The sequence below is a fragment of the Aulonocara sp. 'chitande type north' Nkhata Bay genome, linkage group LG3 (genome assembly GCF_057382095.1).
Source record: "Aulonocara sp. 'chitande type north' Nkhata Bay isolate Kocher_YH1m ecotype deep benthic linkage group LG3, A_spYH_male_GT1.1, whole genome shotgun sequence".
NCBI lineage: Eukaryota > Metazoa > Chordata > Actinopteri > Cichliformes > Cichlidae > Aulonocara > Aulonocara sp. 'chitande type north' Nkhata Bay.
Genome location: NC_141346.1, coordinates 390614 through 462702, shown reverse-complemented (window position 1 = coordinate 462702; position 72089 = coordinate 390614). Strand labels below are relative to the sequence as shown.

Genomic DNA, 72089 nt, shown 5'->3' with positions numbered 1-72089 from the left:
TAGCCCTTATTGATGGGGGCAGCAGCATGACCGCGGGGCCTTCATCACCGTGTCAGGACAAAAGTCCAAAAAGTCATTATGAAGAATTTGTAAGCAGACACATCCTTCAAGAGGAATTTGACAGAAATTCCCTAGATGCTTGGAAAAGGTAAATTAAAAGTAAATAATTCAAAAATGGTTAGTTTTATTGTGTGCAATAGGAAACAACCTTTAAAGTAAAAGCTTACAGGCTTCAGAGGGTTACGTGCTGCTACACCACATGGTGCTGCTTTATCAGCATCTTCATGTGATGTCATTAAACTCAGCATTTTATGTGTGGAATTATTTTACAAATAAGAGAACAGATAATAATATTATTATTATATTATTATCTCTATGTACTGAAATATTGATCTATTAATGCAGGTATTTGAAAAAAGAACACCTCTGGTGCAGAACTAAAGTGCAATCGTTCCTCAATAAAAGTGATCTGGAGACCGTGAACAGAATCTGCAGCAAAGACGGGCGACGCTTAAGCAAGACGGATAACTATGCAGGGAACTTGTGCATCAGCAACTCAGAAATGCTGATATATGACATCGCATCCAGGAAAAGGAACAAGGATTGTAAAATTAAAATTGGTGCAAAGAAAAGGGTTGTGATTGTGGCATGCGACAAGGTTGGAAACCAATGTCTCCCTGTTCATTTTCAGAAATATGAACACCAGAGAGCAAGCAATATATCCTGCAGTCCTGCAAGGAATTTCAGTATTCTGGTAGAATAGCTTTCAACTGATTAATTTCTAAATTCAGCAACTTTGCATTGTGTTAGTGCTTTAACCCTTTTTTTACCAAGTACTTATTTGGTAATTTTGTCTGTAAAGGGGTCTTAAATCATACTATATGTGAATGCTTTTGCCATTTTTTTCAGAATAACCTCAACTTTCAATATCTGGCAGTCATTCTACATCACTGTATTGTTATGGCAATGCAACAACAGTTTACGTGGGGAAAAAATAAATTAAAAAAGGATCAGATTTCAAGTTAAGTGAAAACTGATATTCAACACGAACAAAATGTAACACAACATCAAGTTTAAATATGAACTGTACTAAATATAATGTATAAAAAAGTGTTTACACCTAGATCACTTCTCTCAAGCTCAAAGAGTTGATGAGTTACAGTAGTACAAAGCTCACGTGGTAAATTCTAGGCAGAGTTGAGTTTTCTTTCTGTGTTCAGATAGCATTAGCTTTAGCATCAGCTTTTCTTTTTTTGAAACCATTCACATTTTTTCCATAGCATAAACGATGACACAGTTACAGTCATTTAAATAGGGCTTGGAAAATGGGCCCGTCAGCTGGCTAATGGTGAATAAAGGGTTATTGAATTTTTCTTTAGTTTTCTTTTGATCCATTATTGAAAAAAGAATCATAGAGAGTTTGATAACAAATGCAGCATCCAAATTTCTAGTATTTAATCTGTGTAAGAAACATCTGTTTAATGAGTACTTCTAACTAGCTGTATAATATTTGGATTTTAGAACTACTAAGTTTGTAGTTGTGTTTTTGATAGTAAGACCACTCCCACTTGTATCATTCAAAATAAAAACTGATGTTTTTTTTTTTATTTGTATCCACAAAAACAGAATGGTGTAACTTTGTTCCTGTTTATTAGATAAAGTAGTGTAGCACAGCAACACAGTCTTGATTTTGGTTTGCTTAATTAAACTTAATTTACATCCATATTTGTTTATAATCACAAAACTCTGCTTTAGTGGCAATAAGTACTTGAAAAAAAAAAAAACATAGTTACAATCTTCTCTTGTATGTTTAAGTCATAAAAGTTATAAAGTGTTTTATGTTATTGGGCATTTATGTGGACTACTTCATGGTAAGCAAAGACTAGCTGATGTCTGCTGTGCTTCCTATTTTTCTGCATTATGCTTCAGCCACAGTGACCCAGATTTTAAATGTCACATACATATAGTACACATATAGTACAAGAGTGTACTTCTTCAAATACACAAATAACACTTGGGATGTTAGCCACAGTCAACTTGTGTTAGGAAATGGTCATATGTTTCCCTTCACACTAATTTACTGGTAATGAATGAATAAGAAAGTTATTTTGTTTTGTTTTTTGTTGCCCTCTCGAGGCTGTTACTGTTACTGTACTGAAAACTCCCTGAAAAGCCTTCAATCTCCTCCTGAGTTGCCTGGTGGTTTGCCAGAATCTCTTTGAGGCAGAATCTCTTTGAGGCTGGGTACTCTGAACCGCCACTAAGCGCATAAGCGCAGACGACAGTCAGGACCCGTTCCCCGATCCAGAGAAATCCTAACATACAGGCAGCAAGCCAAGGGGATACCAGAATACCCGCCTCAACTCCAGACTGAGACAGAGTCCAGCCCCTCTCCAGGAGACTGTTTCAAGAGCCCAAGGGATGCGTTGAGGTGAGCCTGACTATATCTAGCCGGTACCTCTCAACCTCACGCATTAACTCAGGCTCCTTCCCCACCAGAGAGGTTACATTCCATGTCACAATTGCCAGTCTTGGTAGCTGGGGATCGGTCTGCCAGGACCTCTGCACCTGGCCGCCGCCCAGCTCGCAATGCACTGGACCCCTAAGGTGCCTCCTCCGGGTGGTGGGCTTGCAGGAAGATGGCCCCATGTCCCTATTTCAGGCTGTGCCCAGCTGGGCCCCATGGACTAAGGCCCGTCCACCAGACGCTCGCTCTCGGGCACCCTCCCTGGGCCTGGCTCCAGGGCGGAGCCCTGGTAACCCTATCCCAGGCAAAAGCCCCCAGACAACATTGCTTCTAGAATCCCTGGGACATACAGTGGACAGCAAAAGTATTCGGCCCCCTTGAACTTTTCCACATTTTGTCACATTACAGCCACAAACATGAATCAATTTTATTGGAATTCCACTTGAAAGACCAATACAAAGTGGTGTACACGTGAGAAGTGGAACGAAAATCATACATGATTCCAAACATTTTTTACAAATAAATAATTGCAAAGTGGGGTGTGCGTAATTATTCAGCCCCCTGAGTCAATACTTTGTAGAACCACCTTTTGCTGCAATTACAGCTGCCAATCTTTTAGGGTATGTCTCTACCAGCTTTGCACATCTAGAGACTGAAATTCTTGCCCATTCTTCTTTGCAGAACAGCTCCAGCTCAGTCAGATTAGATGGACAGCGTTTGTGAACAGCAGTTTTCAGATCTTGCCACAGATTCTCGATTGGATTTAGATCTGGACTTTGACTGGGCCATTCTAACACATGGATATGTTTTGTTTTAAACCATTCCATTGTTGCCCTGGCTTTATGTTTAGGGTCGTTGTCCTGCTGGAAGGTGAACCTCCGCCCCAGTCTCAAGTCTTTTGCAGACTCCAAGAGGTTTTCTTCCAGGATTGCCCTGTATTTGGCTCCATCCACCTTCCCATCAACTCTGTCTCTGCTGAAGAGAAGCACCCCCAGAGCATGATGCTGCCACCACCATATTTGACAGAGGGGATGGTGTGTTCAGAGTGATGTGCAGTGTTAGTTTTCCGGCCTCTTGGCTGCATTTCTGATCAGCGCTCTCCTTGTTCGGCCTGTGAGTTTAGGTGGATGGCCTTGTCTTGGTAGGTTTACAGTTGTGCCATACATAGTTAGTTTTGGTTTTTTTGGTTTTTTTTTTTGTTAATTTATGTTGTAATTTATGTTAGGTCAGTCTGTCTTGTCTCTGCTAGCCAGCTAACTAGGCCTCTTAGTTAGCTAGTTTAGTGTTTTCTGTTAATTTATGTTGTAAATTTATGTTGCATGTAGCACCTTGGTTCCTGGAGGAACGTTGTTTCGCCTCACTGTGTATTGTTAAACTGTATATGGTTGAAGTGACAATAAAGCCAACTTGACTTGACTTGACTTGACTACTCCTTCCATTTCTGAATGATCGCTTGAACAGTGCTCCATGGGATGTTCAAGGCTTGGGAAATCTTTTTGTAGCCTAAGCCTGCTTTAAATTTCTCAATAACTTTATCCCTCACCTGTCTGGTGTGTTCTTTGGACTTCATGGTGTTGTTGCTCCCAATATTCTCTTAGACAACCTCTGAGGCCGTCACAGAGCAGCTGTATTTGTACTGACATTAGATTACACACAGGTGCACTCTATTTAGTCATTAGCACTCATCAGGCAATATCTATGGGCAACTGACTGCACTCAGACCAAAAGGGCCTGAATACTTACGCACACCCCACTTTGCAGTTATTTATTTGTAAAAAATGTTTGGAATCATGTATGATTTTCGTTCCACTTCTCACGTGTACACCACTTTGTGTTGGTCTTTAACGAGGAATTCCAATAAAATTGATTCATGCTTGTGGCTGTAATGTGACAAAATGTGGAAAAGTTCAAGGGGGCCGAATACTTTTGCAAACCATTGTACAAACCCCTCCACCAAGATAACATATTGATTTGTGAAGAGGTTTTGTTATGTTTGAAAAATTGTTCCAAAATGACAGTTGTCCCAAGCATGAGATGTGACCTCGATGTCAGCTTGATATTTCTCTTGAAGTCACCTTGACGTCTTTGTTAGACTTGTTACACCCCAGCCCAGGGAAAACTGGCGTGCAACATAAGGAAAATAAAAATAAGGAAAAATGCCCCCCCACTCCCTGCTCTTAAGGAGGACGAACCAACAAAAAACAGCTACCACGGATTTCACAAAAGGTAGCAGGCATCAGGGTGAGCATGGCCAAAACAACAAACAAAAACTCTAGAAATGAAATGCAGCTGGCTTACCTTCACAGTAGTGATGTGACGTTCTGTATCGAGGCTTCGAAGCTTGTGTCGAGTAATGGAGGGGGCGTTTCCGCGATGCGCGTATCGAGGCTTGCTTCATTTATGGGAGGAGCTGAAAATGATGACGTCCGAAGCCTCGCTGCCCGGCTGTACCACGTGACTGGTTCATGAAGTGGTTCGAACTTTGCCGCGAGATATGACAGCGATATAAACCCCTCAGACTTCATTCAAAAATGTGGGTGTTTGATGGAGAGCTGCGGTTAGTGAGAGTTTGGAGACAGCTGGGAGGCAGTTTGGAGGTTTATGAGAGTGAGGAGAGAAAGTCAGGAGAGAATGGAGCCAGCTAAGAAGAGGAGGATGTCCTCCCCTGTGTGGGAACATTTTGATCTTATTCCTCCCAACAAGGTATGTAAATTTCTACAGAAGATGTATTTTCATAATACTGATGGTGCAATACAATTTATGTTAAGCTGTCTTGACTTTTGTACAAGGTGAAGTGTTTGCTATGTGCCAGGGAGCTGGGATATAACAACAACACCTCATCCATGCTTAGGCACTACAGAGCTTTGCATGAGAATAAGGGGAACACCGATTGTGGAGCAAGACCAGGTGAGCCATCAAATGCCATGATAATATAGCATGCAGTAATGTTACTAAATGATATAACAATATTATACAACTGTAATAAGTTACGTGTGTGGTTATTTATATCTGTGCTTTGTCTTTATTGTCTTTCCTCAGGAGAACAATCTCAAATAGATGAAAACCTGGTTAGCATGGTGATTGAGGACTCCCAGCCATTTAGCATTGTGGAGGACAAAGGATTTAAAAGATTTGTTAAATCATTAAATCCTAGCTATGTTCTCCCCACTAAAAAGGTCATAACAGCAGTGAAAATTTAGTTTTTACAGAATAAAATGTGAACAGGCAGGACTGAGGCTCAAAGCCTCAGTGTGTAGCTGTCCATACCTTAACGTTACAAAAGCACAACCACTGTCCACACCCCAACCACACCTCACCTCACAGTAAATGATCATTTCCATTTTAAGCATTTCCAAATGATCATTTTCCATACTGGCAGTATAAATATACACAGTATACTGCCATCACTACAATATACATGTTTTACACACTCCTTTTGTTGTTGACATTTACAGGCTGTGTGCAAAAGGCCACACTCTTCAAATTCATGCCAACTAATATTTTTACGTCCAGTAGATGTCCTACTAGAGCAAATGAAGCTTCAAGAAGCTTTGCGCTGGGGTGAACCAATTGGATGAAAAGCTTCAGTGCTTCATGAAGCTTCATCTGCCCATCACTACTTCACAGAAAACCCCAAACGAAAATTATAGGTGTCTTACCTGCCTCCCTAACCAAAAACAGGAGAAAAGGTTCCCAAAGAAAAATGGCTTCTCACCCCTACAGCTACCGAGTAAAAACAGTATCAACAACTATTTACATCTATATACAACAAACTATTTACAACACCAGGGGAGATCACGACCCTGACAAACTGAAACACAGGGCTTAAATACATAGAGGGAGCAATCAGGGAATGGACAACAGGAGGGAAACACAGCTGGGGCAAATCAGAACTGACGAGACAAGGAAGCGTAAACTGAACACACTGAGATAAGACGGACCTTCAAAGTAAAACAGGAAACACATAACAGTCACGCGTAAAACAAAACACTGACAACATCGAATCGTAACATTTCCCCCCACCCAAAAATCAAACATTTACCCCCAAGTGAAATGTTTGATTCACACAGACGAAGACCGGACGGGCCCCATGGACCCTCCAGCAAAGACGGAAGGCTGAAGCGGTCCCTCGGACCCTCCAGCGAAGACGGACGAAGGCTGAAGCGGTCCCTCGGACCCTCCGGCGAAGACAGACGAAGGCTGAAGCGGTCCCTCGGACCCTCCGGCGAAGACAGACGAAGGCTGAAGCGGTCCCTCGGACCCTCCAGCGAGGACAGAAGGCTGAAGCGGTCCCTTGGACCCTCCAGCGAAGACAGATGAAGGCCGGACGGGCCCCTTGGACCCTCCAGTGGAGACGGAAGGCTGAAGCGGTCCCTCGGACCCTCCAGCGAAGACAGACAAAGGCTGAAGCGGTCACTTGGACTCTCCAGCAAAGACGGACGAAGGCCGGACGGGCCCCTCGGACCCTCCAGCGAAGACGGAAGGCTGAAGCGGTCCCACGGACCCTCCAGCGGAGACGAAAGGTTGAAGTGGTCCCTCGGACCCTCCAGCGAAGACAGACGAAGGCCGGACGGGGCCTTGGACACCCCAGCTGAATGGAAGGCTGAAGCGGTCCCTCGGACCCTCCAGCAAAGACAGACGAAGGCCGGATGGGCCCCTCGGACCCTCCAGCGAAGACGGAAGGCTGAAGCGGTCCCTCGGACCCTCCAGCGAAGACGGACGAAGGCCGGACGGGCCCCTTGGACCCTCGAGCGGAGACTGAAGGCTGAAGCGGTCCCTCGGACCCTCCAGCGAAGACAGACGAAGGCTGAAGCGGTCCCCCGGACCCTCCAGCGAAGACAGACGAAGGCTGAAGCGGTCCCTCGGACCCTCCAGCCTAATCCCGGGATCCCGGACGAGCCCCCATTTATGTTACACCCCAGCCCAGGGAACCGGCGTGCGACATAAGGAAAATAAAAATAAGGAAAAATGCCCCCACACTCCCTGCTCTCAAGGAGGACGAACCAACAAAAAACAGCTACCACGGATTTCACAACAGCCAGTCAGTTTATTGAGTCCCAAAAGGTAGCAGGCATCAGGGTGAGCATGGCCAAAACAACAAACAAAAACTCTAGAAATGAAATGCAGCTGGCTTACCTTCACAGAAAACCCCAAACGAAAATTATAGGTGTCTTACCTGCCTCCCTAACCAAAAACAGGAGAAAAGGTTCCCAAAGAAAAATGGCTTCTCACCCCTACAGCTACCGAGTAAAAACAGTATCGACAACTATTTACATAGTTTTTAGCAAAACAAGCCTTATGTTAAGAAATGACTTATATTATCTTTATATCAATCACTACAATATGAAATACAAAATTTTCAATCGAACGAATACCAAGAAAAAAAGTCAAAATCATCACCTTCTCCTCTGAATCCCACTTTTCATTCTACCAACTACACACCCAAGCCCTTGCCTCACAGTGTTGGTAATGCTGTGCTCTGTGACCAGACTTCCATACCTCAGGAATGTGCATCGTGTTAACATGATCATTGTTGACCCAGAAAATCTTGCCTTGATTTTGGACTAGCTTTATTGTGTTTTTTCATCTGGGAGAAGATTATTAGTCTTAATTAAAATACTAACTGAGGAAGACAGAAAATCTTAGTGCAGAAATTCTAACAGACTAGAGCACCTGTACCTGTTCATCGGTCTCTGTCTCTCTAACTCCCTGTTCATTTTCAAAAATATGAGAACCAAACCCCAAGCAATATACCCTACAGTCCTGCAAATATTTTCAGTATTGTGGTAGAATAGCTTTCCACAGCCAGACTAATGATATGTTTCAGAGTTTTGATAAACCAGCAGAACCAGCATGAAGAGACATCGCATCCCAGTACTGGTGAACTACATATGTACACCCACATTGGTATGCCTATAATACAGTTAGTTAGTCTCCTCAAGGTCTGGTACAGTAGTAATGTGAGAAAATTAAACAGGTTCAGTTTCATATACTCATAACCTGAAATCACTCCATTTGCACTGCAGTACTTTTTGATGATGCGCTGTTTTTGCTTCCTTTTCTTTGCCTTTCGACTATTTTGATTCCTGATGACTAAAAGATAAAAAGAGGAAGTGGGTAAAGACGTCTGCAGTAATTCTAACACAGTAGAGCAACAGGATTATCAGTTCTCCACAGCACAACAACAAAGAAAGGTAAGATGACTAATGTCTCCTGGCTCATACTTTCTTGATACTTTTTTCTTGATTTGGTTGTGATTTGGTTGGTTGTGAAGCTGTCTAATGTTAAGGAAGTCATGATTTGAACGCGAAGTTTGTTCCACAGTTTAGGAGCAGTCACAGAAAAGGCTTCTTCACTCCTTTCTTCACTAATCTGGACCTCGGGAAAGCTAGGAGCATTTGGTCCACAGACCTCATTGATCTTGCAGGACTGTACCAGTTCAAAAGGTATGAGTGTGCTAATATAATAATAATAATAATAATAATAATAATAATAATAATAATAATAATAATAATAATAATATCATAAAATCATAAAGTTAATGCAAAAACTGACTGGCAGTCAGTGTAAGGATGTTAGTATGGAACATATGTAATCTCACTTGCATGTGTTCAGTTAGTAACCATGCTGCAGTGTTTTGGACCAGCTGCAGTCAGCTAACCGATGACAGACTGACACCTAAATAAAGACTATTACAAAAGTAAAGGGGTGTGCATTTCAGAGGGTTGTTGACCCACTTTTAATCATGTGCATCACTAAATGAGCCACTGTGAGACCTTGTCTCACCCTATCATGGAACAAACATGTAACTAAAGAAGCCTCTTCAGTGAGGTGAAACATCTTCCAAGTCCCGTTGCCTTCTTTTCAGCCTCATAAGACTGTTGCCTTCTCTCTTTTTACTGCAGATAAAATGAGATTCATTGTCTTGATCACCATCCTCGTCACTGTAGCCCTTATTGGTGGAGGCAGCAGTATGATTGCAGAGCCTTCATCACCGTGTCAGGACAAAAGCCCCAAAAGTCATTATAAAGAATTTCTCAGCAGACACATCCTTCAAGAGGAATTTGACAGAAATTCCCTAGATGCTTGGAAAAGGTAAATTAAAAGTACATCATTCAAAAAAGTTTAGTTTTATTGTGTGCAGTAGGAAACAAACTTTAAAGTAACAGCTTACAAGCTCCAGAGGGTTACGTGCTGCTACACCACACGGTGCTGCTTTATGAGCATCTTCATGTGATGTCATTAAACTCAGCATTTTATGTGTGTAGAAACTAGAAGGTTTAAAGTAATGTTGTGGAGGAATTGTGTTACAAATAAGCGAACAGATTTCTGTATCCTGCTCCACATCGAGGCTTAATGTTTATGAGTGCATATTGTTACCTATTAGAGGAATTGTAACACTGGGAACATTAGAAAATATTGAAAACTAAGCAGAAGTTGTTTAGCAAGCTGAAAACTGGCGTACTATCCATGATGTGATAATATGTACTGAATTATTGATCTATTAACGCAGGTATTTGAAAAAAGAACACCTCTGGTGCAGAACTACAGTGCAATCGTTCCTCAATAAAAATGATCTGGAGAACGTGATCAGAATCTGCAGCAGAGACGGTCGACGCTTAAGCAAGACGGATAACTATGCAGGGAACTTGTGCATCAGCAACTCAGAAATGCTGATATATGAAGTCATATCCACAAAAAGCAACAAGGATTGTAAAATTACAGTTGGTGCAAAGAAAAGGGTTGTGATTGTGGCATGCAACAAGGTTGGAAACCAATGTCTCCCTGTTCATTTTCAGAAATATGAACAGCAGAGAGCAAGCAATATACCCTGCAGTCCTGCAAGGAATTTCAGTATTGTGGTAGAATAGCTTTCCACAGTCAGACCAATGATTCTGTGACAAACTTTGCTTGTTGCTATACTGATTATTAAAATTTCATGATGAGTTAAGATACATTTCTAAATTCAGTGACTTTGGATGGTGTTAGTGCTAATTATGAATTTAGTTTTCTTTTTGGTCCATTATTGAAATAATAATCACACAGATTTCAATAACAAATGCTGATTCCACATTTCTAATATTTAATCTATGAAAGAAACATCTGATTGATGAGCACTTCTAACTAGCTGTCTAATATTTGGATTTTGGAGCTACTTGGTTTGTACTTGTGTTTTTGACTGTATGACCACTCCCACTTCTAAGAAAAACTGAGGGATTTTTTTTTTTGTATCCTCGAAACAGAATTGTGTAACTTTGAGTTCCCTTTCTTCCTGTTTATTAAAGAAAGAAGTGTAACAGGAAACGGTATATTTGCTGTTAGACGTACGCATGCAAATGTTTGTGGTCACTATGTCCTCAGCCAATTTATTTTTAATTTGTACACTGTTGATTTTGGTTTGTGAAAATTGAAACATATACATGAGGTGTATTTAAGTTTCAGCGTTTGTCAGTTAAATAAGTTAGCACAACCAGACGAGACCAGGCCTTGGCTCATATGTTTTGAGGCTGGGGATTTGACATTACTGTGAATCAGTTTCTGTTTTAAAGGCTGTTTCTTGCTATAGCTACTCTGACCGTCCTCTGAACTTCCTTTTTTTTTTTTAATTAAACTTTAGGCACGTATTCTTCTCTTGGTAAAATGTTCATCAGCTCTTCTGACTCTCCAGCTTTTATTTCAATTAAATATAAAACCCTCATTACCATTACATTACCAGGAACTTCTGATATCCTTACAGTTCCACAAATAAACATATCAGAAACTTGTGTAATCTGGTGTGGTGCAGTGTTGTTTTTTCTGTCCACTAATGCTCATTAAAAGCTATGGTTATCTTTGAATGCAAAAAGGAAGGAAAATGCAGTTAAAATGTTTGTCGTATTTTTGCACAAGACACAGTAGCAGTGAGATGAGATCAGTATCATATTCTTAACTGGCTGACTAAACATAAAATACAGAAGTATATTAAACACATAGAGGAAGTGTTACTTTTAAGTTAACCCTACCATCTTACATTTTTACAAGGGAAATGGTTGATGAAACATACACACACAAAAGCTTTAAAACCTTAAAACCACATTAAAAAACCTTCCAGTCAAGCAAACAAGCAACCGGTCAAGCTGTAACTTACAGCCATATTTGCCCATAATCACAAAACCCTGCTTTAGTGTCAATAAGTACTTGACAAAAAGCTTTGAGTCAAAAAAGTCACAAGTGTTTTATGTTATTGAACATTTGTGTGAACTATCAAAGTCAGAATCACAATCAGAATACTTTAATCATGTGGGTTACAGTTGCTCCAAGGAATAACAGCATAGCTGGACTGGCCATCGGGCATACCGGGCATTTGCCCGGTGGGCCGCTGGCGATTTTTTGTTTTTATGGGCCGATGGATTTTTTTTTTTTTTTTTTTTTTTTTTTTAGGAAGGGTGTATATAATGACAGGTGTTGGATTGGCCAATTGGTCATGATCGACTCTGGGCTGGACCAATTACAGCCGAGGAGGCTGGATGCACCCTCCCCCTTGTTTAGCAATCACGTGATTTTCGCATTGCATGCCGGGAACTCGTGGCAAAACAATCCAAGTACCGCATCAAATGCAAGCATTTGCACCACCGCAAAACGTTCATTCTCCGGTTCCAATACCACCTTGTTTTTTCTTTGCCGCACAAAAAAGGAATGTACAAAACAAAAGGAGAACAATGCCGGTCCGTACAAAGACAGACTCGACGAAAAGACAAAGAAAAATACGAGGAAAAAATCAAACCAGTGAAAGGGTCAGACCCATACGAGCACACAGAGTGGACAAAAGACGTCAGTGTGCTGCCCAACTTTCACCACGCTCATATTTATAATTATACGGTTCTTGGAGTGAGTGCATACACTCATGAAGTTTAGTAACTTCAGGTCACTGCAATAAGCCCAGGTACAGTTTACCGACGGATGGGTGCAGGACCTTGAAATGCACCGTGTAGAACGGAAGACCATCGTACGAACAAAGGTAAGTTTACCAGTCTCACAAATCGTCGTCATAGATACACATTCGTTAACCGTTTATTAATATAACCTTTGAGCTCAACGGTAATTAATTAGTAGTGGAAATAATTTCTGGTAGCATTACAGAAATGTAGCAATGACAATAATATTGTATGCTGCAATCGCAATGGACAATTAGTGATACAAAACAACTGTTTTACCCTGTGAATAAAAGTATATGTTTTTGTCAATGTACCATAATAACAGAAGCGAAACGCAATATTGTGTCAGGACAATTCACTATTTATGCACAATAAACACAATAAATTAAGGAGCATAGCGCGACAATTTCTGTTCAGCGCCAGACTTGCTTGTAACCTATATCACCAATTATGTTAAGAAAAATGACGTATTAACTACTACAAAACTCTGACGTTTGTGGGAATGCTTGGAGCAGACTAACCTGTGAGCTGGAGTGTTCTGAGACGTTATATTTGGTATATCCAGACCATCTGTCGGCTCTTACTTCGGAAACATGGCTTAAAAAATTTCTCTTCAACAACGTAATCCGATAAAAAAACAAAAAACGATCTCTTTACCCGTCGGCTTCCCGTGGCTGTCATGCGACCAGCTATTGCAGTTAATAATACAACAGCTTCTTGGCATTTTTTGGGTTTCTTTTTATCGCTAGTACCTCTTGCCACAAGTTCCCAGAATCCTTTGCGGTTTTACCCCTGAATGACGTCACATTTTCAATCTTTATCCTGGTGGGCCGGTCTCTAGTCAAAATGCCCGGGCCGATTTTTTGTCCCAGTCCAGCCCTGAATAACAGTAACACACTAAACTTAAGCTTAAGATTGCAAACTTGTAAAGTGCATGATTAAAGATATTCTTCTGTTTCTATACTCCTCCCCTACATATCAGATGGTGGGGGAGGTTATAGCTATAGTGTTTACTGCAGGCACATTCCATGTGAAGACTCTGGTTTCCTTATTTGATAAGGAATGTTTACTTCCAGCCATTTAGGGGCATGCCTATGCTTTTATACGGTGTACCATTAAAGTGAAGCCATATACGGGTGAGCTGTAGAGTTAAAGAAGGGGCATACCATAACAGCAGATTTATGATTAAGGCCACCTTCCTGTGAGGAGGATGTGAGGAAGTGTTATGTCTCTTAGCTTGTTAAGCTTGTAACCCTCCATGCCTTTTATGAACAAATATCATCATGACAAATATCAACACGTGTAGTATCCACAGAAATCTCAGCTAAATACTAAGAGATAAGATAAGATAAGATAAAACTTTATTAATCCCTCGGGTGGGTTCCTCTGGGAAATTTGGTATAAATTCGGTGGTTGTAGATAAACCATATCTACAACCACCAAACACAACAAAAACAAGTGATGATTAAATGTGCAAAATTACAAAAATGCAGACTACACTCTTAAGTACTGTTACGTTCTAAGTCTAGGCAAGGATTGAACGAAACAAGAAAATGGCCCTCACTCATGCACCACCCAAGAAAGAGCAAAACAGGGGAGTTTTGACAGCAGGAGTAACTGAAACAAGCTGCCTGCTTGTTGACACATGCGCACAAGCAACTACCTCATGATAAGCAAAGGCTAGCTGCTTCCTATTTTTCTGTGTTATGCTTCACCCACAGTGACCCAGATAGCAAATTTCACACGTACACTACAAGATTGCACTTCTTCATATACACAAATAGCACTGATCATTTTCCGACACCCAATTTGTATCAGGAAATGGCCCCATGTTTCCCTGCACGCTAATTTACTGGTAATGAAAAATAAGAAAGATCTGAAATAATTAGTCTGGGGTTTTTTTTCTTTTGTTTTTTTGGTTTTCTTGTCACCTTATCGGGACTGTTGTGTCTGTTTGCTTTTCCAAGCCAGTGATATTACAGTTTACATCGAGTTGTAATATGTTGTTTGTCCAGAAACAACATATTACAAGAAAACTGTATCGGCATTATGGCTTTTTAGTCATTTGTATAAAATAAAGCTATAATAACTATATGTGTGGATAACATGCATGATAACAACTAATTTCACGCTTACAATGTGTTCTCACTAGACTGAACTCTTTTTTTTACACAAATAGCATTCCTGCTATTGGGTGCTGTCAGTTTTGGTCAAGACGTAGTCACGTGTTGGCCTACTTCACACTAATTTACTGATAATGATCATCACCACATGCTATATACTGAGTGGTAAGATTGCAGAACTGTGAGTGGCTGCTTGCTCTTGTGATGACTGGTTGTGTGCTAGCATAGATAAGACGAGAGCAGGTTTAAAAAGCAGAAGCATTTCTGAACTTTTGTCAGAAAGTAAAACTTCATATCTCCTCGTACTACAACAGTTACGCTGACAATAAATAGCATCTATCTGATTGAACAGGTAAGAAAACAATTTTAATTATTACGCAAATGTTTGCAATTTTACCAGTTTACGGCCTTTTGTCATCTTTCTGTTAGTTTATTTATAAAGCAGAAGTGTTTCATATAAAATACATGAAAAACACAAATGCAAAAGCTGATAGGTGGATCTGCATAAATGGTTTGCTAGGTTTACTATTAAGAAACACAATGCCAGCATAAAGAATAAGACTGGAGATGAGGCCTGGATAAGTGAGAGAAAATGGATTGATGGATGGATAAACTTGCAAAATCATGTAGCTTACTAAATCGGCCTCGGCAGACAGTATGGGTGAAGTTAGCATAGACAGTGGTTCTAAACATAAGCCTCCAGCATACAGTAAACCCACATCTAATTGTTTTTTCTCCATTATTGGCTTCTCCTCAATGGCTCCCTGTTAAATCCAGGATCAAATTTAAAATCCTTTTTTAGGTTGCTTGAAGACGTTTCACCTCTCATCTGAGAAGCTTCTTCAGTTATACAGCCACTGGTGGAGAGTCCCAGACTTTAAGCCCTATGGGAGTGTTCCCAAGAGGGACATGGGCCCCCTATTGATCTCCTACCAAATCACCGGCGCCAAGGTGTGAAAATAGGTGTAGAACACAATCAGCCAAGGTTTTGGGTGAACCCACTGTGAAACCTAGTTCTACCATATCATGCAATTTACTGAGGTCAAATCGCGCAGGATGGCAGTTGGCATCAAGGCATCTGGGAAGGGACCTTCAAACTGGATCGTAGATGGCAGACATTTGGTGTATTAAGCCACCGCCTCTGTTCAAAGTTGGTTGTTCAGAGTGGACATAGATGGCTTCTTCCACTCCTCTTTCAAACCATCTGTCTTTTTTAGCAAATGAAAGCTTATGTTTGACAATGACTTATATTATCCTTATAATCAACAAAATGAAATAAAAGACTTTTATCCATCCTCTTCCACTTATCCTTGTCATTGTCACGAGTGGGGGGGGAGGTAACGTGTCTAGCTTTTAAAGGCTAACTTCTCGTCTGTAACACAAGACAGCAAACATTTTGATACTGAATGGCTGTCGGTTAAAATGTTTACTGAACGTCTATTCATGTTTGAAAAACTGTTCCAAAGTGAAAGTGAAAATCTGGGTCAGATAAACCAAGTTTAGTTTATTTTCGTTGTGCTGACTTTTTACAGTTAGTCACAATAACTCATACTGTGTACTAGCTAGCATGACGGAGTTTCTATACAGCTGGGTGGGTGCTATGATGTTACTGATAGTGAAATTTATTAATAAGGTTAGTTAGTAGAGTTGCCAACCGTCCCGTAAAAAACAGAATCGTCCGGCATTCAGAGAAAATATTACGCGTTTTGTATTGAGCTGAAATGGAACAGTTTGTCGCGGACCTCAGCTAGGATGAAAAAGACACAAAGCTGCGGTTATTCTGTTTCTTTACGCTGTCAACTGCCTCTTATTCTCTCATTCTCTCCCCCCTCTCTCTCCTGTTGCTACTTCAATCATGAAACTGATCAGTGATCAGCTGATCGGCTTTTCTCTCTTGTTTATTTATCGCCCACTTTGCGCCAGATAGAGGAAACCAGCGGATGTCGCACTAAACAACAGCAGAGCATTTAAGTTTGATCAACTGTTGTTAGAATTTATTTAATATTAATTTCTAGTATCAGCTGATGTTTGCTGGAGCCACAGCTGTAAACCTGCTGGTCATGATGTCGGTTTGTATATGTGGTGAGAGGGAAAAAATGAAGATGAAACCAGGAGATGTCCTTAATGAATCATCAGAGCTGTGATGGAGAAACAGGTTTACCTTTTAGGTGACATGAATGAGTTGAAGGGAAGTTATGAACTGTTTCTGAGAGACAAATAACACCAGGATCCTTTTTTATGTAGCTGACAGCTGGTAACTGTGCAGGGGCGGGTCTAGCAAAGTTTTGCCAGGGGCCAGGTAGGGCATTAACAGGGAAAGGGGGGCACAAAGAAATACTTTTCTTTCTTATTAAAATGTCTAGCTTTTATTAAATAATTATCTGAATCTTACAACCAAAGTTTTTTATCTGATGTAAAATGTATAGAAATCATACATACATCACACAATGAAAACAAATGCTGTCACAACAGCGTTTGTTTTCATTCAAAGGCTTTATGGCTTTTCCTATAGTACCTGGTGGGCCGGTCTCTAGGCAAAATGCCCGGGCCGATATTTTGTCCCAGTCCAGCCCTGCCAACTACACATCCAAGTCCTTGCCTCACAGTATTGATAATGCTGTGCTCTGTGACTAGGCCTCCATATGCATTGGTTCAGCAGTGTGCATTGTGATAACATGATCATTGTTGACCCTGGAAATTTTGCTTTGACTTAATGTGGCACATTACAATGCTAATATTACAATGTGATCTTAAAATGCTACAAAGATTTTTAAAAATACCACTCTTATGTAACTATCTGTGTTTTGGGTGCTTTCTTTCTTTCAGTACAAGTAAAATGAGCATAAACATTTTGACTGCCATCATCTTCACTGCATCCTTTTTCCCCTGGGCCATCAACATGACTGAATATCCAACATCCCCCTGTTACAACAAAAGCTCAGAATACAAATACAACAAATTTGTCAAAAATCACATCCTCCATGACAGCTTTGACAGAAATTCTCTAGATGCTTGGAAAAGGTAAGTTAAACACAAAAAAGCCTGAAACTGTGTGAAGTTCATTTGATTCTTCTATTTCTCTACACTTTGTTTGCTTACTCTGACTTACTCTCTACTATGTAATAATAATAATAATAATAACTATAATAGTAATGATGATGATGATGATGATGATTATTATAATTATTATTATTATTGTGCAATGGAATCTTGATTTATTCCACAGGTATTTGAAAAAGGAAGGCCTCTGGTGCCGAACTCCAGTGCAGTCCTTCATCAGTGACAGTGAGTGGAATGTCGACAGGATCTGCAGCAGTGATGGTCGTCGCTTGGCTGACTCAGTTACCTACGCAGGCAACTTGTGTATCAGCAACTCAGAAATGCTGATTTATGAGGTCACAATTAAGAAAACCAACAAGGGTCGTAAAATTAATGTTACTCGAGCCCAGAGGCCTGTTATTGTTGCGTGCGATAAGGTTGGAAACAAGTGCCTCCCAGTTCATTTTCAGAAATATGAGCACCAAACCCCAAGCAATATACCCTGCAATCCTGCAAGAATTGTCAGTATTGCAGTAGAATAGGTTTTCATTATCAAACGAATTAATCTGTTGCAAAAGTTTCAACTCATCATCTTTGAAGGGTGTTATGCTATAATCACTATGTCCCTTGTTTGTTACATTCTAAAAATAACCCACGATAGGTGAAATCTGTGAAGTAGTCACCTTTATTTTATTTTTACAAATATTATAGATGTTTTAAGGCTGTAAAACCCCTCACTATACTTTATACACTTTTCTCAGACAGGCATGAACATTTCTCTCCTTTTTAAACCTACATGTATAGTGAGTTCATTAGAACAAATTGAAGACTCTCTAGCACAATTCATAATTTATTCAAAGTCAAAAGTCAAAGTCAAAGTCATTCATTGCTGAAATAAAGATTAACACATCTTCCACGTTACCTTCAGAGTAAAAAAATGCATTGCTTAAATATCTTATGTCTTGCCTTCTATCAGTGTCTGTAAAATAAATATTTTATTATTTATTAAGAATGATTATTCATTAATAGCTCTCGACATTGAGGATACTTCAATTTATAGTTGTGAGTAAAGGAACCAGGCTTAATTTTTGCCTGCGATTGAGTTCTTATTCTATTAATTTTTCATTGTTTTCACACTCATTCACACATGTTCCAATTAAGAATGAACTATGAAAATGTTTCTGTGCTCAGCAAGCAGCTTCACACTGTATTTATTATGTTAAACAGATTTATCATTTCGGTAGTACTTTATATTATAGCTCGATGATAAAGTGTTAATCAAAGATTAACAAGGCAGAAGAACGTTTTGTATTATATTGTAAGTTTGTAATGTATTACCACTCAATTACCAAAGTAATAGCCAGGGGGCGTTATACTGCAGTTTTTTGTTTGCTCTCAATTTTGACACGCCCTATTAAAGACTAATGTCAGTTTGTACATGCTTTTTTCAAATTCTTCAACCCTTTAAGACCTACCATAGAACCAAGTCCGCCAGAGCTTATCTTTATATTTTTACATGCTGTAGTGCCATTTTTGGGAGCATTTCAAGTTGCTATACATCAATACAACCATTATAGCCCAAACTTTAATTATATGTATGCATTAAGTGTATAATAAATTGCAAAAATAAATAAATAAATAAACAACAAAAAAATTGAAAATCGTTTTTGGTTTTTTACATATATTTCTGGTTTAATTTAATTTCAGAGGTTTATTCCTCAAAACTGTAAATAGAAAAAAGTTGCACAAAATAGTTTCCAACGACAGGAAATTTATTTTGAGTGTTTTCATAGCTTTATTTTTGAGATACACCAATTTTTATATATTGCAGGAAAAACGATGAAAAAAGTATTATAATGCAAATTTGCAAAGAAACAGCATGTGCATCAAAATAAACAATTTCCAGCAGTGCAATTTGAGTTCTAAGCATCCCAGAAACTATAAATAAAAGCATAAAATCAAACATGACTTTTAAAAACACCACAGATTTCTGCAAAAATGGCGACACTTCCGGTTTCGGGCAGGTAATGGCGGACATGCGATTCGCGCTGACGTCTGTTTCAGCTGTGCTGGCGTTTTTGCACTGATCATCACCTGCATTCATGTATATATCAATCTGCTTTTTAAATTTTATGTTTAGTTTTTTTTTAAGTGTTTGTCTTAAAGTGTGTTTTACAGTTTAAAGTTTAAGTACAGCAGCGATTTCCTAATATTGTAAATCTGCTCAACCTTTAAAAATAGAAACTTTTCTGATTCTGATTCTGATAAGACATTAGTAAGGGTTTTCTCTTAGGCAGCAGTCCTCCTTCTCTCCTGGATCACCATCATTCTTTGGGTGCCTTGCAGTTTTGAAAATATCCAGCTGGAATAATCACACTTACTCAGGGCCGTATTGATGTGATGTTCTTCTGCTTCTCTGGCTGGGTCTGTGGGGATGGTGTTCGCTCTGTGTTGTAGCATCCTGATGATATCTCGTTTGTAGCATGGTTATTTTGTTGGCTTCAATCTAGTGGAAAATTTTCCAACTGGACATTTTCCAACTTGAAAATGTTCTACACAGTGTTGAGAATGTGTTTATAAAATACCAGTTAGGGAAAAACATGATAATAGCGGGAGTTTAAGACAAGCAAGGGAAGAACACTACTGTCAATAGGATTTCACAAGGAGGAGGTTGAACAAAATGTGCTCATTTGCAAAACATGCCGTAAAATTGTTGCCCCCAAACTATTGACGCAAAAGGTAGCAGTACAACAATTTTTTTCCACTGCAAAATGAGGCTGTTTTTAAACTCCACATGCGAACATCTTCCCACACACACCAAATTAAACATTAAATAAACCAGCTGTGATTCCTGTGAATGTTCTTTGTCAGTCGTTTTTATAGTCACTATCTAGAATTTTGTTTTCATTTTTTTGTAATTTAAGGTCATCAAATTTTTATTTTACTATTTTTATATGTTATATGCACAAAAGAGCACAGTTTTAATGTCAGGTTGTTATTTTGTCTTACTAATTATTGCTTGATGTTCTTTGTTATTACAGTGATCTTTTGTTTGTTTAAGGTCTGGATCTAGTTCTAGAATTTCAATTCAGTTTGATTTTTTGTATTCTGGGCTCAAATTGAGAGGGAAGGATTCATGGCAGCTAACTAAAACTATTTGTTTATTTGCAATCTCTTGTTGAAGACCATGAAAATAATATATTACTTTTAGTCAATTTGTTTTTTTTTCTGTAATTGTACTTATATTTAATATTGTGGCATACTGGTTCTCATGGGTTGACAGAGCTGGTTCATTGCTATTTAATTTGATACATTTTGATATTTTTTTATAAAACAATTTCCTTCAAAAAACTGACAGTAGGGTGAAAACACAATAAAGTGTCTTTGTTCAGCAGGTCAATCAGTTAAATATAAACTGATATTTGGGGGCACTTAATTAAACGGAGTTATGACTTTCATTCAACCTTTATTACATTTGATATTTTTAGAATGTTTTTTACAGTTTTTTGTCACATTTACCATGAAGAAAAATTTGTCATTGAAGATGTTTGCCACATTTAATCAGATTTGATTGATTAATTGACAAATCAACAACATTAATATCCACTTCATGCATTCACCTGAAACGAAGCTCCATCAGTGTTTAGCCCATCTTCTCAGTTCAAAAAGCTAAAAAATGCAAAAAGGTCTGATAAGTTACCTCAGTGCAGGGCTCTAGCCTAACTTTTTGCCACAGTTGCACTGGTGCGCCTAACTTTTTTTCTTAGCTGCACCAGCACAAAAGTTAGCTGCACCCAAATTTTTCAACCCCATCGCTTAACACCGCAGCTGTACATGTTTACTTTAAAAAATGCTGTCCATACAGACAATATTGATTTATAAATGATTAACTAACAATCTTGTCAACACAAAGTTCTTTATTTGGAGCACATTTATACAAGAAAGATACCTTACCATATTATTTGGACCATAAGGAGCACGCGATTATAAGGCGAATTAAGCAAAACCAAACAGTTGGGTTAAAATCAGGTGTTAGCCATTCAAGAACATTCCACTTCTTTGCTTTAATAATGTCCTTGGTTGCTTTGGTTGTATGTTTTGGGTCATTGTCAAGAAAGTGTTAAGAGAAAATGAGCAGTGTAATTAAATCTTTAAAGACGATGAAGAAAAGGATCATTCATAACACAGCCAGCCTTTTTTCATCCTGCCTTATGAGCAGCGTCACAAGTTGAACAAGTCTGTAAGTCATTTCTAGTAATCAAAACAACGTGTGGGTTTATTTATATAGGAGTGTTTCCGGAAACCTTCTGTACAGCATAAACTTAGGCATTATAATTCTTAAAACATCCTCATTCAGTTCACAGGAAAAGAAAAACACTTTGTAAAAGCTCTGTGACTTTGAGTGGATCTGGATGAAAATTTCTACTGCAAGACACCAACAAAAGAAAAACTAAACAAAAAGAAAGAAATACTTTATCTTAAAATGGTCACCTGCAATGGATACTGGAAGAATTTATTTAAAACACACACATTGAAAAATCCTTTCCTATTCCTCTGATCTTCAGCTGGACCCTATCATCTGAGCAAACTTAAGCACATTGTATTCCAATCATTGTTTTCTTGTACTCACACGTACCATTGATTCAAATCCACGCTCATGTGTCCAGATTGATTTCTGTACTAGAAATGGATAAGTGACATTTTCATTGGGAAACTACCAGGCTTTGTGACCTTCACTTCACCGGGCACTGACAGCGATTCAAACATCACCTGCAGAGGTGAAAATTTCACTCATTTTACCGTGTGTTTTTGGAAATTGAGTAATGTAAGTGCTGACAAAAATAGCACACACACACAGAGATCTTTGTAGTTGAATATATTTATTTGTATTTAAACATTGTTCTTTTTTATGCATGAAACAGCATTTCAGACATCATAACAAATTTCAAACACTGACACAGGAGAAATATTTTGTAAAATACAATTTATACATCCAGGAGACTATAGACTATATTGAAACGATGAAAACAGCTCTAAAAATCATCCATTCAATTTTAATTTTGGTGTCATTATTTTTTAATTATTTAATTGGATCAAAAGTAAAACCTGCCTAAGTTGACTATTGTGGAGCGACGGGACTTCTGGTAATTGTTTTTGGACGGATCCAAAATGGAAAACTGCTGTTAGAACCCCCTTTGTTAGATTAGATCAGAATTTAGACTGTTTTCTCATACAAAGATTTGTTGTTTCATAACTCAACTCTCCCGCTCTCTGTGAGAAAGGTGCCCAAACATGTGTGTTTTAATTGATTGATTCTGGCTGGGTTGCAGAGGATCAAATACTTATTTTACTCAATTAAATGCAAACTGATTTGTAACTTTTGCATAATGAGTCTTTTTTTTCTTTATCTATTAAAATGAAACCGCCATACTTATTAAATACAGTTCATTTCTTTGTAAGTAGAAACACACACACCCTTGTAAATTAGTATGCGGTGCTGTGAAGAACTGTTTTCTGTCTTCCTGGTTTCTTTTTTTATTCTTTTTTATTCTTTTTTTTTTGCATATCTGTCACACTTACATGTTCCAGATCATCAAATAAATTACAATACTAAACAAATAATATTAATCTGACTGAAAACAAATTGGATTTTTCTAGCAATTATATGTCATGAACTAACCTCCAGATTTTTCTCTTGGTCTTCAGTTGCTGATGCAACAATACCCCTGAAGATGGACACACATTTTTACATGTAGTTCCATAAATGCTGAGACAGAGAGAACTTATTTTCAAATTTTGGCTTTGTAAACAGTTATTTTTTAAATGAAACGATTCAGATTCAGTTGAAGGACAGATTCTCAGCTTTGATTCAGTGGATTTAAAATCAAGAATAAAAATGTGAGGAACTAAAGCACTTTTTAACACGATTCATTCACTCCAGGGGTTCAAAAGTAATTTGACAAATTCAATAATTTAAAATAAAATGTTCATTTTCAATGAAAGCCTGAAGCCTTAAAATCATGGACATCACCAGAGGCTGGGTTTCCTTCTTTGTAATACTCTGCCACGTCTTTACAGCAATGGCTTTCAGCTGCTGTTTGTTTTCTTTTCTTTTCTATGTTCATCGTGAAGGAAATGTCAAGAGAAAATGAGTCATGTCATGTCATCTTTAACAATGAGGAAATGATCATTCATAACTCGACAGACTTTTTTCTTCCTGCCTTATGAGCAGTGTCACAGGTTGAACAAGCCTAGTAATTCATTTCTAGTAATCGAAACAATGTGTGGGTTTATTTTTATGGGAGTATTTCCAGAAACCTTGTGTACAGTATAAACTTAGGCATTATAATTCTTAAAACATCCTCATTCAGTTCACAGAAAAAGAAAAACACTTTGTTAAAGTTCTGAGACTTGTAGATGAAAATTTCTGCTGCAAGACAACAACAAAAGAAAAACTAAACTAAACAAAAAGAAAGAAATACTTGATCTAATAAATAATATGTTTTTAATTTATTAAATTAAGAGCTTAAAAGATTAATCAGTGTAATTAAAACCTTACACTGATCAAATATGCATGCCAAATATCCTTGAGCAAGAGCATGTGATGGAAGCAGTTACATAGAAAATGTATAGCATGCTGGTAGGGTAACTATGGCATAGTGGCAAGTTGCTTTGAGTGCTATGAGGAGAAAAGTGCCATATAAAAACAAACCCATTTACCCATCACTGTAATTTGAGAAACTCGAAACGGCAAAATATTTTCCATTTTCAAATTTAGATCATTTAGTTTCAAAATGTTGAATCATTGTCTCATAAATATATTGGAGAGAAAGATGCAATTCCCCTCAAATATAAAAAATGACGTAAAAGGAAAGTACTAAATTACTATTGAAGTAAACGTATTTAAAGTGTGTATTCAGGTACAAGACTTAAGTAAATGTGTTTAGTTATATTCAACCAGTCCAACGAATACATGGAGCAACACAAGAAGAACACAGAGAGAGGTGAAGTGAGTGAAGTGGACCAGGTTTTCACCACTATCAATTTTACTGTTACCTGTGGTGGAGGTAGTGGTGGGGACAGCAGTGGGGACAGTGGTGGGGACAGCTGTAGGGAAAATGGTGGGTGTAGTAGGAAGGGCAGTGGTGGGCACAGTCGGATGGACAGTGGTGGGGAAAGCAGTAGAAGAAGCAGCAGTGGGTACAGCGGTGGGGACAGTAGGAATAGCAGTGGTGGGGTTACTAGAAGGGACAGTGGTAGGGACAATTGTTGAAACCGTGGAAGGGACAATGGGGGAAACAGCAGTAAGGGCAGTAGTGGGAACAGTAGGAAGTGCAGTGGTGGAAACAGTGGTGGGGACAGTTGAAGGGACAATAGGGGAAACAGCAGTAGGGTCAGTCCTGGGTAGAGAAGTAGAAGAAGCAGCAGGAATAGTAGAAGGGACATTGGTGGGGACAGTGATTGGGATAGGACTAGGGGAGGTGGTGTGGCTAGGAGTAGTAACAGTGGTGGGGACAGTGGTTGGGATAGGAGTAGGGGAGGTGGTGTGGCTAGGAGTAGTAACAGTGGTGGGGACAGTGGTTGGGATAGGAGTAGTGGAGGTGGTGTGGCTAGGAGTAGTGACAGTGGTGGGGACAGTGGTTGGGATAGGAGTAGGGGAGGTGGTGTGGCTAGGAGTAGTAACAGTGGTGGAGACAGTGGTTGGGATAGGAGTAGGGGAGGTGGTGTGGCTAGGAGTAGTAACAGTGGTGGGGACAGTGGTTGGGATAGGAGTAGGGGAGGTGGTGTGGCTAGGAGTAGTAACAGTGGTGGGGACAGTGGTTGGGATAGGAGTAGTGGAGGTGGTGTGGCTAGGAGTAGTAACAGTGGTGGGGACAGTGGTTGGGATAGGAGTAGGGGAGGTGGTGTGGCTAGGAGTAGTAACAGTGGTGGGGACAGTGGTTGGGATAGGAGTAGTGGAGGTGGTGTGGCTAGGAGTAGTAACAGTGGTGGGGACAGTGGTTGGGATAGGAGTAGTGGAGGTGGTGTGGCTAGGAGTAGTGACAGTAGGTAGGGCAGTGGTGGACACAGTCGGATGGACAGTGGCGGGGAAAGCAGTAGGGAGAATGGTGGGAACAGTAGTGGGGAAAGTGGAGGAGAGAATGGGGGGGAAAGCAGTAGGGACAGTGGTGGGCACAGCAGTGTGGACAGCAGTGGGGGCAGTAGTTGGGACAGTGGTGGGCACAGTAGAAGGGGAAGTTGTAAGGACAGCAGTAGGAACAACTGTGGGAACTGTGGTGGAGACAGTGGAAAGGACAATTGTGGAAACAGCAGTAGGGAATGTCGTGGGGCCCGTAGAAGGGACTGTGCTGGGGGCTGGAGTAGGGAGAATGGTGGGAACAGTGGTGGGGACAGTAGAGGAGACAATAGGGGAAACAGCAGTAGGGTCGGTCGTGGGGACAGAAATAGAAGAAGCACTGGGGATAGTAGAAGGGACAGTAGGAGGGACAGTGCTGATGGCAGGAGTAGGGACAGTTGTGGGGACAGTAGCAGGGACAGTGGTGGGGAAAGCAGTAGGGAGAATGGTCGGAATAGTAGGAAGGGCAGTGGTGGGGACTGTGGTGGACACAGTCAGATCGACAGTGGCGGGGAAAGCAGTAGGGAGAATGGTGAGAACAGTGGTGTGATCAGTGGAGGAGACAATAGGGGAAACAGCAGTAGGGTTGGTCATGGGGACAGAAGTAGAAGAAACAGTGGGGATAGTAGAAGGGACAGCAGGAGGGACAGTGGTGGGGAAAGTGGTTGGGATAGGAGTAGTGGAGATGGTGGGGCTAGTTGGGATAGGACTAGGGGAGATGGTGGGGTCAGTGCTGGGGGCTGGAGTAGGGACAGTGGTGAGAACAGCAGTAGGGACAATAGTGGAAATAGTAGGAAGGGCAGTGGTGGGGACAGCAGTAGGGACAGTAGGAAAATCAGTGGTGGGGTTACTAGAAGGGACAGCGGTGGGGACAGTACAAGGTGCAGTTGTAAGGACAGCTGTAGGGACAATTGTGGGAATTGTGGTGGAGACAGTGGAAGGGACACTGGGGGAAACGGCAGTAGGGACAGTGCTGAGGGCAGGAGTAGGGATAGTGGTGGGGAAGGTGGAAGGGACAGTGTTGGGGACAGCAGTAGAATAAGCAGCAGTAGGGTCAGTTGTGGGGATACTAGAAGGGACAGCAGTGGGGACACTAGAATGGACAGTAGTGTGGGCAGTAGTTGGGACAGTGGTGGGGACAGGAGTAGAGACAGCGGTGGGGACAGCAGTAGAGACAGTGGTGGGGACAGGAAGAGTTGATGATGTTGGACAGGTGAAATAAAAGTCACTGTCAGGGCCCAACGAGGTGAAGGTAACAAAGTTTGGTTGAGTGCCAGTGACGGTGTCCTTGATCCAATTTTGGTACTCTGACACACGAGTGAAGACTGCAGGTCTTGCACAGTCATCATTAAAAGTCACAACTCCACTCTGGAGCCATTCAAAGCCTCTCTTTGTCATTAGTTGTCCCCCTAAGTTACCCTGTGAGAAAAGAAAGATCAAAGTTCTGAAGGCAGAGAAATACCTTTTAGTTACACCTGTTTCTGTGTTGATCCTGCTAAAGCATGAATATTATGAACGCTAACCTAAAATGCAGTTTGCTTACCTCAATCTAAGCTATTATTTTATTTATGAGTCTGTAATTAACTTTAACAGTCACAAAGACAGTAACAAAATGAAACAGTCAGCCCATCTAAAAATGAAAGGAGAGTCTCTAAGTAAGTGTGAACGATTTCTACAAGCTGCAACTGGATAGCTATCAAACAATCACAAATATATTTTTGATTCGCTTATATGTTAAGAGGAGGCTTCTTCAAGGACAGAAAAAGCTAAACAGACACTGAAGCGCCTTACTAGTCCCCACTGAGAATTAATTTTAAAGCTTGTTTTTGTGGGGGGGTTTATGGGTTTTTTTGTGTTTTTGTGGTTGACCTGTTGCACTTAGGCACTCAAGTGCATTTACGACTATGATGTCACTGATAAAAAATTTCCCAGAAGTTTCGATAAGATATTTTTTGCATATCCAACTGTGCTGAAACTCGATTGAGTAATAAATCATCTTGGTTGAGTCGTGAAAGCTAACAGTCTATAATATCAGTAAGGTCGATACAATAACAGAAAAAACAATCCAATATGAAAGTAACACATAATTCTCACAGCACTAATCAAGGAGTGACATTATACATGAATCTTTGGGATCACCTGACATGAATCCTTCTCTCCAGCGCTGAGCCCAGCACAGATCATGTTCTCCATGATCACTTTGTCACCTTCATAGTAGCACTGACACTCATTGTTTCCCACTACTGGTACATTTACTTCACGCAGGATGTTCAGGAAGGAATCGTTACCGAATTGTAAAAAGAAATAGAAGAGCTTTAAAAAAAAACCTGTACATTCCTAGAAAATTAAAAAATATTTTATATACTTACCATTTTCACATATATCAGTAATCCAGCTGCTTGTCCCACTGTGGAAAGTGCTTTTTGATGAGGCTAAGCAGACTGGCTGAATGTAGTCTGTGAAAGTCACAGGAACTGACAGCTTCAGAAGACAAATGTCGTTCTCATGTGTGTTGTTGTTGAATTCAGGATGGCAGATGATGTCTTCTAATGTTCGAGACATTTTGCTGGAGCTTAAATCTGACTGGTTGTGGCAGCCGAGATGGACCTCTGTCAGGTTACTAAATTTAAAAATTGTGAAAAAGAATGGTTTGTTGTTTTTTTTCTTTTCTATTAGCTTGATTTGGTCAAGATCACATTTCAAACCAGGTACTGTTCATGTGATCTTGAAAATGGACACATCAGTGATTTATTGTGCAAAAATGGAATCATTACTTTCAAAGCTCTTTTTTCTCCTTGTGTGTGTGTTTCTGTGTTTGGGGTTAATTATTGGCAGGGATAATGATTTAAAGATATCTGTGAAATTATTATTATTATTATTATTATTATTATTATTATTATTATTATTATTATTATTATTATTATTATTATTATTATTATTATTAACAAACAGCTAGGCTAGCCTTTCCCCATTGTATGTCTTTATGCTAAACATTTTGGACAGCAGTTACATCTCAGATTTGGACAACCTCCAGAAGCGATCTGCTTGATCCCATCACAATAGTGAACTCACGTGGTCTGCCACGTCACACTGAGGGTCCAATGATTCTTGTTGCCCTAAAAAATTGTTTCTGGAAATGTATTTCTGTAGAATAAATTTTTTAAGATATTAAAAACTCCTGACCTTCAGAAAATAAGTAGAATGATAACCTGTAAATCTTAACCTCTTAAGCCCCAAGCCTACCTGATCTCCTGCCTTTTGCCCCAGTATCAGGGGGCGTTGGAGCTTAAGAGGTTAAGCTAGTTGTAAACTGAGGAGTAATGGTCATTTGCAACATCATCACACAGAAATTTAAATTGGCAACAGTGACTTACTGTGATATGCAGGAAGCAGCTGTCAGCACCCACTGGTTGGTGATTAAGGACCCCCCACACCGAAACTCTCCATTGTGGCTTATAGTGACCTGCCAGGGCCAACTTTCTGTGCTTTCCACAGCCCTGCCGCATGCTGGCAAAACAAAAGATCACAGCTAACTGTAAAAACTACTTTTCCATGTCACAAGGAGTCGCCACAGTGGGTAGCTCGTCATGTTTTGTTTAGCTGAGTTTTATGCTGAATGTCCCTCCTGATGAAAACCCAAAGGGGATAAACCATAGATAACTGTAATAGGCCCATTTCACTCTAGTCATTGGTCATATTGTACACAAACACTGACATCACCACCAGTGTTGGGGAGTAACGGAATACATGTACCGCCCTTACGTATTTAAAATACAAAATATGAGTAACTGTATTCCGTTACAGTTACCGTTTAAAAAGGTGGTATTCAGAATACAGTTACTTTGTTGAAATAAATGGATTACACTGCGGTACTTTCCTGTTTCATTTTGTCGCGGGTCAGGACTGTTTGGGTTTTGTTTGACAGCTACGTTCTGTTGTTCCAGGCGGCAGCGTTACGGTTGCCGTGGTTACAGGGCGACGCTCTCTCTCTCTCTCTGTGACTGTGTGTTTCCTGGGTGAGAGAGCGCCTTTTCGTTGTTGTTGTTGTTGTGCTAAGCTAACAGGCAGAATGCTACAAGCATAGCTCTAAAGAATGTAGCATCATGGGCAGTGTAGTCCGTGTCGTGGACCTTCAGTAATAGTAATAAATCACACAGCAATAGTACATTCACGTTGTTGTAAAAAGCATGATAATATATTAAGTAATCCAAAGTATTCAGAATACGTTACTGTCATTGAGTAACGTAACGGAATATGTTACAGAATACATTTTGGAGCATGTATTCTGTATTCTGTAATGGAATACATTTTAAAAGTAACCTTCCCAACACTGATCACCACAGCTCCCTTCTAATGATAGAAGCAATGAGGGTGTGTTCCTGCAGCAACGTGGGCTGAATGAGGAGCCTCTAGCGCTGTCCCACAGTTTAAATATCTGCATCATTTAAGTTCCAGCTGTCATCAAAGACTGTTCCCCAGATGTTATTGTGATAAATTTCTACTCTGCATCAAGTTAATCCAGCTAATCTGATTGGACCTTTTAAGCATAAGTCACAAGACAAACTACTTTTTTAATATATGTAACTTATATTAAATATACACATACATATAACTTCAAGCACTAGGTGCAGTGACTCCCAAGCTTTGCAAGTGGCTCCAGCTGATCCCAGAAACAACATCGGAGATCTATGTGGCTCTATGTGAAGGATAGACCTTCCACATATATGTATGACACTAAAGACACCATGAGGAAATTGTTCTCTATCTATAAGTTGTCTCACCTGAACAAATGACACTAACATCGTAGTGATGTTCACTGTAGTAGTTTCCCCATCCAGAGTGTTGACATTCAGTTAGAGAACTTTCATTTCCTGAACAGGTCACATCACTGAGCCAAATCGGTCCCAATCCTTCACCAAAATAAGCAAGTCGTGGAACCTCTAGTGCTGACCCACAGTTTATCTGTCTGCAAACCACATCAGCATCGTTTAGGTCCCAGTTAAAATCAGAGACTGTTCCCCAGATGTTATTGTGATAAACTTCTACTCTGCCAGAGCATCGAGTTGATCCAAAGCCAGCTAATCTGATCAGATCTATCAGACAAAGGACATAACAAAATTTTGATATGTTAATTTTATTATATATAAAAGATTTCTCATATGACACACAAGAATAGGCTGATCTATAATGTCTTGAATATTTAACAGTTTTCTCACCTGAACAGATCACACCAGCATCCTGACCATGTCCACAGCTGTGTGATCCAAATCCACTGTGTCGACACTTAGTGAGAGAGGTTTCAGTACCTGAACAGCCCACATTATCAAGCCAAATCTGTCCAGTTCCTGCACCAAAGTGAGCTGAATGAGGAGCTTCCAGTGCCATCCCACAGTTTAACTGTCTGCAAACCACCTCTGCATCATTTAAGTCCCAGCCATTATCACAAACCGTTCCCCGTATGTTATTGTGATAAATTTCTACTCTCCCAGAGCATCGACTCGATCCAGATCCAGTTAAGATCATTGGTACAGCTGAAAACAAAACACAAAGATAAGGTTGGGATAGTTCATGCAATACTTTTAATGTCCAAGCACAGTGTAAAGTCTAATTGTTGAATGTTGTCATTGTGCTTCTTAAATTTTTAAGGTCTGAGTTCAATCTATAGGATCAAGACATTCCTTTGTCTCGGACCACTGGCTGGAGAGGCTTTTATTGCAGATATGTTCTCTGGATCTGGAAGATCTGTTTCTTGTGATGTTGCTTCCTGCTTTTATGATTATTTTGGTGAGCAGGAAGTCATGCATACAGAGACACACACATTCTCACACACTCACTCAAACACACACGCACACATTCTCACACACGCACACACACACACACACACACACACTCTCACATGCATACAGATGTTTACACATACACACACATAGTGCCTTGTCTTAGAACCATGTGGGAGGTGCTTTGCTGTGATGTGTATTGTGTGAACTGTTTTCCCAACAAAAGGCAGCAAGCGGAGGCCGTCGTTGGGAAAACAGGATTCAGAGTGCTTTCTGAGACACCGGCTGGGGCCTCCCTTGTTAGCAAGTAAAAGATGTTCATCTTGTTTTTGTCGTTAACGAGAATAAGTCTCTAGACTAGTGGGGCTTGTGGAAACACAGACCCAACATACAGTTACCCGAGTTTACAATATTATTTCGAATGAGATAACACTGACGGTTAAAACAGGTGGATTAACGAGCTCCATGTATTTGCTGGGCTCAGTGTCTTTCCTCTGGGTTAGACCACATGTTAGCTCTCTGCCAGGCTGCTCTCTGCTCTGTTCCGGATCTTCAGGGTATATTGGGCACTTCAGACCATTAGGAAGACAGATTAGCTGGTGTCTACTTCCCTGAGGTGTTGGGCAGAGCCTTGTCTCTAGTATCATCCCATTTCTTCCATGTCACTTTACTCAGATTTGTCTGAATTTTCTTGTTTGTTTGTTTGTTTGTTTTTCAACTCCAGCGCACCTCTTGTGTGGCAGCCTGTTACAGAAGCTCTATTCATTTCTGTGTCCTTCCTAAAACTTCCCCTTCTCAATCGCAAGCAGAGAGTGTTTGTTAGCGCCATCTGTAGAAAACACAGTTTTTACCGTTCTTCCCGCTGTAAACACCACTGTTTTGTTCAGAAAAAAAACAATGCGTGTATTTTTTATCATAACTCTGGTTTTATGTCGCCCATCGACACAATTCAAAAACTGGTATATAGTTTGAAGTCCGCACTTTCGACCCAAGTTGAAATGGAGACTCAGAGTCGCTACATCTTGTAGCTGTGTTGTCTGAAATTGGTCATGTGATTTTTAGGCGCCGGTGCGTCCCTCAACCCCAGAGGGTTAAGAACTGTTTTGAGTCCACTGTTTGGGAGATGCTCTGTGACGACCACTGGGAGGACATTGACAGCCTTGCGACCTGCATTATGGATTACATTAACTTATGCATGGATAACACCGTACCCACCGTGCAGTGTTTTTCCAAACACAAACCTTTGATCACCCGAGAAATAAAAGCCGTTCTGAAGCAGAAGAGGAGAGCCTTCACTTCTGAAGACAAGGAGCAACGGAAAAAGGAATAGAGAGAGCTAAAAGGACTGATCAGGAATGGGAAGGACAGCTACAGGCAGAAGATGGAGAACCAGATTCAGTAGAACGATGTTAGCAAATTCTGGAGAGGCCTTAGAACCATCTTGCGCCACAAAGAATAGAACTCTGCCTGGGGGGGGGGGGGGGGGGGGCTGCCACAGTAGCCAATACACATCCAGCACACGGCTCCAGCTTGTCTCTCTCAACCATCCAGGTTACGAGAGAACTGAGCAGGATTAAAGCCAATACCCTAATGAGCTCATCACTGGACCCACTTCAGTTTGCCTATCAGCTTGGAATTGGAGTAGATGATGCCATCATTCACCTCCTACATCATTCCCTTTCTCACCTGGAGACCGCTGGGACCACTGTGAGAATCCTGTTCTCCAATTTCTCCAGTGCCTTCAACACCATTCTTCCCACAGTCATGAAGGAGAATCTGGAGAACACAGGAGTGGACCATCACCTCGCATACTAGACTACCTCACTGACCGACCACAGTATGTGAGAACTCAGGACTGGGTCATCAGCAGTACGGGGGGCCCCACGGGAAATGGTTCTGGCTCTGTTCCTCTTTACCATCTACACTGTAGACTTCTCTCACAACTTCACCCAGTGCTTCCTGCAGAAGTTCTCTGATGACTTTGCAATAGTCGGCCTCATCACTGATGGGCAAGACAAGGATTACAGAGAACTGACCCAAGGCTTTGTGGACTGGTGCCAGCAGAACAACCTCCAGATCAACACTGAAAAAAACCAAGGAGCTGGTGGTAGACTTCTGCAGGCACAAACATCCTCCACTATACTAAACACAAAAGGTATGGACATTGAGGCTCTGGACAGCTACAGGTACCTTGGGTTCATCTGAACAATGAACTGGACTGGACTCATGATTCAGATGCTCTCTACAGGAAAGGGCAGAGCAGGCTGTACCTGCTGCAGAGACTCAGGTCTTTAGGAGTGAAGGACCCGCTGCTGAAGACCTTCTATGACTCTGTGTTGGCCTTGGCCATGTTTTAACATGTGGTCTGCTGGGACGGCACCATCTCAGCTGGAGACAGGAAGAGACTGAACAGGCTGATCTGGAGGGCCAGCTCTGTTCTAGGATGCCCTCTGGACCAAGTGGAGGTGGTGAGTGAGAGGAGAATGGTGGCTAAGCTGTCATCCCTGTTGGACAACATCTCCCACCCCATGCAGGAGACTCTGACAGCACTGAGCAGCTCCTTCAGGGTCAGGCTGCGGCACCCACGGTGTGGGACAGAGAGACTCCGCAGGTCTTTCCTTCCTACTGCTGTCGGACTCCATAACAAGAGACTTTACAGATTACCACATATGCACAGACAGACATACACGTGCAATACCACTGAGTGCAATTTTTCTGACAACATAGTATTCTGTTGTATATAGTATTTTATTCTATTGTATTGTCAAGGTGAGTAACAGGCAGGAGGTGTAGGACTCAGACCCAAATGTAGGACTCAGAAATTGAGTGATTAACTAAAGGAGGCAGCTTTATTGCTGGAGAACATACAAACATGAAATACCCGGGAACTAAACTAAAAACATGAATATCCAACTTAAAAACTGAGAAACTAGAAAAGAAACCAAGAGACAGAAAGCTAGAACATTACTAGAAACACGGAGGCAAAACACAGCACGGTGAGGGAATGACATGACACAGTGCAAGGAAAACACAGGGCTTAAATAAACACTAGTAATCAGGGAATGGGAGACAGGAGGGAAACACAGCTGGGAGAAATCAGACTTAATGAGACAAGGGAAGTAAAACCAGAAACACTGACATAAGACACAGACTTCCAAAGTAAAACAGGAAACACACAACAGGCACAGAGGCATGAACTTGACACTGAGCAAAGGGAACACGGAAACAAAACCTGGGAACAAAGAACAAAGGACTAGAGCTAGAAATACAAAACAGAAAGCAAAACACTTTTAGTCAAAACATGAGGAAATAAAAGTACAATACTCAAAAAAATGGGTCACCAACCTAGGACCATGAGATTTATATAGTAAGTTATTATTTTTATCTTATTATAGTATATGGTTTTTCCTCATTTTTACTGCTGCAACTTTGCACTGTCCATTTTCTGGTGTAACACAACAAATTTCCCATGTGTGGGACTAATAAAAGTGTATCTCTTATCTATCTTTTCCATCTCCTTCTCAGGCTTGGCCTTCACATTGGGCAGAACCCTGATCTGTTGCCTAGGGTATAGTGCCATCGACTCTAGGGGTGTCTAAAAGTGTTATACTGTACATAACTGAGTGAAGAGAGAGCCTCGATGTGAAAGCAAATGTATGGTTTCTTTAATTTTTTTAAGCCCCTAAATTAATCTATGTCTCTCTGAATCGCAACTGCATTTACAGAGAATGATGGAACACTTCATTACCGAAATCCTACAGAGTATGGTTACTGTACAGCTCAATTTGACTCCTCACAATGAACGTAATCTAAAACACACCAATGAATGGATGAAAAAGCTCTAAAACAGAAAAGTTACATTTACATGGCATTACTAGACATTGAGAAGATCCAAATGTATCTCACCTGAACAGATCACACCAGCATCTTCACCGTGTTTACAGGTATTTACTCCAAATCCACCGTGTTGACACTCAGTTAAAGAACCTTCTTTTCCTGAACAGGCCACATCATCAAGCCAAATCTGTCCAGTTCCTGCACCAAAGTGAGCTGATCGAGGAGCCTCTAGTGCCATCCCACAGTTTAACTCTCTGCAGACAACTTCAGCATCATTTAGGTCCCAGCCATTATCACAGACTGTTCCCCAGATTTTATTGTGAAAAATTTCTACTCTGCCAGAACATCGAGTCGATCCAGCTAATCTGATTGGACCTTTTGAGCATAAGTCACAAAAGAAACCATCATTTTGATATATGTGCCTTACATGTGCCTTGTTTTTTTGTTTTTTTTAATGTATGACACTGAACAGACTATGAAGCAAATTGTTACATATCTAAAAGTGTTCTCATTTTGTCACCTGAACAGATTACACCAACATCGTAGTAATGTCCAGAGTAGTAGTTTCCCCATCCAGAGTGTTCACATTCAGTTAAAGAACTTTCATTTCCCGAACAGGTCACATCACTGAGCCAAATCTGTCCAGTTCCTTCACCAAAGTATGCAAGTTGAAGAGCATCTACTGCCGATCCACAGTTTATCTGTCTGCAAACCACATCAGCATCATTTAGGTCCCAGTTATAATCAGAGACTGTTCCCCAGATATATTTATGATAAATTTCTACTCTGCCAGAGCATCGAGTCGATCCAGAGCCAGCCAATCTGATCAGATCTATTAAACATAGGGCATAAAAATGTTTTGATATGTTCTTTACATTATATAGGAATGATTTTATATATGACACACAAGAACAGAATGACTTATGATGTTATCAATATCTAACAGTTTTATTACCTGAACAGATGACACCAGCATCCTGACCTTGTCCACAGCTGTGTGATCCAAATCCACTGTGTTTACATTCAGTTAGAGAACTTTCAGTACCTGAACAGCCCACATTATCAAGCCAAATCCGTCCAGTTCCTGCACCAAAGTGAGCTGAATGAGGAACTTCCAGTGCCGTCCCACAGTTTAATTGTCCGCAAACCACCTCTGCATCATTTAAGTCCCAGCCACCATCAGAGACTCTTCCCCAGATGTTATTGTGATAAATTTCTACTCTGCCAGAGCATCGAGTTGATCCAGACCCAGCTAACCTGATAAGATCTATCAGACAAAGGGCATAACCATTATTTTATATGTTCATTACATTTTATAGGAGAGATTTCATTTGTGGCACACAAGAACAGAATGACTTATAATGTCTTCATTATCTAAATGTTTTCTCGCCTGAACAAATCACACCAGCACTCCGATCATATCCACATTTGTGTCTTCCAAATTCACTGTGTTGACACTCATTTAGAGAACTTTCGTTTCCTGAACAGTTGACATTATCAAGCCAAATCTTTTCAGTTTCTGCACGAAAGTGAGCTGATCGAGGAGCTTCTAGTGCCGTCCCACAGTTTAATTGTCTGCAAACCACCTCTGCATCATTTAAGTCCCAGTTATAATCAGAAACTGACACCCAGTTATTATTGTGATAAATTTCTACTCTTCCAGAGCATCGAGTCGATCCAGATCCAGTTAAAATGATTTTGGCTCCATCTAAAAAAACAAGAACAAAGAACATAAAAGAAATGTGGTGGATACAACATACCATGCTTTTCATACTAAAGCATAGTTGCCCACACAGAAGTAAGAACCATAAGACACAAAACATAAAAAGAACAAAGAAAGCTTTCTCAAAGAAATGTTATTACACATTATTGATAAGCGTATACATTGTTGCATTATTTTTATGAAAAATATTGTACTGCTGATGGGAGAGCTGGATTAGAGAAGAAAAAAAAGTAAAAAATAATGCTTGAAAATTACTCACAACTTAAAATTATTTACAGTAGGCTATAACACTACTAAAAATTTCTGCTCAAAAACTTATACTTTTTTTTTGTTAAAACTCATTGCCTCTTAGTGCTTAGTGTTAAAATTGCACGCTAATCTCAGGAAAATTACATAACACATGCATTGTAAATATAGGAGTTATTGCATACTAAGTCACTGGCTCTATTATAGAATGCAACCGATTATGGTATTTAGTATTTTTCTCTTGTTGCTGTAGAGCTGACATCTGGAAACGTGTTCCAAAAAAACCATGAAAGTTAACAAAGACAGAGCTTTTGTTTGCTCACCGGGCAGCTTTGAAGCACAACCTGAAAAGCAGAAATGAAAGACAAAAAAAAGTTTAGTTCAGATAAAGACATATCTTCATATCACACATGGTTATTTGGGCAGGACCTCTTAAAGTTGTATTGTTATGCATTGTGTACCCCAAGCATCTATTTAAAAGGGGTTAATACATTAACATACACACCCCACTTTTCAGTTATTTATTTGTAGAAAAAATGTTTGGAATCATGTATGATTTTCGTTCCACTTCTCCCGTGTACACCACTTTGTGTTGGTCTTTCACTTGGGATTCCAATAAAATTGATTCATGTTTGTGGCTGTAATGTGACAAAATGTGGAAAATTTCAAGGGGGGCGAATACTTTTGCAAGCCACTGTAATAACTTTTGATGTTACAAAGCAGTATTTATAAAGAGAAAAAGCTCTCTTTATTTTAAAAAGGTAATTTCAAAAGAACTTGTATCACCACCTCCAGGTTCACTGTTCTAACACATATGCCACAACTATCACATCCTTGTTTTCGCTTCAGCCACTGCCCCAGTTGTGTTCTGCATGGCCTGTCGGTACCTATCAATTGCTTCTGTAGTCCCACAAGCTAATCAAGCCCCATAGGACTCCTTCTTCAGTCTAGTTACTCCCTTCACCTCTGGTGTCCACCATTTGGTTCGGGTATAACCACCACAACAGGCACCAACCACCTTGTGGTTGCAGCTCAGTGCTGCAACTTCGACAATGGAGGTGCTAAACATTGAGTCCATTCTCATTTTTTTTTCTCATCACCTTGAGGCTGAGTGTACCACACCCTCTACTTTGAGGCAATTGCAAAATGATCACTGGATTATTTGACATCTTGATTCACCACAGTAATTTTGAAGGTGTCAACTGATCTCAGGTGGTCACAAGCTTGGTCTCAGTCATTGAAACAGATATATAGATGACAAACAATTTGCAAGCTCATTGGACATGGTCATGGTAATTTTGGTTGTTCTGTGATGTTTTCCCTAGCACAAGTTATTGCAGTGTATTAGGGCAGCATTAATGCTGATTAATAATGCTGACAGCCCTAATACACTACATAAAGAGCATCAGTCTATTTTTCTTGGTGACACATAGTTTGGGTTTTTTTCTGGTCAGGTTACCAAGAGGCCATTTTCAATTGCAGGGTGCACTTCTACAAACAGATTGCATAGTCTAGTATGAGTTATTATGATGTTTTAGCGATAGATGCAAGCCAATACTAACCAGTTTAGGTCACTTGGTTTTGAGCTTGTGGTTTAAAATGTTATTTTAAGGCTCTTCCTTGTTACATTTAAATAAATATGTTCCTGTTGCTATAGTTCCTTATGACTCTTACATTTAAAAACATATTTGTTTTTTACATAGCTGTGACGTCGTAAGATTCTTTCTGAGGAACATTATGGAATGTTTTTCAAGAGACGCACTTTAAACAGATGACTCATAAACTACAATAGTAGTTTTAAAAATACAGTTCATTGTTCATTGTTAGTTTTGAATAAAGCTATTATTTTAGCTTATTGCTCGGATTGAAAAAAAAATGTATAGTACATACAGTGAGATCAACCTTAACTTAGTTTTATTTATTGAACACTAAATTGTTTGTGTGTATGTGTTTATATATGTATATACAGTAATTAGTTAGAAATTAAAATATACTTAGCATAAAATAATCTTGTCAATCTAACAAATGGTAGTCAAATACAATTAGCATTAAAAAAACCTTTACATTTTACATAACCATTTAATTTCCAATAAACAGATGGTTTCTATAGATATTTGACAGGAGTAAAAGGCATAAGAACAACATAAAAAATCATGTTCATGTTACGAAAAAATTGTGAGCAGTAATAACATAAGACACTAAGGTTGACGATATACAAATTAATTGCATGTAACTGATATACATATCTTTGCAATGTTCATCTAGCAGGTTTTTTTTTCAGTGTATTTGCTCAAGTAGTACTGAGAGTGATCATTGTCAACATGAACACTGCAAAAAATAACCTACACAGCTAGTCCGTTTTAAACTGAAATTTTAACCTTGTATATAAAACCTTTAAGGAAAGAAAGACTGGCTGAACAGAGTCAAACACAATGATACTTACAGAAGTCTCCAGGCTTGTGAAATGCAGATTTTAATCAGTGATTGAGTTTAATTAATTTGGTTTGTTAATATTATAACATTGGATACTTATGAGAATAATACAGTATCGGAATAAATATTATACTATATAATATACTTTACTATACAGTGTAGTTTACATTTGTGCCTCTAATTATTCTTTTACATCTGCTCCAGAAACAAACTATGTAATGAGAAAAACCAATCTTTTTTTCTCACCTTTGAAAAAGAGTACGATCATCACACTGAACCAGCACACAAGCTGTTGGAGCTCCATTGCTAACAACTACAGTCATTGTCTTAGACTTTAAAAGACAAAAGAATATGCTCAGCTTCTGTGATCACGTTTTACCGTAATCAACGCCTACACTTTGTGTAGTTGATGAGGTATTTAATAAAAGATAAAACCAGAAGAACCAGATGTCATACTTTGTCTAAATGCAGTGAAGGAATGCATTTACATGTCTAGACAACTGAGACACAGTTGGAAGGTAACCTGGTATGCTATGATTGAGATTAAGAAGTCTTAAGAATAAGATTTAATTAACTTTTTATTACTATCTTTGTTCTGGTTGGCTATGGTAGTGGTTTTTGTTGTTATCATTCAGGTCTGCTTCTTATTCATTGGTAACTTTAAAGTCAATGAATAGTTAAGTTTCCAGGACTTCCGTGAGTTTCCCCCCACATCTAAATTTAGCCTCTTGCTTCCGATCTACTGGTGTATTTGTGGGCTGGCTGTTCCCGCCCCGCCTCCAGGCAGAGCTTCTGTTTTCTTAAGGCTGTAGCTGTCACACTTCTTTCCTGAGCTACAAACAACCTTCAGGTTGAAGCTTAAATCAGTTTTTTGGCAAAGTGACTTTTATTATATATCCTTTATTAATCTTTTATAAAAAGCATCATTGACATTAATTTTTTAAGAGAGCTCTGACAATGAGGGGATCAGAAAGTGCAACAAATTTAAATTATCTGTGAAGGTTCTCAGTCATCCAAGTCATTGTAATCTAAGGAGATCGGAAAGAAAAGCGTCTGGATTTCTTTAAGTTGCTTGAAGACGTTTCATCTCTCATCTGAGAAGCTTCTTCAGTTCTAAGGTCAAATGGTGGAGAGTCCAAGATTTAAGCCCTATGGGAGTGTCCCCCAAGAGGGACATGGGCCCCCTAATGATCCTCTGCTTAATCACATGAGCCAAGGTGTGAAAACGGCTGTAGGTCACAATCAGTCAAATTTTTGGTTGAACTCATAGTGATGTAATTCCTGTCATGTAATTTCCAGAGGTCAAATTGCTCAGGAAGTGAGTGGGCGTTAAATGGCTTCTTTTACTCCTCTTTCAAACCATCTGTCTTCTCTGTCCAAAATGTGAATATTTTAATCCTCAAAAGATTGACCTTTGTCCTTGCAGATGGACAGCTGAGTCTTGTCTCATGGAAGTGGCTCTTCTATGTTGTGCCTTGCATTTATGAAGTGGTTGTTTGATCTTTCCATTATAGAGGACTTAGCATTCCTACAGCATTGTTAAGTTTGTGTTTAGGAGTTCTGTGACTGAACTAAACACTCCTAAATAAATTTAACGACAACGTATGTCCTTCCATTTTTTATTGCAATTTACACATATGCACTCCTTTGTTACTTTACAGTATTAATACTGTGTACATACTTTTTCCAAACATATCTCACATATTCTTAATATGTGTTCTGTTATCAGATAGAAAAAGAGAATTAACACATTCCACTCTCATAGACAATAGCCTTGTCTGATAGCCAATTTTCTTGTGAAACTTGCTTCAAAATGAATTCTAAAAGCATAAATCTCAAATGTTCCAAAAGAATGGTGTAATCAGCACCAAATTGATATGTGCACTGAATTTAAGTAAACACTTTTTGGCTAAAATCACGCGACTGAAACTACGTAGAAACACAAAATAACACAGACGAACTGACAAGGAACACAGGCAGGCACACACTATAAATACAAACAAGGTAACGAGGGAATGACACACTAGAGGGGAACACAGCTGGACCTAATTAGACACAACGAGACACAGAACTTCAAAGTAAAACAGGAAGCTCACAAACTGTTTTACAAACACAAACTCAGAGACACAGACAGAGCACAGGAGAACACAGGTAGAAATAATAGAAACTAGAAGAAACTAGAAAATCATGACAATAAACTCAGAAACGCTGGGTCAGCGACCCAGGACCATGACAGTCTCATCCATCCAACTAGGGGGCGGGGTTCGCACTGCGGGGTTCGCACATGCTACAAGATAAAATTTCTATTGCAGGTCTGTTTTTAATTGTAGCTGTGGGTGAAATGCTCACATTTACAAGGCGACATGGGGAAATATAGAGCAGTGACTTAAACAAAGTATTGAAACAAAGGGGTTTTTTTTTTTTTTTATAATCAGGCTATTCTAATAACTCAAATCATTCCAGCCTATTAGCCTAATCAGTAGTGCAATCGCTTGTGGCCAGGGGGTGGCTGGGTTTCTCCTTTAATACATAACAAGCACCTTCAAAGATACTGCTTTGTGGCTGTGTAATACACATATATTAGTCACATGTTTGTAGATTTTAGAGCATGTTGTTTCTGAGTGGAAATCTCAGTGGTTGGAGCTTTGAATACTAGTGGATGAATCGTTCCCTCTACTGGAATAAGGGCACTTTGCATGACACACATGAACCATTAATCTTTTCTTGAGATCAGTCAGTTGTTGTTTTAGGAACCTCTGCGTTTGAATGCCCAAGAACCCAACAGGTCCCACCGACTTAAAATACAAAATAAATTAGAATCATGAAGGCTCTTATGTTTTGATTTCTTAGGTAAATGACTATATGATAACAGATGTTTTTCTGTGAAAACCAAGTGTGTTTGTTTTGTTTTGTTTTAAACCCTTTGTGATCTGAAACAATTAAGAATTAATCACATATTTATTAATGTCAGATAGACTATTATTCTTAATTGAGCTGTTAAAATTTTATTTTTGCTCCTAGTCAAAATGGACACAAAACACACCATCCTGCCTCCACATTGTAGCGTTTCATTGTGGAGCAGCATAAATCATGCTACTGGCGTTAATGTAATGCTCTCCATATTGCTGAAAGATGCACTACAGGCAGCAGCAGGTATACTGAACCAGTCTGTCAACCATCATTATTACTAAAGATGGCACGATACCACTTTTTTATGTTGGATTGGATCGGTCCATCTCTATTTACTACTCCTCTTTTTTTACAATAATCTTGGAGTTACCATTTTCTGGCAACTCTAATAGGTCAACAGCCACTTTTGTAGGTGTAATCCAAGCATGATTGCATCTCGTTACTTTGAGTTATTACTGGTTTTCCTCTGAGACAGAGACACACCAAATCATGTTTCAGTTTTATCCTGGTTTCAGAGATAGGAAAAATGAATTTATGAATCTTTCCCGTGAACTGTTTCCAGACATAATGCTGTTCTTCCACTAACTACAAATAAATTAGAGAGTAAGTTTGTACTTGTACTTGTACACATTTAAACAGTCTTTTAATATTTTGACCAGCATTAAATCGTTTACCAACACAAAAGTGAAGTAAACACCACCGTAGGTATGATTTAAATGTGTTTTATTGGAGCACACACAAGAAACACTGCAGCTAAATACAATTTCAAAGTCATGTACATCTATTTTTAATTGGTTTTTTTTTACCAAAAATCCACTGAAATTTGTTAATGTGCTGGATCTATAGACATGTGTATTTGCCTTTAAGCGCACATACACTGTATCACCCTGCTGCAGCTGCAGGAACACCGCATTTCCTCCATTATCAGCCGTGTCAGCTGACTGGTGATCATGGATGTGCAGTATCACCTCATTGTTCTTGTACAAATGCAGCGATGTTTTACGGACACCTCCAGAATGACAGAAATAGGTAAAAAAGTACACACCAGAAACAAGTGCTGTGAAGATACCTGGTGAAAAAAAATGAGTAAACTCCTTTAATTTTTTGTCATTTTCTGAAGAAGCAGGTTTTACACGTGCAGATTCAGGAAACACCTCAGTTAAACATTTATAATATCTTTAAATCTGTTTTATTTTTCAGAATCTGCAAATGTGAAACTAAATTTCTTATTACTGACCACAAACATGCAAAACCACACAATGCATTTTTTTTTTTTTTTGGCTTTATTTACTTCACTTACACAAACATCAAGAAGAATCTTACCTGTGAGTTCGTTGTAGGCATTTCCAGTGTTTACAAACACACTATCGTAGATTATAGTTTGGTCTGTGTTAAAGGGACCCAATGGTGAACCTCCCCCAATTCCAGCACTTAGCCCTTTAAGACCTACCATAGAACCAAGTCCGCCAGAGCTTATATTATATTTTTACATGGTGTGGAGCCATTTTTGGGAGCATTTCAAGTTGCTATACATCAATACAACCATTACAGCCTAAATTTTAATAATATGTATGCATTAAGTGCATAGTAATTACATAAATTGCAAAAAGTGCAATAAACTACAAAAAAAAAGAAAATCGTTTTTGTTTTTTTAACATATATTTCTAGTTAGAGAAATTTAAGAGGCTTATCCCTCAAAACGGTAAATAGAATAGAATAGAATAGAATTCAACTTTATTGTCATTGCACATGCACAGGTACAGGGCAACGAAATGCAGTTTGCATCCATTCAGAAGTGCTTTAGTGATATAGATATATTACAATAAATATTAGCAATAATATAGATATGTGAGTATATTACAGAAATGGGTCTATTATGGAATGTTATAATGTACACGGTGTGAAGTATGTTGTGAATATTCTATAACTATAAGTATGTACAGGCTGTAGTGAGTACAAGCTATGTACAGGCTATGAACAGGATATAAATATGAAAAACTATACAGAATATGAAATAAATAACTTTACAGAATCTGAGATATACAGTTATACAGAAATGGGAACTGTGCAAGTTGTAAACAGTTGTAGGGTTAAAAATTATCGTATGTACAGAATGATTATTTATACAGAGCTATACAGTAGTGCAGTTAAGATAAGTGAGATATGTGGATAATTTCTACAGAGGCTATATAAAGTGCTGGTGGTTGTGAGTGGTGTTTCAGTCCATGTTATTATTGTGTGTTTGAGGGTACAGTTGTCCATTGTGGGTGGGTGTATGTTCAGTCCGTGTGTTAACGTGGGTCAGATGTCAGGAGGCAGAGTTCAGGAGTCTGACAGCTGTGGGGAAGAAGCTGTTCCGGTACCTGGTGGTCTTAGTCCGGAGGCTCCTGTAGCACCTCCCAGAGGGCAGGAGGGTGAAGAGTCCATGTGATGGGTGACTGGGGTCTTTGATGATTTCCCCAGCCCTTTTCAGACACCGCTTCCTGTAGATGTCTTTTATGGCAGGAAGTGGTGCTCCGGCGATGCGCTGGGCAGTTTTCACGACCCTCTGCAACGCCTTCCGGTCCGAGGCAGAGCAGTTCCCGTACCAGACTGCTATACAGTTGGTCAGGATGCTCTCGATGGTGCAACGATAGAAGTTCACCAGGATGTCTGAGGACAGGTGGTTCTTCCTCAGAGTCCTCAAGAAGAAGAGGCGCTGGTGAGCCTTCTTGACCAGCTTGGAGCAGTTGGTCGTCCAGGTGACATCCTCGGAGATGTGGACTCCCAGGAACTTGAAGCTGCTCACACGCTCCACAGCCGTCCCCTTAATGTGGATGGGTGGATGTGGGTCAGCATTCCTCCTGTAGTCCAGGATGAGCTCCTTGGTCTTCTCGGTGTTAAGCAGCAGGTTGTTTGTGTCGCACCACTCAGCCAGACGATCCACCTCCTCCCTGTAGGCGGCCTCATCGTTGTCACTGATGAGGCCAATCACCGTGGTGTCATCTGCAAACTTAATGATGGTGTTGGAACCATCAGCTGGTCTGCAGTCGTGGGTGAAGAGGGAGTAGAGGAAAGGGCTCATCACACAGCCTTGTGGTACACCGGTGTTCATCGTGATGGTAGATGAGCAGCGGTTATCCAGCCGGACATGTTGGGGCTGGTTGGTCAGGAAGTCCAGTAACCAATTGCAGATGAGGGAACTGATGCCCAGGTCTGTCAGTTTCCTGATGAGCTGTGAGGGGTGGATTGTATTGAATGCTGAACTGAAGTCTATAAACAGCATTCTGGCGTAGGTGTTGTTGTTGTCCAGGTGTGAGAGGACAGAGTGCAGTGCGATGGAGACTGCATCCTCTGTGCTCCTGTTCTGGCGGTATGCGAATTGGTGGGGGTCCAGGGTGGGGGGGAGCAGTGTTGGTCAAGTTACTTGAAAAAAGTAATTAGTTACTGATTACTGATTACTTCTCAAAAAAAGTAATCCCGTTACTTTACTGCTTACTTGTTTTCAAAAGTAATTAATTACTTAGTTACTTAGTTACTTTTAAAAAACATGATACACTACCTGAATGCTTGATAAAGCAATAGACCTTTTGGGCCAATGCTATTTTTTCTGCATAATCCATCATATAAAAGTGAATCAAATGGAAAAGTGTCTTTTTAAAAAATTGTTTATTACTTTTAATCTTAACTTTATAAACAGTGCATCAAACAAAAATTAAATTAAATTCAACAGTCTTTGACTTTAATAAATTTGTTTAACATTTGAATATATTTCTGCACATTACACCATATTTTAAGAAAATAAAGGCTTAAACTGTATTTCTGCATACTCCAGCATATAACATAAATTATTTTTGTGTATACACACATCTTTTCATATAAATAAAGCAAAAAATAAATAAATAAAATAAATAAAATTAACAAAAACATCTTTTAACAGTTGGTAAAGTGCAGAGAGGCATAATATTGAGATTACAAAAACAGAAAATGCTATTGCATGCTACATTCAGGCTGTTAATCCAGTCTCAGTTTGTGGCAACCCTGAAAAAGACCTATGTTTTATTGTTTTCTTTTGGACTGAAACAGTGGTTATATCGCATCAGCAGAAGCTTCTCAAACCTTCTATCAGACATTCTGTTCCTTTTTGGGGAAAGCACCAATCCACCTAAACTGAACAGCCGTTCCACTGGTGCACTGGATGGAGTTGGACTGTTGTATTTCATGTACATCTTTTTGAGATTTGGGAACTGATTCAGAATCTCAAGCTCATAGCCTGACCTTAAAAAGTCAGTTATTTCTTTTTCTGCTAAGAAGCTTTCTGTGGGCTGATTCTGAAATTCAAAAAAGTCCATTTCGGCTGGGCTGGCTGGGATTTGGGACACATTAGTGTTCTCAGTTGCAGGAGCAGCTTTACGACACTCTGTTATCAGGAGCTCCTTCACATACTCTCTCCTACGCTCATCTCTCAGCCAACGAAGTTTAAACTTGGGACAAGTGGCCGCTGCGAGAAGTCCTTCTTGGCTGTCCAGAACAGCATCAAAACGAGTCTTGATGGCCTGTAACATACAATATGATGCAACTAAGAATAAAATTATTTTACTGTATAATTACCTATTGTCAATATTTTGTGGGCTTTACAGCTCTAAACCATCTATATTTTCTATTATCAATACTGTATGTGATTTAATTTTGGCTGAGGCTTTTGTTGATATTATGATTAATATTCATGATTAATGATGATCAATGTCCCTGATATTTAACAAGGGGTGAATACTTGGTCTTTTATTCTATCATTTTAATAATTGTACCCACTGCTTAAAACAAAGTATAACATCCACCCACTGTGAATGGTATAATAAATTTAACAAATCCACCCAAAGCAATTAATAATAATCTTACCTTTACAATGACATCTGGAAGGCTGGCTGTCATTCTAGAGAGGTCATCTTTCAGGGCAAGGGTCTTTGACATCAGGCTTGTGAGTGTTGGCAGTAAAGCCCCGTAGGTGCACTCATCCCCTTGTAAGATGTCCAGAGCCACTGTCAGGGGCTTCATCACAGTACAGTACTCTTTCAAGAACTGGTACTCCCTTTCATTAAGGCACTTGATTCCCAGTTTTACACACAGGGGATTAAGTTCATTCAAGGGAATTGTGATGATTCTAGAAATGGCCTCATACAGGGAATTCCACCTTGTGGATGTCGGTACCATTAGTTTCCTCCGACTGACTTCCTCCACCTGTTCAGAGGCTAATGTTGATCGACTTGCTTTAGTCCAAAGAGCAGAACATTTTGCAATGCTACTCCTATATACAGCCTTGGTGTCTGCACAGGAATTTAGATGTTTGTCAACATCGCTTGTTGAAATCAAGTTAATTGTGTGCGATGCACATCTGTAGTGTGGAGGGAGGCTGAACTGTGCATCACCAGATGCAGCTGAAAGAGCTTCTATGACATCAGTAAAGGTCGGTTCCTCGTCATCTCCTTCTTCATTTTCAGATTCAGACTCCAAATGACAGGGCTGACATACTCTGAATGCTTTGGCAAAATTGGATGCATTATCCGTTACAGTGGCAATAACTTTGCCTTGTAGTCCATATGATGAATGGATTTCTTCAATCTCTGCTCCAATTACATCATAGGTATGGCTGCCTCTAATTCTCTTGCATGCTAGTTGTTGTGTTGTGTTGTAATGTGGAATTAATCCAGTGAACTGTTACACCCATAAAACTTTTATTATTTACCGTCCAGATGTCAGCAGTGGTGGAAACAAACTCTGCCTCTTCGAGTGTAGCCTTCAAGTTAGAGTTCATTTTGTCATATTCTCTCTCAAGGTATCCTACAAATGACTTTCTCTGGGGCAGCTTGACACCACTTTTAGTTGGTATTTTTTCTACGATGCGTCGGAATGATTCAGAGTCAACAGTGGAAATCGGCAACATGTCCTCGACGATATAGGCAGCGACAAGCTTCTTCAGTTCAGCGGCACTAAGTCCTGTCGCTCTTACGTCTAGTTTAACCTGTTTAGCAGGAGTGGGTCCATCTGAGGTTTGCCCGGTGGAAGTAGATGTGGTAGCCACAGCGGTCACGTCAGTGAGGGGATCCTGGGGGTTTTCTGTCAATTTAACATTCTTGTGGCAGCGTGCTAGGTGCTTGCTCAGGTTGGAAGTGGAATTTTTCGACGTAGAAAGAAGTTTTCTTCCGATGCAGAGTGTACAACATACGCTTATGTTTTTGTCGCTTTTTAAAGAGTCAAATTCAAAATAATGTCGGTATTTCCAAGTATTAAATGCTGCACGATCGTACTCTATCCCTCGCTCCATGTTTTCTATTGTTGACACACGAGCTACCATAGCCGTCGCACTCGCTTGCGTCATTGTCATGAGACATTCTCGCAAAAAGTTCACGGTTTTAGTAACGCAGTAACGCAGCGTTCCTACGGGAAAGTAAAGGTAATCTAATTACCGTTTTTGCAATAGTAATCCCTTACATTACTCGTTACTTGAAAAAAGTAATCCGATTACAGTAACGTGTTACAAGTAACGCGTTACTGCCCATCTCTGGGGGGGAGACAGGATTTGAAGTGTGCTAGGACCAGCTGCTCTAAGCACTTAGTGATGATGGGGGTGAGTGCTACTGGGCGGTAGTCATTGAGGCAAGATGGGTTGGAGTTTTTTGGTATCGGGACGATGGAGGTGGATTTGAAGCAGGCCGGTACCACAGCGTGGGCCAAGGACAGATTGAATATGTCTGTGAGCACTCCTGCAAGCTCCCCAGAACACGCTCTGAGAACACGCCCGGGGATGCCATCAGGGCCTGCAGCCTTGTGGACATTGATCCTGCTCAGCACCGCTCCTACATCGGTGGGGGAGAGAGTCAGAGGTTGGTGGTCTGGCGTCACCTCTGCTTTGGTTGTGGTTGTGGGGTTCCCTCGCTCAAAACGAGCATAAAAGTTGTTGAGCTCGTTGAGGAAGGAGACATCAGAGGATGCGGGGGAGGGTTTGGTGGTCCTGTAGTCTGTGATGGTCTGGAGTCCTTGCCACATGCGTTGGGGGTTGGAGTTGGAGAAGTGTTCTTCTACCTTCCTTTTGTAATGGTGTTTGGCTTTTTTGATGCCCTTCTTTAGATTAGCCCTGGCTGTACTGTAGGCGTGTGCATCTCCTGACCTAAAGGCGGTGTTGCGGGCCTTCAGGAGGAGACGAACATCCCGGTTCATCCAAGGCTTCTGATTGGGGTACATGGTGATCCGTTTCTGGGTGGTGACACTGTCTGTGGTTTCGGAGATGTAATCCAGTACAGATGAGGCGTACTGGTCCAGGTCTGTGTGGGTGAACATATTCCAGTCTGTGTTTTTAAATATGTCCTGGAGCACTGCGTCTGTCCCCTCTGGCCACACTTTAATTGTCCTCACAGCAGGTTTCACACGTTGGATGAGTGGTGAATACCGAGGTGTGAGGAACAGGGAGAGATGGTCCGATTGTCCAATGTGGGGGAGGGGTGTGGCTTTGTAGGCTCCAGCCAGGTTGGAATACACATGGTCTAAAGTCTTGTCTCCTCTGGTGTGGCAGGAGACATGTTGGTGGAATCTGGGGAGGACTGTCTTTAAGTTGGTGTGGTTGAAGTAGCCAGCAACAATAAAAGCAGCCTCGGGGTGTTTATTCTGGTGTTTGTTAATGGCTGCAGAAAGTTCTTTCATGGCCAACCTAGCATTAGCGTCGGGGGGTATATACACGGCAGTGAGTATGATCGAAGTGAGTTCTCTGGGGAGATAATAAGGTCTGCATTTGACCATTAAAAACTCCGCATTAGGTGAGCAGTGACTCTCAGTAGTAGTGGAGTTCATGCACCAAGCATTGTTAATATAAATGCACAAACCTCCACCTCTGGTCTTGCCGGAGTCATCTGCTAGCCTGTCGGCTCGGTGTGTGTGGCGTCCTGCTAACTCGATAGCATTGTCCGGGCAGCTGTTGTTCAACCATGTTTCGTGAAAAACATGACATTTGAGTCCATAATCCGTCTGTTGTTAGTGATGGAGAGCCGTATCTCATCCATTTTGTTTGCCAGAGAACGGACATTGGCGAGGAAAATACTGGGTAAAGGCAGCCGGTGTGGTGTAAGCTTTAGCTTAGCCCGTAGCCCTCCGCGCCTACCTCGCCTTTGTTTACGATCTCGGCGACGTCTGCGTGCACTTCCGCCTGGCCGGGGAGAGTGGGCAGCCTCCGGTGTTCTGGAGATCTCTGGGATGAGTCGGAGATCGGCGATAAAACTGTTGGAGTTATGAGTCCAGATGTCCAGAAGCTCTTGTCTGCTGTAGGTCAGCAACGCACAGCAATTCTGGATGAATAATCCGGTGAAAAGTAGATAAAAAACCGCTAAATAGCAGATTCTGGAGAGACACTGAGCCTCGCGTTGTTCACGCGCCGCCATCTTGGTTTTTTTACAAATACAAAAAAGTTGCACAAAATAGTTTCCCACCACAGGAAATTTATTTTGTGTGTCTTCATAGTTTTATTTCTGAAATACACCAATTTTTATATACTGTAAGAAAAACGAAAATAAATATAATAATGCAAATTTGCAAAAAAAGCAGCATATGCATCAAAATAAACTATTTCCAGCACTGCAATATGAGTCCTAAGCATCCCAGAAACGACACAGAAACTCATAAAGATACCTTTTAAAAACACCAGTATAGGCTCATGAGGCCCTGATGGTAAAAAAAACTACATTTCCACGAAAATTACGTCACTTCCAGTTTTGGACAGGTAATGGCGGACACGCAAAAATTCGCGCTGACGTCTATTCCAAAGTAGGAAGTGTTATGAACAGCTGATCGGATCGGCAAAGAGTGTTTCTGGAATATTATGTTTTTGTTGCTGCAAGTGATTTTTATGCAGTTTTTGCAAAGCTATATGTGGAAGGAAACCGTGACCTAGGACAAGCTGATGGCATAAGATGTAAGTAAAACTTCTCCGGTTTCATATGCAAAAAAAATTATTGCGCTAGTTTACATGGTTGCAGTGGTACCGGGATTTAAAAATAGTTGCGCAAAACGGAGCGTGCCCGCTCCGACCGGCTTTAAAGGGTTAATATGACAATGTTTCTCTCTAAGGAAAAAAAGAAAAGCTTATTTCAGACTAAAAGTGTAAAAATGTTAAAGTATGACTCTTCCCACCATTTTTTTTCTAAAAAAAAAAGTGTAACATCACAAAAATACACTTCTGCTTGAGTTTTGTTCTTTACCCTTTTGTTCCAGCTGCAGAATGAGACTTCCGTAGCCTGTCAGCCTGTTTTCAATGTTCATCATCTTGATTTCCAAAGAATGTATTTTTTCTCTCATTGCACCAAACTCGTTGTTATTACATGTGTGAACGCATGAATGTGATTGTGTTTCGATAGTATCCTGGGCCAAAGTCAGACCACAAAACAACAAAATCAACAATAAACTGCTGAGATTCATCGTCCAAATGATCCAATTTCACCACTCGACACAATTATGACGAATGATCTGCATTGGTTTTTATATGTCATCTCATGATCAGCTATTAATTATTAACATCTAGACGTGTACTTTTTAAAAAAAACATCTTTCTAAGTATTTGTTATTTAACTATGTCAACTAAGATCAATGAAAGAAATCTATGAAGAAAGAGTGACATGTTTACTAATAAAAGCATGGACTATTATAATTATAACATGAACCATTGCTGTTACTTTAAATATACATACACTTTCTTTTAAGTATCATCAGCTTTATTTCAAATTGACCTCTGCTACACTATAACCTACACTGTTCTTTACTTTAAATCCAACACAGCACAGCAGTGCTCTCATTCAACCTTTACATGACACAGTTGGTTTGCCTTAGTTTGTTTTGCAGCACATTTCATAATATGACCACTGAAGACAAATCATATGTAGTCTGTACATATGTGTGTGTGTGTGTGTGTGTGTGTGTGTGTGTGTGTGTGTGTGTGTGTGTGTGTGTGTGTGTGTGCGTACATATTGTCTTGCACTGAGTTCATAGTTAAAACATCATAGCTCTGAGACACAACAGTCTGGTTCTTCTGATCTCTGTATTTCAGGTCACAGAAGTAAGTAAGTAAGTAAGTAAGTAAGTAAAATTTTATTTATATAGCACATTTCTAGATAGACATCACAAAGTGCTTTACAGATATAACAGATTAAAAGACAAAAAAACAAACAAAGTTAACAAAAAGCAATTTTAAAAAGATAAGTTTTTAGTTTTTTAAAAGTAATCAATGAATCAACGGATCGTAGGTCCTGAGGAAGGGAGTTCCAAAGTCGAGCGGCCACAGTAGCAAAAGCTCTATCACCCCTAGTTTTCAGTCTCGTATACTGAATGACAAGTAGGCCCTGTCTACTCGACCTCAGAGACCTACTAGGGGCATAGGGCTGCAAAAGTTCAATGACAAGTGAGAAATAAACAATAAAATGGCAAAATTGAACTTTGTAAACTTGATTAGTAACACAAAATCAAGTGTTACTCACTGCCCTCATCTGTTATTATTAATAATTCACATGGCTGCATTTATGTTATTCATGATCAACTGTTAATTATTAATATCCCTGTCAACTTATGAAACTACATTATGTGCAGCAGAGCAGAATTTTGAACCATTTCAACATAACACCATACAATTACACAAAGCAAAAAATTAAAGCATATGGATTTCTGCAGACAAGAATCAAATCAGTTATTGCATAAATGTAATTTGGGTTGCCATGTTGTCAAGAGTGAACTAACTAACTAAATTATGTCTTACAACAACTGAGTAAAACTTTAGATTTAATAATTAAAAATATAATTGGTACCCTTCAGTCATATAAATTATCTCCCTTCTGCAGAAATTCAGTTTCTGTGTCAGAGTCTTCTATCATGATCAGTGACCATGAACTTTAAGTTATATCAACAAACTTTTACTATAACAAAGAGCAAGCACAGTATTTTAGCAGCCAAAACAAACAGTTGAAATGTAAACCATCTACTAGACACGATTCCAGTGGGTTATACTGGTGGTGAAACAGCTTAAACAGAGACCATTTTTTTCTATTTAGAGAAAAATGTTCTGTTTGTTGTTTAGGGTTGTTATAATACAAGTAGTTATTTACAATTTTTGTTACTTAATACCATTTGTCATCTGGTATAATGTTCTTTTTTAGATTAACTATTGATAATGTGGTGTAATCATTATTATTTTTTAAACAGGATGCCAATAAAGAAGTGTCTAAAGATACAATTATAAATTGGTTCTTTGTTGTAATATTAGATGTTAGTGTGAATTGTATGAAGCCTCCCATAATCTTTAAATGATCTCCATAGTACTGAAAGTTACAAAGCGGGCACCAAAGATTTCATCTGTTTTTGGTATGTGTCCACCAGGGTTGGGGGAACGCCAGTTCTCAAAGGTCACTGTCCTCCAGGTTTTAGATGCGTCTTTGATCCAACACAGTTGATTTTAAATGGCTGAATAATCTCCTCAACATGTCTCGAAGTTCTCCAGGTAATGAACTAATCGTCTGATTCAGGTGTGCTGACCCAGGGTGAGATCCAAAACCTGCCCATGAGGCCTGGAGTTCCCCAACCCCTGGTGTAGACACTACACTGATTCATCCTTTGAATTAGGTACTTTTTTATGCCTATAATGGCAAATGGACAAAATATAACTTATATATATATATATATATATATATATATAGTCACATATATATAAAGTCACTTTGATCATGAGAAATCATTCTTTCCATAATTTTTTTTTTTTGCTTTTTTTTTAAAGAAGATACGTCATCCATCAATAATCAGCCTATGGTCTGTAGCACAAACATTCCTTCCAATTTAAACACAAACAAATCCCCCCCCCCCCCCCCCCCAATTAGAAAAACAAACAAAACAAAAACACATCTGGGAAACACTGCCACAACTAAAACTTGGATACGCAGCATTTATGTATATTTTTTAAATATTTCCTTTACAGCTTGTCTTAATGACTTTTGTCTTATATACGTCTGCCTTCCCTTGGACTGTTCTGATTGGCTGTTGTTTAGGGAGGCTATTTGGTTGTGAGGTTATAAAAGTGGAAAAAAGAAATGGACTTATAACCGACTACACCTCCACTTCATTTCCCCAACACCACATCAAAGAAAGGTAAGCCAACTGTTCTGTCTCTTATTCTGTTGCTCTACATATTCATTTAATGTTGTTTATGATTTGTCTGTCTGTGCGAGCGTGAAATAATTTTTTTTATTTTCTAAATGTGCGTCGTCATTAGGAACAGTTGGAAGTGCTGTCATACTTTACAAGAATAATAAAAAGCAAATATGGAAAAGGAAAAATGACTGACTCAGTTATTACAAAAGTTCAGTTTTCATCAGCCTTGCGTGTTTGTCTCAATGTACAAATAATAATGATAATATCAGATGTCTATGGTAACAGAATAACACAAACTAGTACTGCTGTTCATCATCCCAGCTAAATTGATTTTAAACACATTACTCGGTCAATGTTGTTTTCTTTCTTTCACTGTAGACAAAATGAACTTCGCTGTCTTGACTGCCATGGTCACTGTAGCCCTTGTCCATCTGGGCACTACGAACTCTTTACCTTGTCAAGGCACAAGCCCCCGAAGTAAATATGACGAATTTATCAGAAGACACATCCTTCAAGATGAATTTAACCGAAGTCTTCCAAGAGAGTGGGAGAAGTGAGTTAAAAATTAATAGTTCCTTCCTTGTAAGGAGCAAATTAATATAATATGGAGACAGCTAAAAAAAAAATAACGTGATGATGATGATTATTATTATTTTTGTTGTCATCAAGAGGATAACTGATTTGCAATTTAACTAGGTCACGTGAAGATGTTTAATGAGTAATGTGTAATGTATCTTGATTACTGTGAAATGGAATACTGATTTAACAGATATTTGAAAAAGAAAGGCCTCTGGTGCAGAACTCCAGTGCAGTCCTTCATCGAGAGCAGAGATCGGGTGAATATCGATAGGATCTGCAGCCGAAATGGTCGACGTCTAATTAATGCCTTCCCAGATAACTTGTGTATCAGTAGTTCAAACATACTGGTACATGACATCCAGTTTGTAAATGGTTGTGAACTTAATGTGATATCACATCAAAAGCCTGTGATTGTAGCCTGCAATAATGTTGAAAACCGCTGCCGCCCTGTGCATTTTGAGAGATACCAACAGCAAATGCCAAGCAATATGCCCTGCATGTAGCCACAGTTTTGCACTATTTGATGTACTAATTAGTCAATCGGGCTTTTCAAGTATAATCTCAATCAAATAAATGAATAAATGTATCCTACAGAGCTTGCTGAATGGTGCAACTCCGAGTATCTGTCTTCCTGTTTATTAAATGTAACAGTGAGTTCCTGTTCAAATAATGTGAGTAAATGTTCAGAGTCATTATTGTCAGTCATTGTTTTCATTTTTAGAATGTTGGCTTTATTCTTTGTCAATTTGGTTAAATATTTCAACACAATTAACATAAAGAGTGAATCTTACGCATTTTTGTTGTAATTGGGAAGTCGTCATTACTGGGATTCAGTCTTGTTCTTCTATCTGGAATCCACTTTTAAGCACATGTAAAGCAATTATAAAACAGCTGTCAGCTTTTCTTGTCTTTCAGCTGTTAATACCAATAAATATTTGGGGGGGGGGGGTGTTGCAGAGCATGTCTGTAAGACCCAGTGACTATGAGTTATGCGTTTTGCATACAGCGGCATAAATTTGCTTGTCTTGCTGCAGCTGCAGGAACACTACATTTTCCTCTGTTATTAGCTGTGTTACATGCTTAAGTAAATTATAAATGATGCTTTTCTACAGTGGGGCAAAAAAGTATTTAGTCAGCCACCGATTGTGCAAGTTCCCCCACCTAAAATGATGACAGAGGTCAGTAATTTGCACCAGAGGTACACTTCAACTGTGAGAGACAGAATGTGAAAAAAAAATCCATGAATCCACATGGTAGGATTTGTAAAGAATTTATTCGTAAATCAGGGTGGAAAATAAGTATTTGGTCAATAACAAAAATACAACTCAATACTTTGTAACATAACCTTTGTTGGCAATAACAGAGGTCAAACGTTTACTATAGGTCTTTACCAGGTTTGCACACACAGTAGCTGGTATTTTGGCCCATTCCTCCATGCAGATCTTCTCGAGAGCAGTGATGTTTTGGGGCTGTCGCCGAGCAACACGGACTTTCAACTCCCGCCACAGATTTTCTATGGGGTTGAGGTCTGGAGACTGGCTAGGCCACTCCAGGACTTTCAAATGCTTCTTACGGAGCCACTCCTTTGTTGCCCGGGCGGTGTTCAGTTCAGTTCAGTTCAGTTCATTTTTATTTCAAACATTTCAAACATGTGCCTTCACAATCATTACAAAATATCATTCCATTATTTGTTTGAAAAGGAGTAGGCTGAAGTATTTACTTATTTGTCCCTACCCCCTCAAGTTTTACCTCTCATTCATTTAATTTTTTTTTTGTCTTAAATTAAACAAACAACATATGAAACATATAAACATATGAAGTAAAACAAAACATAACATACATAAATCAAAAACAAGAAATTAGCAAGCCCCACCACAGTATAGTTTCTTTCATATGAAAAATACAAAATGTGTATATTTGCAGATACACAAGTTATGGAAAAACAACAAACCAAAACAAAACAAAAAAACAACCAAAAAAGAACCGCAACACCATTACCAGCAACATTACCATCCTGGGTTAACCCCGTTTTCTTCATTCTTATACTTATTTAAAATTAGGTTTTTATATTTTACTTTAAACTGTTTTATGTTTTGACTGTCTTTTATTTCTTCTGTTAGACTGTTCCATAATTTAACTCCTGCAATTGAGATTGACATAGTTCTTAAAGTTGTTCTAGCACTTTGTATTTTTAAATTCCATTTCCCTCTTAAGTTATACCCACCTTCTCTTTCTATGAACAATTTACAGATTTCTTTGGGAAGCAATTTATTTCTGACTTTATACATTATTTGCGCTGTTTTAAGCTTCACCAAGTCTTGGAATTTAATAGCTTGCATTTTGACAAAGAGTGCATTTGTATGGTCCCTGTACCCTACATTATTTATTAATCTAATGGCCCTTTTCTGTATTATAGTTATTGTTTGTGTGTTACTTTTGTATGTGTTTCCCCAGACCTCTACACAGTAGCTCATATATGGCAGTAGTAAAGCACAGTATAAAATGTGCAGTGCTTTCTGATCCAACATATGCTTTGCTTTTCCCAGGACGGCAATGCCCCGTGCCAATTTCCCCCGAACATAAGTAATGTGTGGCTTCCAACAGAGCTTGTGGTCAATGATCACCCCAAGAAATTTTATTTCATTTACTCTTTCTAAATATACATTGTCAACACATATTTCTACTTCGATGTTTTTCTTTTGGTTTCCAAACAACATAAATTTGGTTTTATCGAGATTCAATGATAATTTATTTATATCAAACCACTTCTTTAATATCGTTAATTCCTGTGTGATCATTTCCAAAACCTGTGGCAACTCCACACCTGCACACAGTATATTTGTGTCATCTGCAAATATTACAAACTTTAAAATCTCCGATACTCTGCAGATATCATTTAAGTACATAATAAACATTTTTGGACCCAGTACTGAACCTTGAGGTACTCCACAAGCTATATCCATCAAATTAGATTTATATTCATTTATTTGTACATATTGTTGCCTATTCCCTACATAGCTTTTTAACCATTCCAAAACCACTCCCCTAAACCCGTACTTTTCCAGTTTTTTTAATAGAATTTCATGATTAACAGTATCAAACGCCTTCTTTAGATCTAAGAAAACTCCGAGCGCATACCTCTTATTATCCATACATTCCGTTATCTTTTCCATTAGATCTATCAGTGCCAAAGCTGTTGATCTGTTGTTTCTGAACCCATACTGACTATCTGTCATTAATTCATATTTTTCCACAAAACTGTCAAATCTTTTTATGAAGAGTTTTTCCAGTATCTTAGAGAACTGGGAGAGTATTGACACTGGTCTATAGTTTGTAAAATGATGTCTTTCACCGGTTTTGTAAATGGGAATAACTTTAGCAACTTTCATTTTTTGTGGAAAAACTCCTTTTTGAAACGACAAGTTGAATATATATTTTAATGGTTTTACGATACCATCAATAACTTTCTTTACCGTTACCATATCAATATCATTCCAGTCTGTACTGGTTTTGTTCTTAAGTCCTCTAACCATGTCATAAATCTCTTTCTCTTCCACTGCTCTTAAAAACATTGAGCTACTATTCCTTTCAATATTTTCACCAGTGTCCCTTTCTATTCCATCAACCTTTATTTCTTCTGCCAGTTTTGGCCCTATGTTTACGAAGAATTCATTAAAGCCATTTACTATCTCCTCCATGTTATTAATACTTCTTGTCCCTTCTATAAAGTACCCAGGGTAATCATTATTCCTTGTTTCATTTTTGATTATTCTGTTTAATACATTCCATATATCTCTTGTGTTATCTTTATTGTGTTCTAACCTTTTAATGTAATACTCTCTTTTACAGGATCTCATTATATTAGTTAATTTATTTTTGTAAGTTTTATACTTCATTTCAGTTTCTATTGTTCTCTTTTTTATGAATTCTCGATATAAGGTATTCTTTTTTTTGCTGGCATTTTGTAGTCCTTTTGTCATCCATGGTCTTCCTGCATAGTTGTGTTTCCTATTGATTTCAATTACTGGGCAGTTTTTATCAAGTAATGTGTTAAATGTTCTTAAAAATCCTTCGTAAGCTTTATTAACTTCTGTTTGTTCATATACAATATTCCAATCTTGCTTTAAAAGTTCATTTCTAAGACAATTTAAGGTCTTCTCTGTTCTTATTCTTTTGTAAATAATCTTATGTCCATCGTTGTTCACTTTATAATGGCAATTATACGATGCAAAGACTGGTAAATGGTCACTTATATCATTGATTAACAGCCCACTTTTTATCTTTCCTTCTATTATATTTGTAAATATATTATCTAATAGAGTTGCACAATGAGATGTTATTCTGGTCGGTCTTGTTATCAGTGGAAATAAACCTATGCTGTACATGGAATCAATAAATTCTTCTGTACTCTTATTATGATTTGGATTCAATAAGTCAATATTAAAGTCCCCACAAATAAACATTCTTTTCTGATTTATATTTGTAAATAAGTCCTCCATATTATCCTTAAATATCTCAATCTTAGATCCTGGTGTTCTATATATACAACTGACAATTAGGTTTTTCCTTTTTTCTATAATTATTTCCACTGATAAACATTCCATCACTCCATCAATAACAGTTGTCATTCTTCCCATTCTTTTGTACTTTAGGTTTTTATCAATGTAAAGTGCCACCCCACCTCCTTTCTTGTTGATCCTGTCTACATGAAGGAATTCATATCCATTTATTTTAAAGTCTTCTTCTTTTCCAGGAGTTATCCAGGTCTCCGATATGGCTATCACATTGAATGGCTGTTCAAACTGTGTTATGTAGTCTTTGATGGATTGAAAGTTTGCATATAAGCTTCGACTATTAAAGTGAACCATTGATATACCCTGTTCTACCTTGAATTCCTTTTTAAGTTGCTCATTTGTATAATAATTGCATTCATTTGTCTTATTGTTAAAGAAATTACAATCAGGATCTATGTTGCTGTCATACATCAATGTCTTATTTTCAATATCTATATGAGTTGTTAGTTGAAAATTGTCAGACATCTGCGTTGGTTGTGCACTTGGACGGTCACATCATATTTAGCACTGCTTTGCATTTATCAGTTATATTTTTCTAGTTCAGTCATCTCTTTGATGACTAGAACCTTAGCCTGCTCTGGTGTTCCATTTAACTTAATGAATATTTTACAGTCTGACGTCCAAGTTGACTGTATTTTCTTCTGTTTTCTTAATATTCTTGCTTGTCTTGCAATGTCTGCATTTTTCTTGATTAGGTGTTCATTTAAATAAACATTTGTACCTTTTAGCTTTCTTCCTTGCTTGAGCAGTTCTTTTTTCTGTTTTCTATTAACAAAACGAATGATAATGGCAGGTATTTGATTTTTTCTCGGAAGAGGATGGCATCCTTCAATATTTTTACTGTCCATTTCTATACCTTTGCTTTTAAAGAAGGCCATTACCTGCTCTTCCAAAGAGCGTAGCTCTTGCTCGGGTGGCTCCCCTCTCTCTGCTGCTGCTACCCGTGCGTATGTCTGATGCTTGGTTTCCAGTCCTGTCACTATCACATCATTTACTCTTGAATATTGTTCCAGATCTGACACCCGTCCTTCCAACATAGCAATCTTCTTGTCCTTTTCCTCGCTCTGCCTTCTTAGTTCTTTAATATCATCCATTAAATTGAGTATCAGTTTTTGTTGTTTTGAAATTGTTGTTATTTCTTCAGACATAAAGTTTAGGGATTTCTTTATGTCCTCCAGTTCCTCCTCATTAACGTTGCTCCTCTTAGGCGGCATCTTAACGCTCCTGGGCCTGGTGGAGCAGGAGGATCCTGGGCCTAGTGGCTGCTGGAAGAGCCTGGGCCTGGTGGCTGCTGGAGGATCCTGGGCCTGGTGGAGCAGGAGGATCCTGGGCCTGGAGACAAGGCTTTCTGAAAGACAGTTTGGTATATGTTATTCCTAGACGCAGTACTGTATACAGAGATTGTTACATAAAACAGATTGTGAATGAGGGAGCGGACTGATCTGATCAAGCTCGCTGTGTGTTTTGGATCATTGTCATGTTGGAAGACCCAGCCTCGTTTCATCTTCAAAGTTCTCACTGATGGAAGGAGGTTTTGTCTCAAAATCTCACGATACATGGCCCCATTCATTCTGTCCTTAACACGGATCAGTCGTCCTGTCCCCTTGGCAGAAAAACAGCCCCATAGCATGATGTTTCCACCCCCATGCTTCACAGTAGGTATGGTGTTCTTGGGATGCAACTCAGTATTCTTCTTCCTCCAAACACGACGAGTTGAGTTTATACCAAAAAGTTCTACTTTGGTTTCATCTGACCACATGACATTCTCCCAATCCTCTGCTGTATCATCCATGTGCTCTCTGGCAAACTTCAGGCGGGCCTGGACATGCACTGGCTTCAGCAGCGGAACACGTCTGGCACTGCGGGATTTGATTTCCTGCCGTTGTAGTGTGTTACTGATGGTGACCTTTGTCACTTTGGTCCCAGCTCTCTGCAGGTCATTCACCAGGTCCCCCCGTGTGGTTCTGGGATCTTTGCTCACCGTTCTCATGATCATTTTGACCCCATGGGATGAGATCTTGCGTGGAGCCCCAGATCGAGGGAGATTATCAGTGGTCTTGCATGTCTTCCATTTTCTGATGATTTCTCCCACAGTTGATTTTTTCACACCAAGCTGCTTGCCTATTGTAGATTCACTCTTCCCAGTCTGGTGCAGGTCTACAATACTTTTCCTGGTGTCCTTCGAAAGCTCTTTGGTCTTGGCCATGGCGGAGTTTGGAGTCTGACTGTTTGAGGCTGTGGACAGGTGTCTTTTATACAGATGATGAGTTCAAACAAGTGCCATTCATACAGGTAACGAGTGGGGGACAGAAAAGCTTCTTACAGAAGACGTTACAGGTCTGTGAGAGCCAGAGAATTTCCTTGTTTGAGGTGACCAAATACTTATTTTCCACCCTAATTTACAAATAAATTCTTTACAAATCCTACCATGTGGATTCATGGATTTTTTTTTCACATTCTGTCTCTCACAGTTGAAGTGTACCTCTGGTGCAAATTACTGACCTCTGTCATCATTTTAAGTGGGGGAACTTGCACAATTGGTGGCTGACTAAATACTTTTTTGCCCCACTGTATTTGTCTCTCTTTCTTTAACCTTTCAGTTTCACTTTTGAGGCACCAAACTTGTTTAGGACATGTCACACGTTGGGACAGCATGGCAGACCACTTAATAATTATGAACATCCTGTTAGTCTTTATTATACAGGAATGTGCAAAGTCTCGTTCAGACCTTCATTTCTTTATGTTTTATAAATGGAAATAAATAAATGGAATAAATGGAAAATAAAGGAATAAGTAGAAATACAGAATACAGAATACAATTCTTACTATTCATTTGTGCCCTTCCAGGCACCTGGTCATATCAAGATATCTCTACCAAAAACTTAAAACAGTTTAGTCCTGTTGTTTGAGCAGTTTTGGACCTGCCTGACCTCCTTACATTTAGAGGCTAAGAAAAGTGAAGGTTAAAAGTACCCTCTCATACTTGATGAGCATTAGCTGTGCTTTAAAGACTTGTTTTGTATATAGTGGTGAGACTGGCGGACTCTGCAGAGTGTGTTGAATGATGCAATCAAGAGACTCCTATTCTTAAGAGAAACTTGTCTTGTTTCTGACAACATACCAGATGGCTAACAGACTGGTCTTGCTTTTTCCATGTATTGGTCACAAATTGTCAGATTCTGACTGACAAAAACCAATGGACCGAGAGACAGTCCGACTCAACTCAAGCCACAGAAAAAAGAAATAAACCATAAAATGGCTAAATTCATCTTTGTAGCTGATTTTGTATCACTTTCTCCCCTCACTTCTTATTATAAATTTTTCCCGTAGCTGCTTTTCTGTTGTTCATGATCGCCTGTTTCTTATTAATATCTCCTTGCACCTTATGTAAGTACTGCTTGTGCGAAATTGCAGATTTTTAGACCATTTCAACATAAATGATTACATAAAGCAGGAAATGTAAACATAGATGTGCAATAATCCTGACACTGAATTATTAAATAACTGAATAAAATGAAATTTGGTTTGCTATTATGGTGGCAGGAGTAAATATTATGTCTTTGTAAATCTCAATTCTGTATTACAACAAAGATATTGCTATTTAATGTAAAACTTTAAAATATATTTGCAACCGTAAATTGTCATGGTCTGCCGATCCTCACTGGCTGAATAATCTCCTCAACATGTCTTGAAGTTCTCCAGGTAATGAACTAATCGTCTGATTCAGGTGTGCTGACCCAGGGTGAGATCCAAAACCTGCCCATGAGGCCTGGAGTTCCCCACCCCTGGTGTAGACACTACACTGATTCATCCTTTGAATTAGGTACTTTTTTTATGCCTATAATGGCAAATGGACAAAATATAACTTTTTTTTTTTAAATAACTTTTTAAGGAACTGAAAAAGTCAGTTTGATCATGAGAAATCATTCTATCTATAATCTGTAGCTATTATTTCTCTACCGTCGCTCTGTTGTTGGTTTTTTTTTTCAAAGAAGATACATCATCTATCAATAATCAGCTTATGGTTTGTAGCACAACCATTCCTTCCAATTTAACAACAAACGAACAACAAACGAACACCCCTCCCCCCCCCCCCCCCCCCCCCCCAAAGAAACAAACAAACAAAAGACAAAGAAACAAAACAAAAACATCTGGGAAACACTGCCACAACTAAAACTTGGATGAGCAGCATTTATATATATTTTTTAAATATTTCCTTTAAAGCTAGTCTTAATGTCTTTTGTCTTATATACGTCTGCCTTCCCTTGGACTGTTCTGATTGGCTGTCGTTTAGGGAATGTGGTGGCAGATTTCTTTTGTCATGTATTAATCACATATTTAATCATATCACATTAGTTATAGTAATATCACTTTCTCACTTTACCATAGTAAGAGCGCTCCTGACACCAGTTTACATGCATGTGGAAAGTTAACACAGTGAGGCCATTGTAATGGGAGACACAGATAGTGGGACTCCTTCTGCTTACCAGGGATGTAAATCCTTAGGTGACGGCTAAGCAGAAAACAAGGTCATAATTCTCTCTGTGAGGGAGAAGGTATAGCCCCCCCGTGAGAGGGGCCAACATGTGAGTTTGTGCTATGTTCTTTGTCTGTGTGTCTGTATATAAGATGTAAGGGCGGTAGCCACAATTTAGAGATGGTCCTGGTGTTTCACTGGGATGCTCTCTCCATATTGCAGTGTTTATTAAACCCACTTCAAATTAAGCTCACTGGCTGTGTTGCAGGTTATTGTTAAATTTTCCACAACTATTTGGCGTTGTCGAGCAGGGTTCCTCCGGTGAGTTTCGCTGAATCATGGGCACGCTGTGACTGGCCATCCTGAGGTAAATTGCGTCAGTCACACCGTTGTTTTCAAAAAGGGGGAACTGCGGGGTGTGCTTCGGCGACTCACACATGCAGGAATTTTTAAGAGAACAAAGAGATGGACTGCAAAGGATTTACAATGGTGAGCTGCTTTGATTTGGGCAGGATTTTTAACCAGACCGACGGGAAAAGCCTCGGTTCCTTATTATTGCAACAAGTAGATGCAGGGTCCTAGAAACTCAACGAATTTGTTAGGTGGGCTGGATTACACAGATGGATTACGTGGCAGAAACACACACGGACGCAGAATAGTTTGTGATGCAAGTTTATATATACACGAGTAAGGGGGAATATTTACAAGGAAAGGGGCTATATACAGTGATAAATAAAAATGTGCCAGGAGATAAGCACCGAGGCGATGAGACGGAGTCGAAGCATGCAGGTAGGCGGCAGACGCACCGGAGCTACTTGACAACAGGGAACAAAACAGGGCTTATGACATACCGTTGATAGCCGAACGTTAAACACAAGTGGACGGAGAGAGTTGGAGAGCTTACTTGACCACCCAAACCACAGCCGCTGCGGTGATCGCCGCCTGATGGTACGTAGCACTCTGTCGCGGATCCACAATAGTCAACACAAAATCCTAGGTAGGCGGGCAGGCGATGGAACAAGCTAAGACAAAGAAAAGTAGGCGAAACGTGGATCCTTTAAAACATACAGCTCCACAGCGTAAAATCAACAGATGCAGCCTGCTGCTAACTCGTTACCACTTGTGACAGCGACAATACTCCGACACCAGACGTCCGTGACTCTGCTCCCTAAAAGCGCTCACTGATGACGTCCGATGCGTCGCAGGTGTGTTGGAATGCCATCAAGCCCCGCCTCGCCTACCTATAACCAAAAAGGAAAACAAAACCCAAACAACAACAATACACCTACCCACCACCTCCTAACAGTATCCCCCCCTCAAGGAACGCCACCCGGCGGTCCTCCAGGCTTGTCAGGATGCCTCCTGTAAAAATCCACAATAAGCGCCGGGTCCACAATGAAGGCCCTAGAGACCCAGGAGCGCTCCTCCGGGCCATACCCCTCCCAGTCCACCAGAAACTGGAAACCTCGGCCACGACGGCGCACATCCAGCAGCCGCCGGACCGAATAGACAGGACCCCCGTCCACCACCCGGGCGGGCGGAGGAGGTTCCACGGGCGGGCACAGCGGGCTGCGAGAGACTGGCTGCAGTTGAGAAACATGGAACCTAGGATGAATCCTCATGGAAGCCGGTAGTTGCAGCCTCACAGAAACAGGATTGATGATGCGTTGGATGGTGAAAGGACCCAGGAAGCGAGGGGCAAGCTTCCTGGCCACGCACTTCAAAGGAACATTCGCAGAGGACAGCCAAACCTGTTGGCCCACGGTGTATTGAGGCGCAGGCGTTCTCCTCCGATCAGCAGCCCGGCGAGTCTGAGACACGGTCCGGAGCAGCGCCGCCTTGGTCCGGCGCCAAATCCTCCGACTGCGACGTAGATGATCCCGCACTGCCGGAACCGCAATCTTCGCCTCCTGAGAAGGAAACAACGGCGGCTGATATCCCAGACAGACCTCAAACGGAGAAAACCCCGTAGCTGCCGAGGTGAGAGAGTTATAAGCATACTCAATCCAAGCAAGACGACCACTCCAGGAAGCGGGGTCAGAGGAGGCCACACAGCGCAAGGCGGACTCCAGCTGCTGATTGGCCCTTTCGGTCTGTCCATTAGACTGTGGGTGATAGCCTGAGGAAAGGCTCACCCCCACTCCCAACGCAGTACAAAAAGCCTTCCACACCCGAGAAACAAACTGAGGCCCCCTGTCCGACACAATGTCCAAAGGAATCCCATGTAACCGAAAAACGTGATCCACGAGCACGCGAGCAGTTTCCAGGGCAGAAGGAAGTTTAGACAAAGGGACAAAATGCGCCGCCTTGGAGAACCTGTCCACAATGGTGAGGATCACCGAGTGACCAGCGGAACGCGGCAACCCGGTAACAAAGTCAACTGCAATATGCGACCAAGGTCGACCAGGGACAGGCAGGGGATGCAGCAACCCGGGAGGGGCCAGGTGACGGCTCTTATTGCGCGCACAAGTGTCACAGGCCAGCACATACTCGCGGGCATCCCTCGCCAAAGCGGGCCACCAAAAGGAGCGGCGTAGCAGGGAAACCGTACGACGCACGCCAGGATGACAAGCAAAACGAGACGCGTGCACCCAGTGCAAGACACGCGCGCGCACGGCCACCGGAACAAACAGTTTACCCTGTGGGCCCGAACCCGGGTCCGGATCCTGCCGCTGCGCCTGGCGCACCAAGCTCTCGATCTCCCATGTCACGGCCCCCACCACGCAAGACGAGGGGATGATCGGAACCACCCCCGTGGACTCAGACGCGGGGGAAAACTGACGGGACAGAGCGTCCGGCTTAACATTGCGAGAACCCGGGCGAAACGAGATCGTAAAATGGAACCGGCTAAAAAACAGCTGCCACCTGGCCTGCCGGGAGTTAAGCCGCTTCGCACTCCGAATATAAGAGAGGTTCTTATGGTCCGTCCAAACCACAAACGGCTGTTCCGCCCCCTCCAACCAGTGACGCCACTCCTCCAAAGCCAGCTTAACCGCCAGCAGCTCACGATTACCCACGTCATAGTTCCGCTCAGCCGGAGAAAACCGCCGCGAAAAAAATGCGCACGGATGGAGACGGCCATCATCGGGCGAGCGCTGCGACAACACCGCCCCCGCACCCACATCAGAAGCATCCACCTCCACCACAAACTGTCTGGCACCATCCGGGTGGGCGAGAATGGGCGCGGAACAAAACAACTCCTTCAACCGAGCAAACGCCTGCTCGGCCTCAAGAGACCAACTGAAAACTCGAGCCGAGGACGTAAGCCGGGTGAGCGGAAGGGTGAGCTGACTGAAGTTCTTAATAAATCGGCGATAAAAATTAGCAAACCCCAAAAACCTCTGCAGGTGTTTGCGCGAGGAAGGAGTCGGCCAATCAGCAATCGCCCTGATTTTGCCAGGATCCGGCCCCACCCGTCCCCTAGCCAGGACATAGCCCAGGAACGACACAGAATGAGCATGAAACTCACACTTCTCCGCTTTCACAAAAAGTTTGTTTTCCAGGAGGCGCTGCAAAACGCTGCGCACCTGCTGAACATGGTCCTCAAACGACCGCGAAAAAACAAGGATGTCATCCAAATAAACGAACACACACCGATTCAAGAAGTCCCGAAGCACATCATTAATCAATGCCTGAAACACTGCCGGCGCATTCGTCAGGCCAAAAGGCATTACCAAGTATTCGTAATGTCGACGGTGAGTGTTAAAGGCCGTTTTCCACTCATCTCCCTGGCGCATGCGCACCAGATGGTACGCATTGCGAAGGTCCAGCTTCGTAAAAATGACCGCGTCCTGTAAAGGTTCAAAAGCAGAAGAGATCAGTGGTAGAGGATATTTGTTCTTCACAGTAATGCCATTAAGACCCCGAAAATCAATACAGGGTCGGAGAGATCCATCTTTCTTATCCACAAAGAAAAAACCCGCCGCCAACGGCGAAGACGACGGACGAATCAGGCCCGCCTCCAGTGACTCCGTAATATACCTCTCCATGGCTGCCTTCTCCGGACCAGAGAGGTTATACAGCCGGCTGGTGGGCAAAGGAGCTCCAGGTAACAGTTCAATGCCACAATCATAAGGACGATGGGGGGGAAGCGAGAGCGCACAGCGTTTACTGAAAACCGCCCCCAGATCATGATATTGTTCAGGCACAGACGACAGATCCACCTCCTCGGGCGCCAGCTTAGACGAGCAGACAGGCGAAGGCGGAAGAGCAGACTGTAAACAGTGAGACAAGCAGTGGCTACTCCAACTCTCAATGCGACGGGAGGACCAATCAAAACCACGATGATTACCAGAAAGAATCAACGAAACCGGTTCAGTCTCATGAGTGACGGAGGGCAGTAACTGACCGGTGAGAGCCACAACAGAAACGGGAACCTGCAAGGGTTTAGTCACAATCCCGAGGCGCCTCGTGAGACCGCCGTCAATAAAATTCTGCTCAGCGCCAGAATCCAAAAGTGCGTTAGTAGAGAAAGCGCCAGATGCGGCGTTCACGATAGCAGGAAGCTGCATGCGGGGAATTTGGGAAAGAGAGGAAGTACCACCCACCAGCACCCCCACAGTTACTGGTGGGCACCGCCTTTTGACCGCAACGGGCAGGTGGACACAAAATGGCCCGACTGGCCACAATACAAACACAACCGTCCCTCAAACCGCCTCCGACGCTCATCCAGCGTCAGCCGTGTACGACCCAACTGCATAGGTTCCTCAGCGGCGGACGCCGGAGGAGACCGTGCGCGGGCCGGAACGGGAGGAGAAGGACGGAATACTGTGCGCACCGCGGCGCGCTCAGCACTCCCAGCACATACCCGGCCACCACTCTCCCTCGCACGCTCGCGAAGGCGATTATCGATACGAATAGCCAGATTAACTAGAGCCTCGAAACTCTCCGGTTCGTCACGAGTGGCGAGCTCATCCTTCATGCGATCGTCCAATCCAATGACAAAAAGCCCCACGCAACGCGTCCTCACCCCACCCCGTCTCCGCGGCTTTAACCCGGAAATCAATAGAAAACTCCGCCATCGACCGGCCCCCTTGGCGGAGCCCGTGCAATTGCCGCGCGGCCTCATCCGAGCGCAGGGGGTGGTGAAAAACCGCCTTAAAATCCCGAACAAACTGCTCATACGTGACAGTCTCCACGGGATGCAGAGCGAGATAAGACTCGGCCCAGTCCAAAGCACGATCACGAAGGACACCGATAACATGAGAAATCTTAACAGCATCATTGGAAAACGCTTGGGGATATCGCTGAAAAAGCAGAGAAACCTGAATCAAAAAAACCCCGCAACGGCCCAACTCTCCCGTAAAAGGCACCAGAGCCGGGGGAGCGGGGTCACGAACAGAGCCCACACTCAGTGAGGCAGACGGAACGGGTGGGGGAGCAGGAACAGCGGGAGCAGTAGGAGGAACTAACCGAGCCAAAGTCTCTTGAATGGCCGACAGGGTCTCATTGACCCGGCATGCCCATTGCTCGGACGCCGCCAACTGCCGAGACAAGCTAGACAGAGACTCCTCGTGTTTCTGGAGTAAATCGCCGGACGCGGGACCTGTGTGTTCTGCCGAATCCATCAAAATGGTCGGAGTATTCTGTTAGGTGGGCTGGATTACACAGATGGATTACGTGGCAGAAACACACACAGACGCAGAATAGTTTGTGATGCAAGTTTATATATACACGAGTAAGGGGGAATATTTACAAGGAAAGGGGCTATATACAGTGATAAATAAAAATGTGCCAGGAGATAAGCACCGAGGCGATGAGACGGAGTCGAAGCATGCAGGTAGGCAGCAGACGCACCGGAGCTACCTGACAACAGGGAACAAAACAGGGCTTATGACATACCGTTGCTAGCCGAACGTTAAACACAAGTGGACGGAGAGAGTTGGAGAGCTTACTTGACCACCCAAACCACAGCCGCTGCGGTGATCGCCGCCTGATGGTACGTAGCACTCCGTTGCGGATCCACAATAGTCAACACAAAATCCTAGGTAGGCGGGCAGGCGATGGAACAGGCTAAGACAAAGAAAAGTAGGCGAAACGTGGATCCTTTAAAACATACAGCTCCACAGCGTAAAATCAACAGATGCAGCCTGCTGCTAACTCGTTACCACTTGTGACAGCGACAATACTCCGACACCAGACGTCCGTGACTCTGCTCCCTAAAAGCGCTCACTGATGACGTCCGATGCGTCGCAGGTGTGTTGGAATGCCATCAAGCCCCGCCTCGCCTACCTATAACCAAAAAGGAAAACAAAACCCAAACAACTGCAGGATCTTAGAAGTTCAATAATTTGGGCATTCTAGTGTACGGTATTTTAGCACTTTTGCACCAGTGAAAAAAGGCAGAAAGGCTGAACAGCGGACACGCTTGTTCGTCCAAAGGATGCTGAACTCAGTAAAACGGCTACTGGAGCTGTGGGAGGCATTCCTCTACGTGGTCTGGTTGAAAACTCCAAGTGTGTGGAAGATGGTTGTGTGATAGAAAGAGATGTTGACAGGGATAAGAGGTTTTTGTTTGTAGTTTTTTTGTTTTGGTTAGTTTTGTTTTTTGTTTTGGATGGGCCACTGGGAGGGAAACCTCAGGAATACAACGTCTGATTTCAGGACTGTTGTAGGAAGGACTCTGTCCTTAGTTTATGGTGTTTAACACTTTTGCACCAGAAGGAAAAGGCCGGACAGTGAACGCGCTTGTCCACAAAGCTGAGCCCACCAGTACAGCCAGTGAGGCCGTGGGAGGCATCCCTCCAGTTGGTCCGGGCAAATACAGGTTTTGATTGTATGATTTTTTTTTTATTTATTTGTTTATTTTCTTTCAGAAATGTGGGAAAGAATACATGCAGAATGAAGTGTGTAGAAACTGAGGAATGCAGTAAAGAGAAGTGTGGGTGATGAAGACATGCCGTGGGTGTGTGTATAACAGAGAGTGATGTGTTAAAATGTGGATAGAAAATAAGAGAGGGAAAGTGTTAATAAGTAGTGATGAAAATGATATTAAATAAATGTTTTAGTGTGTTTGTACAGGTGGCTACAGAACTGGATCAACGTCCTCCACAAGCACAGCGGCCAGAGCAAAATGATAGCTTAACATAATTGGAACCGCATCCAGCCGTGTTTTGGCTGAATATTACACAGCTTCACTCCATGTACATCTTAACCTGAAGAACAAGCTTCGAGCACAATCAATCTCTCCCTGAAGACAAAATGCAGTTCGAGAGCAACAGTGTCAACATCAAGAGTCAACAAAGTGAACAGACAGCAACACTGCCCTAAACCCTAAACCCTGCTAGGCTACACTCTAAAGGCTTCAGCATCATGTATAAATACCATGGAAGCATGCGCTCCTGATCACAAGCTGGGAGGTTCACCTGCGACATCATTGTGTGTGAATAGACTTGACAAGACTGTGAGTTTCACATTTGCCATACTGGGAGTTGAAATGGCAAAGGAAGAGACTGAAAAGAGTGAAAGACAAAAGGCAAAGAAGAACGGCCCACTGGACTCTGACATGCCACAACTGTGAACTGCTGCAGACGCAGGAGAGAGACAGAAGCTTTGAGTAGTGGGGAGAAGAGAGCATGGAGGAAAAATGAAGGCTGTTGTTGTTAATGTGAGAACACATGAGAATTGGGTTGGAAAACTGTGGCGGGCTGTGTTGTGGAGGTTTGAGAAAGAGTCCTTAGGATCCCAACAAAGGTAAAAATAAAACACACACAAACACACATAAACAG

The 72089-nt window shown here is 40.7% G+C and overlaps 3 protein-coding genes and 3 long non-coding RNA genes across 6 annotated transcripts; 3 read left to right on the top strand and 3 right to left on the bottom strand.

The window, feature by feature from the left end:
* The first annotated feature begins 8277 nt into the window (after positions 1-8277).
* Positions 8278-10769, top strand: LOC147333352 (uncharacterized). The gene is made up of 4 exons (XR_015128571.1): positions 8278-8661; positions 8792-8913; positions 9373-9562; positions 9981-10769. It is a non-coding gene; the product is annotated as an uncharacterized LOC147333352 (long non-coding RNA).
* Positions 10770-14747: 3978 nt separating this feature from the next.
* LOC147333351 (uncharacterized) lies at positions 14748-19115 on the top strand. Its single transcript, XR_015128570.1, has 3 exons — positions 14748-14856; positions 17331-17525; positions 17731-19115. It is a non-coding gene; the product is annotated as an uncharacterized LOC147333351 (long non-coding RNA).
* A 3348-nt stretch (positions 19116-22463) lies between these two features.
* On the bottom strand, positions 22464-39979 carry LOC147333350 (uncharacterized). Its single transcript, XM_086266324.1, has 13 exons — positions 39922-39979; positions 37566-37586; positions 36664-36981; positions 36229-36540; positions 35794-36105; positions 35343-35648; positions 30876-31190; positions 30441-30752; positions 29034-29166; positions 28029-28279; positions 27799-27914; positions 25544-27078; positions 22464-25003 (listed from the first exon to the last, which is right to left on the bottom strand). Exons 1-13 carry the CDS (start codon positions 39977-39979, stop codon positions 24487-24489), a joined length of 4506 nt encoding a protein of 1501 aa, XP_086122450.1. The 3' UTR covers positions 22464-24486.
* Positions 39980-46241: 6262 nt separating this feature from the next.
* Positions 46242-48032, bottom strand: LOC147333349 (uncharacterized). Its single transcript, XM_086266423.1, has 2 exons — positions 47464-48032; positions 46242-47120 (listed from the first exon to the last, which is right to left on the bottom strand). Exons 1-2 carry the CDS (start codon positions 47773-47775, stop codon positions 46617-46619), a joined length of 816 nt encoding a protein of 271 aa, XP_086122549.1. The 5' UTR covers positions 47776-48032; the 3' UTR covers positions 46242-46616.
* Positions 48033-54580: 6548 nt separating this feature from the next.
* Positions 54581-56012, top strand: LOC147333348 (uncharacterized). Its single transcript, XR_015125359.1, has 3 exons — positions 54581-54729; positions 55111-55285; positions 55502-56012. It is a non-coding gene; the product is annotated as an uncharacterized LOC147333348 (long non-coding RNA).
* Positions 56013-60192: 4180 nt separating this feature from the next.
* Positions 60193-61173, bottom strand: LOC147333347 (uncharacterized). The gene has a single exon (XM_086266497.1). It carries the CDS (start codon positions 61097-61099, stop codon positions 60407-60409), a length of 693 nt encoding a protein of 230 aa, XP_086122623.1. The 5' UTR covers positions 61100-61173; the 3' UTR covers positions 60193-60406.
* Positions 61174-72089: the final 10916 nt, after the last annotated feature.

Excerpts from the sequence above, each read along its gene's own strand:
- LOC147333350 (XM_086266324.1), bottom strand. The coding sequence starts at position 39,979 with ATGGAGCTCCAACAGCTTGTGTGCTGGTTCAGTGTGATGATCGTACTC. Across the intron at positions 29,167-30,440 it reads TGTTAGTGTCATTTGTTCAG|CATGCGGCAGGGCTGTGGAA; the intron begins GTGAGACAACTT and ends TTGTTTTGCCAG. Across the intron at positions 27,915-28,028 it reads TACTGATATATGTGAAAATG|TAAATGTACCAGTAGTGGGA; the intron begins GTAAGTATATAA and ends TCCTGCGTGAAG.
- LOC147333349 (XM_086266423.1), bottom strand. The coding sequence starts at position 47,775 with ATGGTACCGACATCCACAAGGTGGAATTCCCTGTATGAGGCCATTTCT. Across the intron at positions 47,121-47,463 it reads TTCCAGATGTCATTGTAAAG|GCCATCAAGACTCGTTTTGA; the intron begins GTAAGATTATTA and ends TGTATGTTACAG.
- LOC147333347 (XM_086266497.1), bottom strand. The coding sequence starts at position 61,099 with ATGCCGCCTAAGAGGAGCAACGTTAATGAGGAGGAACTGGAGGACATA.